Source organism: Vulpes lagopus, chromosome 2 (assembly GCF_018345385.1).
Source record: "Vulpes lagopus strain Blue_001 chromosome 2, ASM1834538v1, whole genome shotgun sequence".
NCBI lineage: Eukaryota > Metazoa > Chordata > Mammalia > Carnivora > Canidae > Vulpes > Vulpes lagopus.
Genome location: NC_054825.1, coordinates 48727402 through 48797875, shown reverse-complemented (window position 1 = coordinate 48797875; position 70474 = coordinate 48727402). Strand labels below are relative to the sequence as shown.

At 48.1% G+C, this 70474-nt stretch overlaps 1 protein-coding gene, 1 long non-coding RNA gene and 1 pseudogene across 4 annotated transcripts; 1 reads left to right on the top strand and 2 right to left on the bottom strand.

Annotated features, from left to right (window-relative positions):
- Positions 1 to 14809: 14809 nt before the first annotated feature.
- Positions 14810 to 14910, bottom strand: LOC121485931 (annotated as a pseudogene).
- Positions 14911 to 25635: 10725 nt separating this feature from the next.
- Positions 25636 to 27250, bottom strand: LOC121485097. Its single transcript, XR_005986197.1, has 3 exons — positions 27012 to 27250; positions 26417 to 26680; positions 25636 to 25752 (listed from the first exon to the last, which is right to left on the bottom strand). It is a non-coding gene; the product is annotated as an uncharacterized LOC121485097 (long non-coding RNA).
- Positions 26639 to 63217, top strand: NOX5 (NADPH oxidase 5). Of its 3 annotated transcripts, XM_041745126.1 has the most exons (17): positions 26639 to 26749; positions 29286 to 29409; positions 31655 to 31805; positions 34720 to 34930; positions 36501 to 36735; positions 38006 to 38159; positions 38399 to 38577; positions 39571 to 39753; positions 41468 to 41600; positions 44454 to 44596; positions 46562 to 46756; positions 48377 to 48421; positions 48763 to 48887; positions 49132 to 49216; positions 49879 to 49978; positions 57590 to 57756; positions 58742 to 63217. In XM_041745126.1, the coding sequence occupies exons 1-17, from the start codon at positions 26700 to 26702 to the stop codon at positions 58871 to 58873; spliced, it is 2412 nt and encodes an 803-aa protein (XP_041601060.1). In that variant the 5' UTR covers positions 26639 to 26699; the 3' UTR covers positions 58874 to 63217. The 3 variants fall into 3 exon arrangements, with proteins under 3 accessions (XP_041601060.1, XP_041601059.1, XP_041601061.1); XM_041745125.1 differs by having other exon boundaries at positions 57590 to 63217; XM_041745127.1 differs by lacking the exons at positions 49879 to 49978; positions 58742 to 63217 and having other exon boundaries at positions 57590 to 57740.
- Positions 63218 to 70474: the final 7257 nt, after the last annotated feature.

The window sequence follows — 70474 nt, the reverse complement described above, 5'->3', positions numbered from 1 at the left end:
GATGTTCTTGTTGATCTTCTGGGGGAGGGACCTGTTGCACTGATTCTCACACGTCTTTGCCTAGGTGAAATTGCACCACCCTCGCCAGGGGGCCAAGCTAAGTGCTCTGCTTTGGATTGCTCTAGGTGGCTTTTGTTCCCTGAAAGCTTTTCATGGTACCTTTAGAGTTTGAGAGTGAAAATGGTGGTTCCCCCATCTCTAGCCACCGAGCTGAAAGCCCAGGCCCCACTTCTCAGTGTACCCTCGGGCAAAAGCAGTCAATCACTCCTGTCTCCCTGGTCCTGGTCTGCACTCTGTGCTCACCCAGTCTGTGACTGAGCATTTCTGTTTCAGGCATGCTCGAGTCTCCAAGCCCTGCAGATTCATGTGGTGTGCACCTGCACCACTCCTGGAGGAGGAAAGAGGAGTCTCACTGCAGTTCAGCCACTTGCTGGGCCCCTGCTCAGACAGCGGTCACCCACCCTGCCGAGATTGGAGGTATATGGCAACCCCCCCCCCCCACTCCTGGGCTCACTCATTACAGTTGGCTTCCCCCCTCTGATGCCTGGGAGCTCTGCTGCACTCAGGCACCTACAGTCTTCCTGTGACTCCAAAGATCCTGAACCACACTCTCCCACCTGGGATTTCCCCCACACTTGGCCATCTGAGCACCTTTCAGGCAGAGACATCCCTCATTGGAGCAGACTTCTAAAAGCTCCTATTTTGCACTCCACTGCTATAACACTTTCTGGTAGTTGGCTGACAGAGGTTCCCTTCCCCTGTGGTTTATCTTCCCATAGAGTGCCTTGGATTCACTTCTCTGCACCTCCTAGCTTGCAGAAAGTGCTCACTTTTCTATTTGTAGAGTTGCAGCTGTTCTTTTCTTAGATCTCTGGTTGAGTTTGCAGGTGTTCAGAATGATTTGATAGCTATCTAGCTGAATTCCTGGGACCAGACTAAACTAAGATCTAATCCTCCACCATCTTGGATTCACCCCTCCCATTTTATATATATATATATATATATATATATATATATATAGTGAAAGTTTCACCATCTTCATGCTGATTTAAATTATTTAAATATATATATATATATATATATATATATATATATACCACTTCTTTATCCATTCATCAATAGATGGACATTTGGGCTGTTTCCATAGTTTGGCTATTATAGATAATGCTGCTATAAACATCGAGGTGCATGTATCCCTTTGAATTACTATTTTTGTATTCTTCGGGTAAATACCTAGTAGTGTGATTTCTGGATCAGAGGGTAGTTCTGTTTTTAACTTTTTGAGGAACCTGCATACTGTCTCTCACATTGGCTGCACCAGTTTGCATTCCCACCAACAGAATAAGAGGGTTCCCCTCTCTCCACATCCTTGCCAATACCTGTGTTGTTGATCTGACAGGTGTGATGTGATATTGTAATTTGATTTGCATTTCCCTGATGATAAGTGATTTTGAGCATCTTTTCATGTGTCTAATATATGTCTTCTTTGGGAAAACATCTATTCATGTCTTCTGCCCATGTTTTAATTGGATTATTCATTTGGGGGGGGTGTTATAAGTTCTTTATATATTTTGGATATGTCACTTCAAATATCTTCTCCCATTCCATAGGTTGCCTTTTAGTTCTGTTGATTGTTTCCTTTGGTTTACGGAAGCTTTTTGTTTTGAAGAAATCCAATAATTTATATTTGCCTTTGTTTCCCATGCCTCAGGAGACATATCAAAAAAAGTTGCTATGGCCAATGTCAGAGAAGTTACAAACTGTACTTTCTTCAAGGAGATTTCTGGTTTCAGGTCTCATATTTAGGTCCTTGATCCATTTTTTTAAAGATTTTATTTATTTATTCATGAGAGACACAGAGAGACAAGCAGAGACACAGGCAGAGGGAGAAGCAGGCTTCCTACAGAGAGCCCGATGTGGGACTCGATCCTGGAACTCTGGGATCATGTCCTGATGCTCAACTGCTGAGCCACCCAGGCATCCCCTTTAATCTGTTTTGAATTTATTTTTGTATATGGTATAAGAAGGGTGGCGCAGTGGTTTAGCGCCTGCCTTTGTCCCAGGGCGCGATCCTGGAGACCTGGGATCGAATCCCACGTCGGGCTCCCGGTGCATGGAGCCTGCTTCTCCCTCTGCCTGTGTCTCTGCCTCTCTCTCTCTCTCTCTCTCACTGTGTGCCTATCATAAATAAATAAAAATTTTAAAAAAAAAGGAAAGTGGTTCAGTTTCATTCTTTTGCATGTATTTTGAATGCATTCTTTTGCATTCTTCAGCATCATTTGTTGAAGAAACTGTCTTCATTGCATATTCTTTCCTGCTTTGTCAAAGATTAATTGACCATATAATTATGGGTTCGTTTCTGGGCTTTCTATTCTGTTCCAATGATCTATGTGTCTATTATTATGCCAATACCATACTGTCCTGATCACTACAGCCTTGAAATATAATTTGAAGTCTGGAATTGTGATGCCTCCAGCTTTACTTTTCTTTTTCTTTTTTTTTATGTATGATAGTCACAGAGAGAGAGAGAGAGAGGCAGAGACACAGGCAGAGGGAGAAGCAGGCTCCATGCACCGGGAGCCCAATGTAGGATTCGATCCCGGGTCTCCAGGATCGTGCCCTGGGCCAAAGGCAGGCGCCAAACCGCTGCGCCACCCAGGGATCCCTACTTTTCTTTTTCAAGATTGCTTCAGCTATTTGGGGTCTTTCAAGTTTCCATACAAATTTAGGATTATTTGTTCTAGTTTTGCAAAAAAAAAAAAAATGCTATTGGTATTTTGATAGAATTTGCTTTAAATCTGTAGATTGCTTTGGGTAGTATAGGTATTTTAACAATATTTTTCCTCCAATCCATGAGCATGGAATGTCTTTCCATTTCTTTGTGACCTCTTCCATTTCTTTCATCAGTGTTTTATAGTTTTCAGAGTATGGATTTTTTTACCTCTTTGGCTGAGGTTTATTCCTAGATACCTTATTATTTTTGTTGCAGTTGTGAATCGAATTGATTCCTTAATTTCTCTTTCTGCTGTTTCATCATTGGTGTGTAGAAATACAACAGATTTCTGTACATAGATTTTGTACCCTGCCACTTTACTGAATTCATGTATCAGTTCTAACAATTTTTTGCTGGAGTATTTGGGTTTTCTACATAGAGTATCATGTCATCTGCAAATAGTGAAAGTTTCATCATCTTCATTTAATTGATTTTAAATTATTTAAATGCCTTTTGTTTCTTTTTGCTGTCTGATTGCTGAGGCTAGGACTTCCAGTACCATGTTAAATAACAATGGTGAGAGTGGAGATCCTCGTCTTATTCCTTAGCTCTTAGTTTTTCCCCAATGAGGATGGTATTAGATGTAGATTTTTTGTATATGGGCTTTATTATGTTGAGGTATGGTCTCTCTACTCCTACTTTGCTGAAGGCTTTTTATCATGAGTGGGTGTTGTGCTTTGGCAAATGCTTTTTCTGCATCTACTGAAAGCAATATATGGTTCTTATCCTTCCTTTTATTAATGTAGTGTATCAAATTGCTTGATTTGTGAATATTGAAACCAGGAATAAATCCCAGTTGATTAGGAGGAATGACTTTTTTAAATGTGTTGTTGGATTTGGTTTGCTAGTATTTTGTTTAGGATTTCTGCATCAATGTTCATCAGCGATATATTGGCCTGTAGTTCTCTTTGTGTGTGTCTGGTGGTATCTGTCTGCTTTTGGTATCAGAGTATGGTGGCCTCATAGAATAAATTTGGAAGTTTCCTTCCTTTTCTATTTTTTGGAATAGTTTGAGGAAAATAGATATTGACTTTTATTTAAATATTTGGTAGGATTCCCCTGGGAAGACATGTGGACCTGGACTTTTGTTTGTTGGGAGATTTTTGATTACTCATTCAATTTCTTTGCTTGTTTTCAGTCTGTTCGAGTTTTCTATTTCTTCCTGTTTTTGTTTTGTTAGGTGATATGTTTCTGGAAATTTATCTATTTCTTGTAAGTTGTCCAATTTGTTAGCATATAATTTTTCATTATATACTCTTATTGTTTATATTTCTGTGATGTTGGCTGTTATTTCTTCTCTCTCGTTTGTGAATTTGTTTATTTGGGTTGTTTCTCTTTTCTTTTTGATAAGTCTGGCTAGCAGATTATCAATTTTATTAGTTTTTTCAAAGAACCAGTAGCTGGTTTCATTGATCTGTTCTATTGGGTTTTTTTAGTTTCTATATTATTTATTTCTGCTCTAATCTTCATTATTTCACTACTTCTGCTGGATTTAGGCTTAATTTGTTGTCCTTTTTCTAACTCCTTTAGATGTAAAATTAGGTTGTTTATTTGAGATTTTCTCTGTTTCTTGAGGAAGGCCTGAATGCTACATGCATGCCTCTTAGAACTGCTTTGGCTGCATTTCACTGGTTTGGGATCATTGTGTTTCCATTTTCATTTGTTACCAGGTACTTTTTAATTTCTTTGATTTCCTGGGTGACTGATTCATTGTTTAGTAACATGTTATCTAGCCTCTATGTACTTGTGGTCTTTCTGGATTTTTTTCTTGGTTAATTTCTAGTTTCAGTGTTGTAGTCAGAAAAGGTACTTGGTATGATATCAGTCTTCTTGACTTTGTTGAAGCCTGTTTGTGGCCTAGTATGTGATCTATTCTGAAGAATGTTCCATGTGCACTTGAAAAGAATGTGTATTCTGCTATTTTAGGATAGAATGTTCTGAATATATCTGTGAAGTTCATCTGGTTCAGTGTCTCATTCAAAGAGCCTGTTTCCCCATAGACTTTCTCTCAGCTCCTTTTCAAATCATCTTCCCTGATGGCCCCCTGGGAGGAGCTCACCGAGCCTCAGTCTGGGAGGGGTGCCCTCCATGATGACACCCAGACTTTAGAAGTGGCACTGAGACAAATAACAGCTGGAAATTGTTTAAGGATACCATTGCTCAAATGTATTCCACAGAAGCAGATGCTGAGATGTGAATTTGTAAGCAAATCATGTATTAAGCTCCCAGGGAATGCTGGTAAGGTGATTGAGAAGCAGAACAGGGAAGGGGGGAAGCCAAGTCAGAGCAGCCTCAGACAAAAGACCTCACCTGTCTCCTGAGAGTGCCACCCAACCCCACAGGGGCAGTCCACAGTATAAGTGACACCACAGTATTAGTGACACCTGGGGCCAGGAAGCTGGGCTCTCATGATGCCCAGCCCATCGATCTCTGGGAGAGTAGAAGGATGTTGGCTCCCAAGCAAGCCCAGCATTCTTGGCTTTAGCAGTTTTCCCAAAAGAGGTGAGTGTTCCACCTGTGGAATGTGGACAGGGGTAGAGAAATGATGAGAAGCAGTCTGCAGGGAGCACCAATGCTATCCACTATAAGCCAGTATCTCCTCAAATCCTAGGAAGCCCAGGGCTTGGTCGATAGAGACAGTGGAAAGGCAGCCTCATTTGGAGGCAAGTTGGGGCTTGGGGCCCAAATATTCTGTCCTCATTATTCCATGAGTCTCTCTCTTGGCTGTATACTTCCAGTCCACAGAGCAAAGCAGGGCCCCCCCTCACGTATCTGACAAATTCTTTTGCTCTTCATATAGAGACTTTCAGAAAAGTTGTTTTTCAAGAAGTGCAACATCTTCCATTTTAACTTGGCTAGTGATTTCATCACACTACAACTATATTCTACTGGAAAGTAGGGTGTATCAGCCTAAGGGGCCTGCAGGTTGTGGGGGGAGTCTGCACGGAGATCGGCACTAAGGAGGAGAGGCAGCTACTGGCTCCACAGACAGGAGCCTGCACTGCCCAAACAGAACTGAATGTGGCGACTGGAAGCATGTGGGATGTGTGGCTGCTGGAGATTATTCAGTCCGTGGCCTTATTTTAGAGATGAGGAAACTGAGGCCCAGAAAGGCAAGACCCCTGGCTTCTTCTGCTTACATTTTCTGAGCACATCTCTCTGCCAGGACTTGAACTAGAGATGGGAATAGAGCACAAGGGTGCAGGAAACTCCAACCTTGTCATGATCACTTTTTTCCTTGAAATAATTCTAGATTCCCAGGAAGTCGCCAAAGGTCCCGTGTATCCTTCACCCAGTTGCCCTCAATAGTAACATCATAAGTAAAGCCACAGTGTAACATTAGAACCAAGAAGTTGATATTGGTACAACCCCACAGACCTTGTTCAGATATCACCAGTATTGACATGGACTATTCGTGTGTGTGTGTGTGTGTGTGTGTGTGTGTGTGTGTGTGTGTTTCTGTGTACCAACATCACATGTATAGTTTGCCTGCCACCATAATCGAGGTGCAGAGCTGTTCCATCACTACGTAGGAGCTCCCTGGATGTTCCCCTTCATGTTGTATCCTGTCTTTTGTTCCTCACCCTTGGCCACTACTAAATTGCTTTCCCTTTCAAACCTTGCCTTTGAGGGGTGGTGGGAGGCTCAGCCCAGGACGGGGCAGTGGGGGGAGATATGGATTACAAATCTTGGTGATAATATTATGTATAAATATATGTAAATATAATTGCCTGTATAAATACAGAAATGAAACTATACCATGACACTTGGGATGCAGTCAATGTAACACTCCTGAGGGTGTCTAAATCAAAGAAAATCCATTGAACCGGGACTGGCAATGGGATGCTTTCAGCCATTCAAAGGAATGAGGTGGTGCATGCAGGCAACTCTGTGATCATGGGTAAGTATAAGTACACATGTGGTGTCTAAGTATACAAACAAAACACCACAAATGCTCTTACCCCTGGAAAGTGAGACTAGGGGCTGAGGAAGGAGGGGGACTCCTTTTTCCCCTGTCTACTCCCTTGCACTGTTCCATTTTCACTATGGGCATGCCTTGCTTTTATTAAAAGGAACTAAATCCTGTTTGAATGCTCCTCAAGCAGTGTGGAACAGAAAATCTGTATCATCCTAGCCTTGCTTTCTTCTCTCCCCTGGGTTTGCAAAAAGTCCCCTCGGGATGTAACAGGCTGAAAAGGGTGTCTGCAGCCTCCAGTTGTCATGGCAGCCACTGCTCCTGGTGATACAGGAGACAGGCCTGGCTTTCTCAGCCCTGTGTGCAAGGGGCTTGAACACCCCCATCCCCACCGGAACAGCAACATCCTCACACCAGTCTGGATCCCAAGTATTTAAAAGGCGCCTCTAGTAGCACTATTGTGTGAGCGAGTCAGCAGTGTTCTTTCAGGAGGACAATGTTCCATGCTCTGTGCTGCCCCATGTACATTCTCTAAAGATCGAATGTTCGCCACCTAAAAACACCTTTAGCTCCTGCCTTCGAGCACCAAGTCCCCCTCCTTCTCCACTGGGATAATCTGGTTTGCCAGCCTCCACTGCTTTCCAAACACCAAGTCTTATTCAGAGGCTGTCTTTGGGCAGCCCATTCCTACTCCAGGGCCCATCACCCACTCAACTTCCTCGCTCACACCCAGAAACAGGAAGGATAGTTTATGGCTTCTGAGGAGAACCCTTACTGATTCCGGGAAGAAAATCAGACTACCCTCCAAGAGAAGGGCTCCAGATGGCTTGCGTTCTTTTCCAGTGAAGTCAATAAAAACAGCAAATGACATAAATAAATTTCTCAAGGAATTATTATGATACACTACATTCTCAACAAATACTTCTACTTTAATTCAGGTATGTCGTGATAGAGTGAAAATGCAGAGGGAACTAGAGAGAGCTAAATCAGCTTTCTTGGGGAGCAGCGGGCTGGGGAGGAGGACATTTGCAGTGGCCTTCAAAGGCTGAATAGGAGTTTACCAGGTAAAGAAATGAGGAAAGCTATTATATATTTGGAACTTAAACCAAGGACCTGACTCTGTCTAGAGATTTCCCAAACTATCATGTTCTAATCCTTCTGCATCTCCAGGATTTAAGGAGCAGGTTCAGGGGGACTCAGAGTCTGGAAACAGGCAATGGCTCCTTGCCAGGGGCTAGGACAAGTCTGGTCAGCATGGGGCCTGTAAAATGCCAATATATGCTGAATCCCAGATGCTCCATTGCTTCTGTAAAGGAACCAGTGTTCTGGACACTGTTCCCAGCCTAGGGTAAGGTTTTGCCATTCGTGCTGTGGTTCCTATGGATACAAATGAAAGGGTTAAAGGAACACAAGGGAAGGGACAAAAAGGACAAGGCAAGGTACAGAAAGCAGGAGAAGTCAAGCAAGCCTGCTTTGGGGAAGATCTTAGGCCAAGACTCACGGTAGGAACCAGGGACAGACATTCTCCAGGCGAACATTTGAGCTCACACCCCTTCCTCTGGGATTCCCAAAGCCCCATGGCTCTTAACAAAACCTCTTCAACAACAAAAGGCAAGAATAATATTTTTATTTCTTCCAATTAAAACATCTGAGTTAAAAAAAAAAATCTGAGTTTACAGCTCCTAGCCTTATTCCAAGAACCAATTCTTAGGAAACTAGATTAAGATATAAACATGCAGAGTTCCTGGATCAGCCCAAAATTCTTCTTGCACATAAGTAAGCTGCAAGGACTCCACCCTCCTTGCCTCCTTCCTCCTCCCATCTCATGCCAAGCAGGGCCTCACTTTGGCAGGCACCTCCTCAGTGTGGAGGCTACTGGAAAGAATGCTGTGTTAGGGAACCAGGGCTCTAGTCCCAGCCCCCGCAACTCTCAAGCTACCTCTGGGAAGCCACATGCACCCTGAGGCCCTAGACTCAACTTCCTCATCTGGAGAAGAAAGGTTGTACTAGATCTTTCATAGAAAAAAAATTTGTATACATATTTTTAGTGAAGTCAGTTAAAATATTACCCAAGGAACTAAAAGTTAATCTTAAGCATTTGGAAGCCACTAAAATAAATAATCTCCAAAGCTCTATGCAGACATAATTTCTGCAAGTCTCCACCCTGCTCCAAGCTCAAAAGTGGAGGGAGAGCAAGGAGGACAGAGGTGGACTTCCTTTCTGCAGTCGGGTCCCCACAACAACCCTTCCCTCCCATCGCCTGCTTTTAGCTAAGGGAGTCACACTTGTCAACTGTCTCCTGAGCTGAATGGTGGTGGCAGCGGCAGCCAGCACCTGCTGTGTGTGTTTTCAAAGGCTGCAGCAGTAAGTGTATCCTGTGCTAAGGATACAGAGGCCCTTGCCCTGCTTTGGAACCCTGCCCTGATCTCTCTGGAGAAAAAATCCCTCCAGGAGGAGAAGTGAAGGGGGGACAGGAGCCAGCATGCATCCAGTGCAACCTGCCTGGAGGTGGACTGGTGGTGTCTTCAAGAAGCCCAACAAGCTCATGGCAGGGGAGGTCTGAGCAGCCCCTGTTTACAGGTGAAGAAAACAAGGAACAGGGAAAGGGAGCATGTTGGCCTGAGGCATCAAGAGGTGGATGCAAAGTGTCCATTTTGTGGGTGGTGGGGTGAGATGGAGCATCAGGACTGTGACCCCTGGCCTGGCAATCAAAGTCACGCTCACTCAGCTCATTCTACTTCAAGAAGGCTAACCAGGGTTCCTTTTTAGGAACTTGGTTGAGAATAACCAAAATGACCTCCTGAATGAGTGAAAATGAACTGAGTGTCTGTTCTGGGCCAGGTATTTCATCTAATCCTCCCAAGCACATGGAATGATGAACAGAGCAGACCAAGCCCCACAACTGAGAGCACAGGCTTAGAGGCCTCTCTCTTTCCACCTACGTGATCCTGTGCTCCAGAACTGCTCCCACTGCTAGGGGAGCAGGGAATCATACTTCAGTGGGATCGTAGGAGAAGAGCACTGCGCTAGGAGCTCAGTATGGGAGTGACCACGACCCTCTGTGTGCCTCGGTTTCCCCCACCTGTGCCACAAAGTGTTCCCTTGGTGAGTCTTAAGGCCTCTCCTCAGCGCCTAAGGGCTTTCAACTTCTATGGGTGGGCTCCCAAAGTATCCCAAAAGCAGCACCCAGAAGGAATTCCTTCCTAGGGTTGTCACCTAGAAGCTGCCCACACTCTGTGGTCCTTTCTGCTTTTCTACTTAAAAACAGTCCTTACATGGCTTTGACCATATCAAAGGGACACGCACTGCTAAACTCGCTGGCCAGAGGCTATCACCATGAACTCTTGCCTGCTGTTTATAGGTGGACCATACTGGCTTCCGTGAGGATATAAAGAATAAATAAGAATAAAGAATAAATAAAAGCTCTGTGAGGGTAGGAACCATGTCTCCCTCGATCACCGATTTATCTCTTGGAGGAATGCATGAAATAAAGAAAGTGTGGAAATAGTTTCTGCCTATTTAGAGCTGATGGGCTAGTTGGTGAGAGAAGAGGTACACGTGTAAAAGTTAAATAATGACCCAAGGACTGAGTTACCATGCAAAGCAAGGATATGAGATATTGCAAGACAGCACATGTTTGTCTGTGGTGCAGCCAGTAAGGGCTGCGGAACACAGTGTAGCTCCGACCTAGGGACAGCAGGCTGGGACTTGAGGGTCAAGCCGGGTTTGCAGTTGGTGGGGCGGAGAGCTCCCAGAGACTTGTCCCGCAGAAGTGAGGCAGTTCCCGCAGGGGCTCTGAGTTGCAAGGGAGCAAGGCACACTCAGGGTCTCCAGCAGAGGATGCATCTCTGCCACAGAGGGAAGGAAGCCTGCGCAGGGGTGGTGGGGCTCAGAGCATTCTGGTCCAGCCTCTGCCCCCTCAGAATGTCGACTGCCCTTGGGGGTCTTACTGGAATTTCCTGGGATATGTTTGCACAAGCACTTTGCAGTCTGAGACCTGTTCTGCTGATGCTAATGCTCCCTGTGATTCTAGGGCTCCCTGCAAAAGCTGCCCTCTAGGCAGGAACAGCATTGGCTCTCCTCACATTTTCTGTAAGCCGGGGGACAGCGAGTCAAGGCCCAGCAGATGACAGACCAAATGAGTAACCACTGGGGAAGCAGCTGCAGAGGATGAAGGGGAGGAAGACATGTCTCAACCTTGCAGGGTTTAAACAGGCAATAAGAAAAGCTGGCGAAAATGTAATATCCTCTGAAATTTTATACATCAATCAAAGTGATAACAATTTGCTGAAATTATGTTAGGTGACCTTAACTGCCCTGTTTCCCATGGATAGTTCATTTCAACTTTAGAGGGGTGGAGTTGGGCAGGATATACCATATTTCATGTTGTGATAGGATGAGCTCTGCTTGCATAACAGGACATGAGCCTCTGTGTATTTTTTTGATCCCAGGGGTGCCCAACTGAGGAACAGCCCACCAGGAGGAGAATTAGCCTTAGCAAGTGGCCTGTAAACAACCCCTTATTATCCTTCCTGCCAGATGTTTGTTGCATAACATGAATGAGGTCAATTTTTTTTCTTGTTCTACTCTTACACAATCTCCATAGGCAGGGGGTAAAAATCTTCCATGGAGCAGATGAGAGACTGAGTCCTGGAGAGGTGACTTTTCCAAGCCGTGCGATGAGTTAGCAGGCTGGGTAGGAGAGCCACTTCTTCTGATTGATGCCTGGAGCTGGCTGGCCTTCAGATCCTGCTGACCCTCCTTAGAACCAGAGCGGGGCACTGTGAACGGTTGGCTGGAGTGGGGGAGATTGCTCTATGGGATGCTCATCTAGCCAGCCTGATTTAGTCATTCATTAAATATTGACCAAGTGACGATCACAGCCCAGGTACTGTTTGAGTTTTGAGACTCATGTGTAAATAAAACATAAGTCCTCACCCTCCTGGAGCTTATATTCTAGTCGGGGGGAGGTAGACAAAAAAAAAATCATAAAGAAGCTCATTATATAGTGTATCAGAAGATGATACATGCTGTGGAAAGAAGAGAATAGAGCAGGGTAACGGGAATTAGTAGTTGGGGTAAGGTGAGATCTAATTTTAAAACAGGGTGCTCTGGGTACACTTCCACTGAGAAGGGGTGAGGATGTGAAGCAGTTAGCCAGGTAGTTGTCTGGGAGAAGAGTATTCCAGAGGGAATAGTCAGTGCAAATGCCCTGAGGCAGAAGTGTGCCTGGCATGATCAAGAAATACTGAGGAGGCCAGTGTAGCTGGGGCTGAGTGAGTGAGGAGGAGAGCCCGAGGTGAGGGCAGCCAGGTCATGGGGCCATGTCATGGAGGCGCTATGAGGGCCATGTCCCTGGTGGTTATTCTAAGGATGAGAAACCATCCTGAGATGGCTTTAAGCAAAAGAGTGACTCCATCTCACTTACATTTGGACAGAATCACCAGGGCAGCTGAGCAGAAAACAGACTATAAGGGGGTGAGAATAGGACAGGGAGCTGAGTTGGGCTGTCAGAGTTGTCCAGGTGAGTGGTTATGTTGGCTCTGGCTGCAGAGAGGGAATCAGATTCTGGATCTATTTCCAGTGCAGAAGCAATAGGGTTGTGGGTTGGAGGTCAGGTGTGCAGGATAGAAAGGAATAGATAACTACCTCATGGTTTATTGTCTGGAAAGCTCGGTAAATGGAGAAGGGATCAATTCACTGAGGCAGGAACACCGGATGGCTCAGACTTAAGGATACCACTAGTCCAACTTGGGACACGTTGAGTTTGAGATGCAGACTGACATCCAAGCAGAGTCGTGAAGTAGGCAGTTGGATCTACGAGCCCACAGTCCCATGTGCATGTCTTGCACTTGCCAATGCACTTGAGAACCATGGAGCTCGATGAACTTAACCAGAAGTTAATCTGTAGAGAAAAGAAAAGAGATCTGAGGACTGAGCCTAACTTTCAAAAGTCAGATGAAAGACCAGCATGGATGCTGAGAAGGAGACAGTGAGTTAGAAAGGACACCTGGACAGGACAAGATCCTAGAAGTCAAATGAAGACAGAGTTCAAAAGGGAGGAGGACCCTCTGCTGAATGCTGCTGAGGGCTGAGAATGACCCCTCCACTCAGCCATGAGCCAGTTATTGGTAATCTCATTAAGAAAAGCTTCTTTGGGGCCTAGAAGTCTGATTCAAGTGGGATCCACCCTCCCCCCACCTCCCACAAAAGAGGGAACGAGGAAGTAGACACTGAGTATAGGGAACTCGTTCAGGAAGTTTTGCTATTGAGGAGAAATTGAGAAATAGCCAGAGGCCTCAAGTGGGTAAGGGGGGTAGGGCTCCAGGGCACAGGTGGCGGGCTGGCTGCCCAGAGGAGCGCAGGTGGCTGACTCGGTCTTCCATGGGGTTTGTCCACATCTCACCTGCCTTCCCTGACTTTTCCTGGCAGAGGAAAGCGGCCATAGCGCAGTCTCCATCCTCCAGCAAGCAGGGGAAAGCCACAGGCTATAGACTCAGGACTTAGAATCACACCCCAGAAGCAACAAACAATCTGCCATAGTGATAGAGTGAAAATATGTCATGCCTTTGATTTTTAAAAATGTGGAAAAAGAGCACTCTATTCCAAAAACCACCAGTTGGGAGCATGACTTTAGAAAAGAAGCTCAGTGTCCCCCGCCCAGAGGAAAACATGCCCCAATTCATCTGAGAAGTGAGGAAAAGAGGATTTCATGATTTTTCTTCCCATGGTGACATTTCACTTCACTAGTCTAACAAAGGTGAATAAGAACTGCAAAGTATCAGGTGCCTCAATGGTTGAGTGTCTGCCTATGGCTCAGGGCAGTGATCCTGGGGTCCTGAGATCGAGTCCAGCATCAGGTTCCCACATGGAGCCTGTTTCTCCCTCTGCCTGTGTCCCTGTCTCTATCTCTGTGTCCCTCATGAATAAATAAAATATTTTTTTTAAAAAAAGAACTGCAAAATATCTTTTTTTTTTTTTTTTTTTTTTTTTTGCCTGATGGACCAGTATTTTAAAGAATAACCTCTTCTATTCACAAGTGTTTGCTGAAAGAGGCATTCTCTGAAAACACGGATGGGAAAGAAAACTGGTTTGAGATTTGGGGGAAGCAATTTGGCTTTATCAAAAGGCTTCAGGAAGTGTAGAAGTTTTACCCAGTTCCTCTCTTGAGAATCCAATTGAGAGACACCATCTGGAAGTTCAGGCGAAGAATGAATCACAAGATTTTTCAGAAACTTGTTTACAATAATGGAATAAATATAGGAAAATCAAAAGTCCAGACATAAAGCACTAGTTTACAACATTCCTGACACATTTATGTTTATATTTAATTTTTATAAATTAATATTTATATTTAATAATATTATAAATGCTTAGAATATGTTGGTAAGTGGAAAAAAGCTATAGAATCATTTCAAGTGAGTGATTCCATGCTGTCTTAGAGAATGTGCATTCACTCTTCAACTCTTTCTAGTTTAAATTTTATCCTATTGATTGAATTATTTTAAAATTATAATAACCATATTATTCTCCATATTTCTAACTGGGTTTTCTTCACACCAGCTAAAACTGGTTTGCTTTCTGCACATTTTTATTTCTAAACGTCTTTTCTTTTTAATGGGTGGTTTTCTCGAACTAGGGGTGGTGGAAGGGGAGGAGGGCAGGGGTTGGGGGGGAATGGGTGACGGGCACTGAGGGGGACACTTGACGGGATGAGCACTGGGTGTTTTTTTGTATGTTGGCAAATTGAACACCAATAAAAATTAATTTATTTTAAAAAATGGGTGGTTTTCTTTCTTTTCTCTCTTTAAAGACTCTACATATGCTTAAAGAATGATTTCTCCCTATTATTGGTTTGAATGGCTGTCTTCTTAGCATTCGTTCTTTTTTTTTTTTGCAGTTATAAAATGAAGTGTTTTTTTAATTGTATTTAAATTCAGTTTTCCAACATAAAGTATAACACCCAGTGCTCAACTCATCGTATGTCCTCCTTAATGCCCATCACCCAGTTATCCTATACCACCACCTACCTTCCCTTTTGCAACCCTTTGTTTGTTTCCCAGAGTTTGGAGTCTCTCATAGTTTGTCTTCCTCTCTAATTTTATTTTTTTCCTAATTTTAAAAATATGAAACACTTCATGAATTTGCGTGTGATCCTTGCTCGGGGGCCATCTTCTCTGTATCGTTCCAATTTTAGTATATGTGCTGCCCAAGCGAGCACTGAGCATTCACTCTTTTTGGGTCTTCTGGAATACCAGCTTCTTGGCTCACCTTGAATGGTGTGTGTGTGTGTGTGTGTGTGTGTGTGTGTGTGTGTGTGTGTGTTCATGCTTGATCTTTCTCTAAAAGTTTCATGGTTGCTCTTGCTTCCATCTAGCTTTCTGAGCTCCCCTAATTTAATACTGGTCTTGGTGGCCTAGGGAGGACATTGTGAGTGCAGTCACCAAACAGCTGTTGGCCTGGTCCAGGTCTGGGCAAGGAGGCTATGTCAACTCCTCTTTTTCTCCTAAATACAAAATATTAGTCAGTTCTAGGCAATGGTCAGTCACAGCTTTTTTCAGCCCTGTCCCATAATCAGGACTCCCTCAGCTGGAGGCTCACATCCTTTCCCAGGAGCCGAGTTCTTAGAAGACTCTGCACCCAGAACTGAGCAGGACTGGGGCTTCCACTTTACAGCCCTTGTGTATTTCCGTTTCATCTATGGTCAACAGAGATGTTTATCTTGTTTTTGATAGCAGCTGGTCTTTTAAATTTTTACCTTTATGTATTTTTTTCAAATTTTTATTTAAGTTAGTCAACATACAGTACAATATTGGTTTCAGTAGAATTCGGTGGTCCATCACTTACATGTTAACACCCACCACTCTCATAACAAATGCTCTCCTTGATACCCATCACTTGGGGCACCTGGGTGGCTTAGTGGTTGAGTCTCTGCTTTTGGCTCAGGATGTGATGCTGGGGTCCTGGGATTGAGTCCTACATCAGGATCCTCACAGGGAGCCTGCTTCTCCCTCTGCCTATGTCTCTGCCTCTCTCTGTGTCTCTCATGCATAAATAAATAAAATCTTAAAAAAATACCCATCACTCTTCTATCCCATACCCCTCACCCACCTTCCTCTATCAGTCTTCAGTTTGTTCTCTATTATTAAGAGTCTCTTATGCTTTGTTTCCTTCTCTCTCTCTCTCTTCCCCCCGCCACCGCCATATGTTTATGTTTGTTTCTTAAATTCCACATATGAGTGAAATCATATGGTATTTTTAAAAATTTTTTTATTGGAGTTCAATTTGCCAACATATAGCATAACACCCAGTGCTCATCCCGTCAAGTGCCCCCCTCATTGCCCATCACCCAGTCACCCCAACTCCCCGCCCACTTTCCCTTCCACTACCCCTTGAGTTAGGTGTCTCTCATGTTTTGTCACCCTCACTGATATTTTCACTCATTTTCTCTCCTTTCCCTTTATTCCCTTTCACTAATTTTTATATTCCCCAAATGAATGAGACCATATAATGTTTGGAGGGTATTAGGCTGAGTGAAATGTCAATCGGAAAATCATATGGTATTTGTCTTTCTCTGTCTGACTTATTTCTCTTAGCATGATATACTCTAGCTCCAACCACATCATTGCAACTGGCAAAATTTCATTCTTTTTAATGGCTGAGTAATGTGTGTGTGTATATATATATATATATATGTATATATATACACATATATATATATACATATTGATATAATATATATACATACCACTTCTTCTTTATCCATTCATCAGTCAATGGACATTTGGGCTCTTTCCATAGTTTGGCTATTGTAGATAATGCTGCTATAACATGAGGTATTTTTTTGTATCCTTTGGGTAAATACAGAGTAGTGCAGTTGCTGGATTGTAGGAGTAGCTCTATTTCTAACTTTCTGAAGAACCTCCATACTGTTTTCCAGAGTGGTTGCACCAGTTTGCATACAACATTGCATGAGGATTCTCCTTTCTCTGCATCCTCACCAATACCTGTTGTTCCCTGTGTTGTTAATTTTAGCCATTCTGAAGGTGTGCGGTGGTATCTTTTTTTTTTTTTTTTTTTTTTGTGCGGTGGTATCTGATCGTGGTTTTGATTTGTATTTTCCTGATGATGAATGATGTTGAACTCCTTTTCATCTGTGTTAGCCATCTGGATGTCTTCTTTGGAAAAATGTCTGCCCATGTCTTCTGCTCATTTCTTAACTGGATTACTTGTTTTTTGGGGTATTGAGTTGGATGAGTTCTTTATCAATTTTAGATAATAACCCTTTATCAGATATGTCATTTGCAATTATCTTCTCCCATTCCATAGGCCACCTATTAGTTTTGATGTTTCCTTCACTTTGCAGAAGCTTTTTATCTTGATGAAGTCCCAGTTCTAGTTCTTTTGTTTCCCCTGCCTCTGGTGACATGTCTAGTAAGAAGTTGCTATGGCCAATATCAAAGATGCTGCACCTGTGTTTTACTCTAGGATCTTGATGGTTTCCTATCTCACATTTAGGGCTTTTATCCATTTTGAATTTATTTTTTGTGTATGGTGTAAGAAAGTGGTCTAGTTTCATTCTTCTGCCTATGGATGTCCAGTTTCCCAACACCATTTGTTGAAGAAACTGTCTTTTTACCCCTGGATATTCTTTTCTGCTTTGTTGAAGGTTGGTAGACCATACAGTTGTGGGTCCATTTCTGGGCTCTCTATTTTGTTCCATTGATCTGTGTGCCTCTTTTTGTGCCAGTACCATACTGCCTTGATCACTATAGCCTTGTAATGTAACTTGAAGTCCAGAATTGTGATGCTTCCAGCTTCACTTCTCTTTTCCAAGATTGCTTTGGCTATTTGGAGTCTTTTGTGGTTCCATACAAATTTTAGGATTATTTGTTCTAGCTCTATGAAAAATGTTGTTGGTATTTTGATAGAGATTGCTTTAAATCTGTAGATTGCTTTAGTAATACAGACATTTTAACAATATTTGTTCTTTCAATCCATGAGCATGGAACATCTTTCCATTTCTTTGTGACCTCTTCAGTTTCTTCCATCAGTGTTTTATAGTTTTTGGAGTACAGATCTTTTATCTCTTTGGTTAGTTTTATTCCTAGGTATCATATGAATTTTGGTGTAATTGTAAATGGGATCAATTCCTTGATTTCTCTTTCTGCTGCTTCATTATTGGTATATAGAAATGCAACAGCTTTCTGTACATTGATTTTATATCCTGAGACTTTGCTAAATTCATGTATCAGCCCTAAAAATTTTTTTGGTGGAGGCCTTTGGGTTTTCTACATAGAGTATCATGTCATCTGTAAATAGTGAAAGTTTGACTTCTTCCTTTCCGACTTGGATGCCTTTTATTTTTCTGTTATCTGATTGCTGAGGCTAAGACTTCCAGTACTATATTAAATAGTAATGGTGAGAGTGGACATCCCTGTCTTATTCTTGTCCATAGAGGAAAAGCTCTCAGGGTGATATTAACTGTGGGTCTTTTGTATCTGGCCTTTATGATGTTGATGTATATTCCATCTATACCTATTTTGTTGAGGGTTTTTGTCAAGAATGGATGCTGTATTTTATCCAATGCTTTCTTTTAAGATTTTTATTTATTTATTCATGAGAGACACACAGAGAAAGAGAGGCAGAGACACAGGCAGAGGGAGAAGCAGGCTCCATGCAGAGAGCCCGATGTGGGACTCGATCCCAGGTCTCCAGGATCAGACCCTGGGCTGAAGGCAGTGCTAAACCACTGAGCCACTCAGGCTGCCCTCCAATGCTTTTTCTGCATCTATTGAGAATATACGGTTCTTATTCTTTCTTTTATTAATGTCGTGTATCATGTTGTGTTGATTAATTTACAAATATTGAACCACCCTTGCAGCCCAAGAATAAATCCCACTTGATCATGGTGAGTAAGACTTTAGGGATTCTATTTGTCAGTATCTGGTTGAGAATTTTTACATCCATGCTCATCAGGGATATTGGCCTATAATTCTCCTTTTTAGTGGGGTCTTTGGTTTTGGAATCAAGGTAATGCTGGCCTTGAAGAAGCAGTTTGGGAGCTTTCTTTCCATTTCTATTTTTTTGAATAATTTGAGAAGACTAGGTATTACCTCTTATTTAAGTGTAGAATTTCCCTGAGAAGACATCTGGACCCAGACTTTGTGTGTTGGGAGGTTTTTGATTACTGGTTCAATTTCTTTCCTTGTTATGGGTCTATTTAAATTTTCTATTTCTTCCTGTTTCAGTCTTGGTAGTTTGTATATTTCTAGGAATTTGTCCATTTCTTCTAGATTGCCCAATTTGTTAGCATATAATTTTTCATAATAGTCTCTTAAATTGTTTGTATTTCTGTGGTATTTGTTGCAATATCTCCTCTTTCATTTGTGATTTTATTTATTTGGGTCATTTCTCTTTTCTTTTTGATAAGTCTAGCTAGGGGAACTTTTTAATCAATTTTATTAATTATTTCAAAGAACCAGCTCTTAGGTCCAGTGATCTGTTCTACTATTTTGTTTGTTTGTTTCTATATCATTTATTTCTGCTCTACTCTGTATTATTTCCCTTCTTCTGCTGGCTTTAGACTTCATTCACTGTTCCTTTTCTAGCTCCCTTAGGAGTAAGGTTAGTTTGTGTATTTGAGATTTTTCTTGCTTCTTGGAGTAGGCCTGAATTGCTATATATTTTCCTCTCAGGACTGTCTTTGCTGCAACCCAAAGGTTTTGAACCATCTTGTTTTCATATTCACTTGCTTCCATGTACTATTTTATTTTTTCTTTAATTTCTTGGTTAATCCACTCATTCTTTAGTAGGATGTTCTTTAACTTCCATGGATTTTCAGTACTTCCAAATTTTTTCTTGTGGTTGATTTCAAGTTTCATAGTATTTTGGCTGAAAAATATGCATGGTATTATCTCAGTGTTTTTGTACTTGTTGAGGGCTGATTTGTGACCCTATGTGATCTATTTCTATGTGATCTATTCTGGAGAATGTTCCATGTACACTCAAAAAGAATGTGTATTCTGCTGCTTTAGGATGAGATGTTCTGAACAGATCTGTGAAGTCCATCTGGTTCAGTGTATCATTTATTTTTTTTAATTTTTTTTAAATTTTTATTTATTTATGATAGTCACAGAGAGATAGAGAGAGAGGCAGAGACACAGGCAGAGGGAGAAGCAGGCTCCATGCACCGGGAGCCCAACGTGGGATTCGATCCCGGGTCTTCAGGATCGCGCCCTGGGCCAAAGGCAGGCGCCAAACCACTGCGCCACCCAGGGATCCCTCAGTGTATCATTTAAAGCCAAGTTTCCTTGCTCATTTTCTGCTTAGATGATCTATCCATTGCAATAAGTCCCCTACTATTATTGTATTATTATCAATAAGTATCTGTATATTTGTTATTAATTGATTCATATATTTCAGTGCTCCCAAGTTGTGGACATAAATATTTACAAGTGTTAGATTTTCTTGATGGATAGATCCCTTAATTATGATACAGTGTCCTTCTTCATCTCTTGTTATAGTCTTTGGTTTAAAATCTACTTTGTCTGATATAAGTATGGCTACTCTGGCTGTTTTTAAATAGCCATTAGCATGACAGAGGAGGCTCTGTCCCCTCACTTTCAATCTGCAGTTTTCTAAAATGAGTCCCCTGTAAGTAGCATATAGATGAGTCTTGTTTTTTTTTAATCCATTTTTATATCCTATGTCTTTTGATTGAAGCACTTAGTCCATTTATACTCAGAGTGATTATTGAGAGATATGAATTTAGTGCCGTTGTGTTATCTGTAGAGTTGGTGTTTCTGGTGGCGTTCTCTGTTCCTTTCTAGTCTTTGTTGCTTTTGGTCTTTTTTCCCCATTCAGAGTCCCCTTTAATATTTCCTGCCGGGCTGGTTTACTGGTCATGAACTCCTTTAATTTTTCTTTGTCTGGGAAACTCTTTATGTCTCCTACTATTCTAAATAACAGCCTTGCTGAAAAAAAGTATTCTTGGCTGTATATTTTCCCCATTCAGCATGGTGAATATACCATGCCACTCTCTTCCTGCTTGCTAAGTTTCTGTGGACAGATCTGCTGTGGACCTGATCTGTCTTCCCTTATAGGTTAAGGACTTTTTCTCCCTTGTTGCTTTCAGTATTCTTTCCTCATCTATGTATTTTGTGAATTTGACTATATGTCTTGGTGATGGCTGGCTTTTGATTAACTTAATGGGAGTTCTCAGGATGCCTGGGTGGCTCAGCAGGTTGAGCGTATGTGTTTGGCTCAGGGCGTGATCCCAGGGTCCCAGGATCAAATCCTGCATCAGGTTCCCTTGCATGGAGCCTGCTTCTACCTCTGCCTGTGTCTCTACCTCTCTCTGTGTGTCCCTCATGAATAAATACATACAATCTTTAAAAAAAAATAATGGGCGTTCTCTGTGCTTCTTGGATTTTGATGCCTGATTTTCTTCTCCAGATTAGGGAAGTTTTCAGCTATAATTTGCTCAAATAAATTTTCTGCCCCTTTTCTCTTTCTTCGTCTTCTGGGACTCCTGAAGACTTCTGAGATGATATGAACGTTAATATGTTTTAAGTAGTTGCTGAGTTCCCTAAGTCAACATTTATGATCCAATACTTTTCTTTCCCTCTTCTTCTCAGCTTCATTATTTTCCATAATTTTATCTTCTATATCACTAATGTGTTCCTTTGTTTCATCCATCTTCATTGTCATGGCATCCATTTGGATTTGCATCTTGGTTATAGCATTTTAAATTTTGCCTTGACTAGATTGGATTCTCTAGTGTCTTCTATGTTTTTTTTTTTTTCAAGCCCAGCTAGTATCCTTATAATTGCTGTTTTAAATTCTAGTTGAAACATTTTACTTACATCTGCACTGATTAAATCCTTACCTATTACTTCTTCCTGTTCTTTCTTTTGGGGTAAATTCCTCTGTCTTGTCATTTTGTCCAGGAGGAGAAAGAAAGATAGAAAGAAAGAAAAGAAAGAGAGAAAGAAAGAAAGAAGAAAGAAAGAAAGAAAGAAAGAAAGAAAGAAAGAAAGAAAGAAAGGAGAAAGAAGAAAAAAGAAAGAAAGAAAGATGGATCCTAGGTGGTGTTTTAGTCTGCTTGTTAAGTAAGCGAGGTCTAAAAATATGAAAAATAATACAAATAATACAAAAACAAATAAAAGATAAATTAAATTTAAAGTAATAATAATAATAAAAATAAAAAGGAAGCCAGATCCTATTTCCTCTAGAGCTGAAGCTTTGAGGCACTCTGTGATCAGTAGACTTGGTGTGAGCAAGGCGTTGTGCTGGTCTTCTGGGGAAGGAGTCTGTTGCACTGATTCTCTGGTGGACTTGCACTAGTGGAGATGTGCCTGCAGGATGCAAGAGGGTGGGGCTCAGTGTAAGTGGCTCTGGCCTCCACTGGCTGCTGCTGTGTTGCTCACTGAAGTCCATTGGTGCTGATGAGTAGGATAAATAAGGTGGTGCCCAGCCCTCTTCTCCCAAAGTGAGGAGTCCACACCTGCCACCCTTCAGGAAGCCCTCATAAAAGAGCACACAATCACCTCTTCTGTGTTCCCAGCCTCCATGAGATCCCTGCCTTCACCCTGCCTGTGTCTGAGCTGTCTGCCTGCCAGGTGGCAGGGCACTCTTGTGTTTTAGCTCAGGCTCAGCTGGGTTCCAAAACTCCAAATTTGAGCGATCCATGCCAGCACCAATCCCTTGGGGAAAGGTCTTGCTACCCACCGGTTTGTCCCAGAAATTGGCTGAGAGATGTTGCTGCAGCTTGAAGTTTATGGCAAAGTGCAGTAGAAAGCCATTACCAAGGCTCACTGCCCTCAGCCAGTGCCCTCATTCCTATGCTAGTAAATGGGGCAGCTCAGTGGCACCTGCCAGGTCTATCACCCCTGGAAGTCATGCCCACCCCTCCCAAATGCACTCCAATAAGGGGAACTGCCTCTCCTCATGAAGCCCAGAGGACCCTCAGACCAGGCTATCTACTCCCAGGTCTCCACCTTCCCTCCCCACCAGAGCATTGCCTTAAAATTCTTAAAATTTTAAGACAGAGTCCTTAGAATATTTGTGGTTTGGCCCGGTTCAGAAGTTCTTGGTCCTACCTGGCAAGATGTGCATGAGGCCTCCTTCCTGGCAGCCCCACTCCATTTTAAAACCACTTGACATAAGTGAAACCATTGCATTTCACCTTTCTTTTTTTCTTTATGTGTGAGAGAGAGAGAGCACGAGCAGGGTGAGGGGCAGAGGAGAAGCAGGCTTCCCACTGAGCAGGGAGTCCAATGTGGGGCTCAATCCCAGGACCCCGGGATCATGACCCAAGTCGAAGGTAGACACTTAGCCAATTTAGCCACCCTTCAAAAGGCAAACCAGCTCATGCAAACAGGTTCATCAGAAACTACTCCGCTCTGAATCCCATGCTGGGCCACATTTTCCATGTGACTAGAAAGGAACACTTAATTGTAGCAGAGATTTTATCTAGATGGGTGGATTACAGCAATCTTTAAAATCTTTTTTTGTGGTTTTATATATTTTCCCATGATTAATGTATATAAGCTTTGTAATCATCCAAAAATGTAATTGGCAGAAAACGTCTATCCTTCCCAAATGTTAGTTAGAAGAAAGGCATGTTGGGCAGCCCAGGCGGCTCAACGGTTTAGCGCTGCCTTCGGCCCAGGGCATGATCCTCGACACCTGGGATGGAGTCCCACATTGGGCCCCCTGCATGCAGCCTGCTTCTCCCTGTTCTTGTGTCTCTGCCTCTGTGTGTGTGTGTGTGTGTGTCTCATGAATAAATAAATGAAATCTTCGAAAACAAAAAAAGAAAAGCTTTCTCTTCTTTAAAAAAGAAGAAGAAGAAGAAGAAGAAGAAGAAGAAGAAGAAGAAGAAGAAGAAGAAGAAAGGCATGTTCAAAAATGCATTTTCACAGTGTTTATCATCCTCCTCTTAAATATTTGTATCTGGGATCCCTGGTGGCTCAGCAGCTTGGCGCCTGCCTTCCGCCCAGGGCTTGATCCTGGAGACCCGGATTGAGTCCCATGTCGGGCTCCCTGCATGGAGCCTGCTTCTCCCTCTGCTCATGTCTCTGCCCCTCTCTCTGTGTGTCTGTCATGAATAAATAAATAGAATCTTTTTTTAAAAAATTAAATAAATAAATAAATAAATATTTGCCTCTTCTCCAGATATTAGGAGACAAATGGACTTTCATCTGTCAGAACTTTGGCAAGGACGTGATCATGTTGCTCCATTGCTTTACATGTTTTACTGGCTCCCCAGCAACCAGGGCAGGGGCCTAGATCTTTAGCTCACCTTGTATCAGACCCCTCATAGTCTGACTCCTGCTCCTGGCTCCAGTTCTGCTTTCTAGCTTGTCCTTCCCTATATCATTGTTTAGTCACACTGAACTGCTTATAGCTTCTTGAACACGGAATGCATTCCCATCTTTATGCCTTTCTGTTTGGTCTTCCAGTTGCTCTGAGTGTCCTTTTAGCTTTCTACCTGGCAAACTCCTATCCACCCTCTAAAACCCATCTCAGATCCATCACTTCCACTGGGAAGTCCTCCTGTGGTTCTCTTCTTGTCAATCCTGGATCTGCTTTGATCATGCTGGATTATTTTACTCAGCTCTGCATACCCAGACGGTATATGTACATGGTATTTCCTAAATACTTGTCAAACTGAGGCAGTTTACTCATGCCACAAATATGCGTGGGGCGCCTACCACGTGCTGAGCATCATGTTAGTTTCCTGGGATTCAAAATTAATGAGCTAGAGTCCTTACCTTTTGGAGCTCACAGTCCAGTGGGGTAGACAGTGAATCATGCACAGATCATCCAAATGATAGTAGGACTCGGAAGCTTTGCCTCACCTCTACTCATTCTGCATTCCCTTCTTTAACTGGTCACAACTTGAAAGCATAAATCATACTTACTGCTTTGCTTATTTCTTCAAAAGAACTTTCCTTTTACTACATGTAGTTTCTGAAGTCACTTAATGGAAGTCACTTCACTCCACTATGAGGAACACAATCTGAATAGTCAAAGTCGCCCCCAAATTGGTGCTTCCCAAGCAAGGGGGCACCCCATGACTGGAGGTGTGCAAGTCAGCGCTGCTGACCACCAGGTCTGGTTGCAGCAGGGTAGAAGAGGGATTTAAGCTAAAAAAAAAAAAAAATGTTGGTTGAGCTCTGTGACTTGAAAATCTTTCTAATCCTGATTCTTTTTTTTTTTTTTTTTAAGATTTTATTTGTTTATTCATGAGAGACCCAGAGAGAGAGAGGCAGAGACACGGGCAGAAGGAGAAGCAGGCTCCACACAGGGAGCCCGACGTGGGACTCAATCCCGGGACCCCAGGATCATGCCCTGAGCCGGAGGCAGATGCTCAACCCCTGAGCCACCCAGGCGTCCCTCTAATCCTGATTCTAAGGAAAACATGTCAAACCTAAGCCAAGATCATGGGACTGAAGTTGTCAAATGCTATCATTATAGCACAAACTCTGGGATAGCACCCTTGAAAGAGAACCAGATGTTCTTCATTGTCTCTGACACTGTCTTAAATCATTGGTACCCAGTGAAATATGCCAAGTTGGAATAGGAGATTTTTCAGAGATCACCAGAAGGGATCACCAGTTTTGCAGATCTTACACTGCCTTGGGACTAGCCCAGTGAGAACTGGCTGAGCCTATGGGCAGAGGAGTATGTGGATGACCGCAAAAGGGCTTCAGGTGAGCCCCTAATGACTCTGGAGTCCAGGTGGGACTACGATCCAAGGAGCCCTTTAAAGTATCCCATCAAGGGCCACATATTGGAAGAAATTTCTTTTTTTTATAATTTTATTTTTTTAAGATTTATTTATTTATTTATGAGAAGCACAGAGAGAGAGAAAGAGAGAGGGGAGAGAGAGGGGAGAGAGAGAGAGGCAGAGGGAGAAGCCAGTTCCATACAGGGAGCCTGATGTGGGACTCGATCCCGGGTCTCCGGGATCACGCCTTGGGCCGAAGGCAGGCGCTAAACCGCTGAGCCACCCGGGCTGCCCTGGAAGAAATTTCTTCTACCAACCTGCCTGCTTTAAGACAAAACAAAGCAATTATTATTTCCTTCATTTTGGAAATTAGTGAGAGACATCTAAAATCACCCTTTGGGGGTCTGAATCTGCAACAGATGTCCAGGGTTATCAGCTTCGGCTGATGTCTTGCCAGGCAGGATGAAAAGCAAAAAGCACTTCAAATTTTAGTTGCAGTCTGGCCTGATCTAAGCCTTTGTATAATTTCTCATAGATTTTTGGCCAATAGGGCTCACTTTCTTCCCTCCCTCCTGGGTCCCTTGAACTGGGAATCTCTTCATAGGACAAGTCCAATACATTTTACTGGATTAATTGGGACTGAGTTTTGCTCCCCATGTAGTTAAATGCACAGTCTCCAGAGTCAGCCCAACATGGCTGTCCAGCCATCTGGACAAGTCACTCACCTTTCAGAGTTCCACTTTCCCCTTTGGTGCAGTGATGATAATAATGCCCACCAAACAGGGCTGTGTTACATAATTAATTGAACACTATGGGTAAAGTCCTTAGCAGAGTGCACACGGCTCAAAGTGAGTGCTTCAACATTTCTATTGGCAATCAATATTAGTAGGATTAATGAAGTCTCCCTTGGCTCATTAAGGGCTGAGCAGAGCCTGGTCCCAATTGTTGGTGATTTTTTTTTTCCACAGTGCGTTTTTGGATTTCCTACCTGCTGGTGTCCCTGAAGAAGAGGAAATGGAAGACATGCAGTCAGATGGAAGCCGGCCAACATCGTTCCAGTGAAATCCTTGCCCCATCCTTGTACCTTCAGATTTCTCTGGACCAAGTCAGCCACTAGCCAGCATATGGATGATTAAGGGGTTGTGGGTGTGAACTCAGGAAAGTCAGGAAGAGGAGGAGCTGGGGAGAGGTGAACTGTGGGCTTCACAACGCAGGCTGCTGTTCAGACCACAACCTCTCTGGGACCTGCGGTCTAGAAGACAGGAAAAAGGATGAGCATGCTGGAAGACCCAGCCCAGCCAGACCTTGAAAGCTGCAGAGGGTGAGTGGCCCATTCCTCTAGCTTTCAATGCCAGTGAGAAGAGAAAGGCAAGGGTTCTCTGCCTTTGGAGGGGAAGCTATGAAGGATGACTCTGCCTGGGACAGAAGTCAGGAGACGTGGGCTCTGCTCTTGCCTGGTTGCTAGAAAGCTGTGCAACCTTGGGCAAGTCACCAGACCTCTCTGGGCCTGTTTTCACATCTGGAAAATCAGGAATTGGCCTAGTCAGAGTAATGACAATATCTAGCATTTGTACAGTACTTACCAGTTGCGCTTCCCAAATAGCATCTCATTTGATCCTCATAGCAGCCCTTGTTGGAAGGATGCCTGTCACATGTTGCAGATGAGCAAACTATAGCACAGTCAGGCCAGTGATTCAGTTAGGGCAAAGCAAGCCTGGACGTAAACTCCTGGTCCCTGAGGATAATTCTGGCCTCCGGGGAGCACGTTGCTCCCCTAGACCTCTGCAATCTGAAGATTCCTGGCTTCCTTGCAAGGACTTCCGTCTCCTTTTCTCCCCCATGCCCTCCCTCCCTCCTTCCAGCCAGCTGTTCCAGCCTCTTCTCCACCAGCTTCCGAGAATTTCTTCTCCTTCTGCAGCCCCAAAACACTAACATTTCTGAGAAGGGGGAGGTGAACACCAGATACCCTGTCCCCACCCTCCCTAGGTTAGTGTTTACACACAGTCTCATTTTCCAGAGTTCTCTCTGCATTGTGGAATGCCTTCCTGTGGGTCCCAAGTGGTGAAGTAAGTGGGGCTGTTTAACCTTCAAGGGTGAGCCTGGACCAGGGGTTGCAAACATCCAGGGTGCTGGTTAAATGCTCAGATTCCTGGGTCCCATTGCAAAGTTGGTGAGTCAGAGTGGGCATTTTAGCAAGCTCTCCTTGTTTCTGATAGGCACATATCACAGCTTGGGAGCTGCTACTCTTCTGGATACTGCACCGCTGGGACAGCAGAGGATGGTTGACAGATTTCTTGATAGTGAACTATCCTTGTATATGTGGAAAAAGTCCTTCCTGATAAAGGTGGATTACTATTTTTTAAAGTAAATTCCAGGATTTAATTGGTTATATTTTAGTTTGAGTGTTGGATCTCTATAAGTTACACTTGTCTAGAATTTTCCTTTTTTGTACACTATCTTCATTGGGATTGAGTAATGCTAGCTTTGTAAAATAAATTGGGAGTCTTACCATTATTTTTTTTTTAGACAGCATGGGAAATGCAGTCAATGATAGTGTAACGATGTTGCCTGGTAAGAGGTGGCTACACTTGTGGTGAGCACAGCATAAATAGAGTTACATCTGAAACTAATGCAACATTGTGTGTCAACCATAGCCCCTCCCAAAAAAATGTTTTAAGAATGAAAAAAAATAAGTAAATAAGGAGCAAAAGTCACCAATAAAAAGCCCCAAAATACAAAATTTGCAGCACTCAGTAGATCACGGAAAGGACGCTTGTTTATAGTATGAGAGCTGAAACAGGAAGGCAGAGGGTCACTTTGTTTGACCTCAGCTGCGAACGTGTATGTACATCAGGCAGCTCAAATTTACCACTGCTTTGTTCATGTCCACAATGTCTGGGAAAATGCTGCAAGTGTGGGGGTTACTAATAAGTTTTAACAAATAAGTGAATTCATGAATATGAGATCAACAAACAATGAGCAATGAGGATCGACTGCAGTTAAGTCATTTAAGGTTACATTGAACTCATGGGATACAAAGCCACTCTCTCAGAGGGACGTTTATAGCACAGGATGCTATAAATCCTCACTCACAGCTTCAAGTTTGGTCTGTTGGGTTCTGATGCCACAGAGAGTGGTATCCTCATTTATCACTATCACCTCTGTTCAGGTCATTGCATAGTTAAGCTTGTTTGTGAGGGTGCTAGTTAGCTGATACCCTGGGGACATCAAAGAATATGCCCTGGACTCAGGGAGTCAAGACTCGAGGTCTGAGTCCTGGTGTGGCTTGTACTAGAAGTGTTGAAGCAGAGGGTGGAGTCTCTGGGACACGGTGGAGAACATGCAGGCCTCGGATTTGAATTCTCTCTCTCCCTTTCTCACTGGCTGAATAAAGTTCGCTAAAATACTCAGCTGCTCTGAATCTATTTCCTCCCTATAAAACATCATGACTCACCAGGCTATGACAGAGACCAAATGAAGTAGGGGGTGGGAAGTATTTGGAAAACAGTAAAGAGCTGTTGGAATGCGAAGTGGGGAAGTACTGTCATCATGTTACTTGCATTCCCAGAGTGTGCCACTCTCTGATCTTATGCCCACAGTCTGGGCTCCATCTCATGGGACCCTATGATTCCAGAACCTAAAGACACACGAGGCCAGGCTAGCTGATGCCAGATGGAAGAAAGAGACAGGGACTTAGGGACTTAAAGAAGCAATCTTGCAGAGGCTTGTATCCCACAGGCGAAGCTGATCCAACCCATGGAAGGCCCGAGGCCGTAGTGAGAAGAAGGCACAGGTCCTGGAACCACCAGGAGCCCTTGACCACCCCAAACCCATAAACCTGTCTCCTTTTCTCCCAGCACCATGAGTACCGAGGAAGATGCCAAGTGGCTTCAGTGGGTGACACACCAGTTTGAGACCATTGCGGGAAAAGACAGGGAGATCAACCTGCAACAATTCAAAACAGCCCTGAATGTGAAAGAGGCAAGTGTCCACTCTGGAAGTGGGGCCCTGCATTCATAAAGGAAGGGCAATCTGGCTCTCAGGGACACAGCACCTCACAAGGAGGGAAAGATGGCTCCCTGGGCGTCCTCAGGGCTTATGGCCCCACCCTGATCAGGATCAGAGAATGTTTCTGTGTCTGCTACTCATGCTCTTCCATCCCTCTGGTGGCCATGCCTCCTGGGGTCTTCAACACAACATGTGAAATTGGGTATCAGTAGCTCACCAGATTTTTTTTTTAGATTTTATTTATTTACTCATGAGACACACAGAGAGGCAGAGACACAGGCAGAGGGAGAAGCAGGCTCCATGCAGGGAGCCTGATGCGGGACTCAATCCCAGGACCCCAGGATCATGACCCAGTCCAAAGGCAGTTGCTCAACCACTGAGCCTCCCAGGTGCCCCTTGCCAGATCTTAAGAAATATATTTGGCCTCATATTTTCCACCAGCCTCATGGGCAGAGTGGATGCTGTGATGTCCATAAGCCTCCTTCCAAGAAATAAGTTTCTTGATGATTTGTATACATGAAACTCCCATACTATTCCCAGCCCATTCCCATTTTATAGGTTCTCTGCCCGTTCCTGTAGCAGCCTGCATGGCCAGCAAACAGGGGAGACATCCACAGAGAGATTGGGGGAGTGAGCCTGCAAATGTCAATTTCTCCCCACACATTTTAGGGCTGGTATCTGGTGGTGACCTGTGTCCCTGATAAGGGTGAGCCAATGAGCATTCATTCGCATGTCCCCTATTTGGATCAGAGCGCCCCTCGCTTGCTGGAGGCAGGGATACTGCTAAGAACTCTAAATGTCAGGCCTCCTTCCATAGTAAACATGGGGAAGGACCAAAAGCCTTTCTGCCTAACAATACATCACACTCTTAACAGGATGCTGTAAAATACCTTAAGATAAAGATGACTCAGGACAATAGAGAGTGATAAAGGGATTAGCCAGGGATCCAGGGAAGAAAGAGGAGAGCCAAGGCAGGGGTGATGGCCTGTAGCAGACTTCAGCCCCCACTTCCTGCTCATGAACTCCTCATGGTTTCTTTAGGTCAGACATGAAGCCCTGCAGGCCCCTCTCCCTGCCTCAAGGGGAGCATCCAGGGCACGGCATATGTGGCCCCATCTCCTTTAATTTCTGTGTTGGGTACCTAACACCAGGCCTGGCAAGTGGGGGCTGTGCTGGACATGATTGCTGAATGAATGAATGAGTGAATGAATGAATGTGTGAATAGAATGAGTGAATGGGAGCTTTAAGAACAAGCTTTAAGGGGTGGCCTGGGTGGTTCAGCTCAGTTAAGCATCTGCCTTAGGCTCAGGTCATGATCACAGGGTCCTGGGATCGAGCCCCACACTGGGGCTCCCTGCTCAGTGGGGTGTCTGCTTCTCCCTCTCCCTCTGCCCCTCCTCCTGCTTGTGCTCTCTTGCTGTCAAATAAATAAATAAAATCTTTTTATTTTTTTTTAGATATTTTATTTATTTATTCATGAGAGACACAGAGAGAGAGAGGTAAAGACACAGGCAGAGGGAGAAGCAGGCTCTATGCAGGGAGCCCAATGTAGGACTCCATCCCAGGATCCCAGGATCACACCCTGGGCTGAAGGCGGCGCTAAACTGCTGAGCCACCCAGGCTGCCCAATAAAATCTTTTTAAAAAGAGAGAGAGAGGGAAAGAGAGAGAGAAAGAAAAAGAAAGAGCAAGCCTTAAGTGTAGGCCACAGGCAGCCTAAACAATGAGTACAGGGATGATCCCAGTGTTCAAGTACCATCTGCCCTCTAAGAGCTACCTTCCTGATTTCCTTGGCCCTGTGGTCATCCCAAGGGGATAAGACAGGACCCAGGAGGAGCCTGCAGGCTCTGACCCTTTTCACATGCTGAGGGGTCTGGACTGCGTGGCTGATGGGGGTGACAGCGTGCAGGGGACACAGAGCCTGTATAAATGACCAAGTTGAGAGCTAGTGGGGGGCCAGAGGCCCAGACACAAGCCCATCCTTCTGCTGGGATCTGAATAGTTCTTCCACGGGAGTCCAAACTTGCTCTGGGCAAGCAGGATGGGCTGTGGACACCACCTCCTGGTGTGGCCAAGTGGTAAATCACACTGTGTGTGCAAACCCCAGGGTCCTGCCTCGAGCCCACCACCCCAGGGTGCATGCGCACACCCCCTGCATGACCTCTAATCCAGGCCCCACAGCCAGCTGGTGCCTGTCTCCTGTCTTCTCCCCGCCACAGTCCTTCTTTGCAGAGAGATTCTTCACCCTGTTTGACACTGATGGAAGTGGCACCATCACCCTCCAGGAGCTGCTGGAGGCGCTGACCCTGCTCATCCACGGCAACCCCATGGACAAACTCAAATTCCTCTTCCAGGTGTATGATGTTGATGGTAAGGACTCTGGAGGTGTCCTGTTTTTAATCTTTCCAGGAATGCCTTACTCTTCATAGAGGTTGCACTGTTTTACCTTCCCACCAGCCATGCACAAGGTTCCAATTTCTCCACATCCTAGCCACACTTGCTATTTCTGTTTTTTGTTTGTTTGTTTGTTTGTTTGTTTGTTTGTTTTTTAACAGTAGCCACCCTAGTGGGTATGAAGTGGTAACTCAAGTGTATTTAGAGCATCACTTTCTGTGGCTGTGTCCTATTCCACAATATCGACATATGCGACCCTCTGTCCCGTGTCCCACGCAGCACAGCCTCGGACTTAAGATCTCTGACTCGGAGGTCAGGCTGCCAAAGTTCAGATCTCAGCTCCACCACTTTTTAATAATCATGGAGCCTCTGGCAAGTCACTTAACTCCTTTGTGCCTCAGTTTCTTTACCTATTACATGCGAATAATGGTTATAAAAGTGTACACTCATGAGGCTGATAGGATTAAGTTAACTTATGTAGATTCAGAACAGTGCTCAGCACACCTTTATAGGTGTCACCTGTTATTTAGTACTATTTATTCAAGCAAACTGGAGAATTTCATTGTCTCCCTTTCCCAGCACTCACTTTCTTTTTCTTTCTTTCTTTCTTTCTTTCTTTCTTTCTTTCTTTCTTTCTTTCTTTCTTCTTTCTTTCTTTCTTTCTTTCTTTCTTTCTTTCTTTCTTTCTTTCTTTCTCTTTCTTTCTTCTTTCTTTCTTTCTTTCTTTCTTTCTTTTTTCTTTCTTTCTTCTTTCTTTCTTTCTTTCCATTATAAATGACACTGCTATGAATGTCCTGCTTTCAAATCTTTGGCTGCTCTATGGCATCAGGCATCTCTGAGGGCCTGGAATCATCAGAAGAAGAGGTATTTCAGTGAGAAAGAGGCACCCAGTGAGACTGGACAGGTCTCCAAGGTTTGGAGTCTCAGCCTCAGCCACAGGGAGCCACTGAAGAGTGTTGAGCAGAGAAGTCACTGGACTGGATTTGCATCCTGAAAAGCTCTACCTAGCTGCAGGCCTGCTCCCAGCGAAGGGCCCTCTGGCTTATGGGGTTTCTTTACCTCCCGGTCCTACCTGATTCAATCTAGCCAGACCTCATTCCTGGAACCCACTCCTCAAATTGACCTCCTTCCCCTGGTACATGGGCAGTTGGCCATACCTGCTACCTAAACATCTTCCTCCCAGTCTCCATGGGACAGTCCTCACTGACTGCCTTTTGACCACCAAGCTTTGGTCACTCCCGAGAGGTTGGTTTGTGACAGGAGAAGCAGCACACTCACCTTCTCCTTGCAGACAGTGGTGGGGAGGAAGGCAGGGAAGAGCAGGAGACATATAACTAGAGGGCATTCCCTTCCAGTGGCTTCTGTTTTCTTTGAGAACCAGGCAGTGATTGGATGCGCATGGAGGTGAGAAGTGGTCTTTGCAGACAATACATTCCTAGTGATCTCACTAGGAAAACAGGAGAAGGTTGGTAGGCAAGTTGAAGGCCTTGCTGTGGCTGGGGATCAAAGCTTCCTGCTCTCTTGGGTGCTTTTCTGCAAAAATGTTCTATTAGCTGCCCTGGTGCAGGAAGGGAGATAACAGGTGGCTAGATTCACTCAGGGATGGGATATGTTTAGGTTGCTGGAATAGGATAGCGGGACAAGGGAGAGGAATGTGTGTATGAGAATAATAGTGAAGAGGAATCCTGGATTTGAAATTAGCCAATGAGTGAATAAAGCTGGACCACTGAGAGGATATGAAGGGAGCTGGGGAGGAACTAGAGCTCTGGCTGCAGTTAGAAACCTGTTGCATGCTGGCTCTTGACCAGGCGAGCTGAAGGACAGGACATGTGATGGGAGAGTGGTACGTTCTCCACTCTCTTGAGTCACTCAAGGAAGTGGTATGTTCTCCACTCTCTTGAGTCACTCAAGGAAGAGTGACTCTTCCCTGTCATGTGATTACAGACTTTGGCTTGGGCCTTCATGGTGATCATGGTACCAATATGACTTTCCATGTATATGCAACTACCTTTTTCCAGATACTGCAATAAGTGCTTTATACTTATCAATTGTCCTTGAGCCAGTTCTTTTTTTTTTCTTGAGCCAGTTCTGAAAGGGACGAATTATTATCTCCATTTTATAGATGAGCAAAGTAAGGTTCACTTCCATAGGACTTACAGCCCACCATCAGTTAGTAAAGGGCAGAAACAGGAAGCTACCTCAAGTGTGTCCGCACCAAATCACGCCAAGAACTCATTAATCACAGGCTCTGCTTATGAAGAATGGAAATATATACAAAGAAAAAAAAAACCCGCCCCCAATCTCATCTCAGTGGGTAGATTTGGCTTCCTTTTCCCATCACACCTTTGGTCCCTCATGTGCATGGAAGGTCACATGGCCAGACGTGGGTACCCAGCTCTGACCTCTCAGGACAACATGGAAGAGCAAGTTCTGCTACAAGCTGGAGAACAAAAGGGAACTTCCTTCACCACCAACCCATGTACAATTTGCCTCTGGATAATTGAGGCTCTGGGCACCTAGCTCCTTACAGATTAATCAAGCAAATGTTCTCTTCTGTGCAGATGGTCTTGGAAGCTCAGTACTTAGAAGGAGGCTGCAGATTCTGGAGAAAGGCATGCACTAAGATTCTCCATGTTTGGGCAGGAGTTTATCTCCGCTGAGCAGGACAGTAGGGAGCCACGGAAAGTTTCTGAGCCAAGGATGACATTGTGTACTTTGACTGCCTGGTCTATACCCCAAAAGGGACTTGGTTGGCAGAAAACCGGAGGTGGGCGAATAGGGAAGGTTCACCACCCCACGCAAAGGCTGGGCACGGCAGGGGGGGTGGTCTGCAGGTACAGAGTGGGGCCCAGCACAAGTCCCCACTCGGCTGCATCCCCACTTGGGACAGGCAGCGGCTCCATCGACGCGGACGAGCTGCGCACCGTGCTGCGGTCGTGCATGCGCGAGAGCGCCATCTCGCTGCCCGACGAGAAGCTGGACCAGCTGACGCTGGCGCTCTTCGAGTCGGCCGACAAGGACTGCAACGGCGCCATCACCTTCGACGAGCTGCGCGACGAGCTGCAGCGCTTCCCCGGGGTCATGGAGAACCTGACCATCAGGTGCGGCTCTGCGTCCCGCGTGGGTACCGCCCGCGCACAGGTGCCGCTCCAGCTGCGCAGGCTGGTCTGAACGCTCCGGGGATCCCTCAGCCCCGCCCACCAGCCCCGCCCCTCGGCTGCCCCTGGCCCCGCCCACCAGCCCCGCCCATCCCGCTTGGCCCCGCCCAGCCCAGCCCCGCAGCAGCCTGCCTGGACCCGCCCGCCAACCCCGCCCCTCTGCATCCTGCCTAGCTCTTCCCACCAGCCCCGCCCCTCTGCATCCTGCCTGGCCCCGCCCACCCAGCCGCTCCGCGTTGCTCAGCCCCGCCAAACCCCCTGCCTCGCCCTCCCCTCCCAGCCCCGCCCCTCTTCATCCTGCCTGGCTCCGCCCACCAGCCCCGCCTATCCTGATTGGCCCCGCCCAGTCCCGCCCCTCCGCAGCCAACCTGGCCCCGCCCACCAGCCCCGCCTATCCTGATTGGCCCCGCCCAGTCCCGCCCCTCCGCAGCCAACCTGGCCCCGCCCACCAGCCCCGCCTATCCTGATTGGCCCCGCCCGGCCCCGCCCCGCTGTAGCCTGCCTGGCCCCGCCCGTCCAGCTCAGCCCCGCCCAGCCCCGCCCCGCAGCAGCCTGCCCTGCCCGGCAGCATCCTGCCCGCCCCGGTCCAGCCTGACCCGCTTTCTCAGAGGGGACAAAGGTCTGTAGTGCGGGGCAACTGTTGTCAAGCCTCCGTTTTCAGTGTCTTTTCAGAATCAACTTCACAGTGTTAAGCACCCACTATTGGCCGGGCATTTTTACGAATAGACCCGTGCATTTTATAGCAACGCCCTAAAGGAAATTAGTCACGTCACCTGAAGGAGTCTATCTAGGATCACACAATAATTAGCAAAGGCACACACTTATTCAACGTGGTCGGGCAGGCACGGCTGATTTATAGGTAATGTCTATAATGCCAATAAGCGGACGCATAACCTAGAGGGGCACTAAACAGGTAAGGGCTGCGGAGAAAATAAAAGAGAGGGAAACAACACACCTAAGTTTGACTCCAAGCTCTCGCGGTTGATTCTTTTGGTGTGTTAGCTCACTTGTGGGTTATCCACCACAACATATCTCAGATTCTTCCATTCTTCCCTTTTTTTTTTTTTAAGGTTTTATTTATTTATTCAAGACAGACACAGAGAGAGAGAGAGGCAGAGACACAGGCAGAGGGAGAAGCAGGCTCCATGCAGGGAGCCTGATGGGGGACTCGATCCCGGGTCTCCGGGGTCACGCCCTGGGTCGAAGGCGGCGCTAAACCGCTGGGCCTTGGGGGCTGCCCTCTTCCATCCTTTCGGATCTCTCCCCCCCTCCCCCCCAGTTGGCAAGTAAAGGAGGTAATAAGAACGGCGGCGGATGCAGCGTCAGGCAGGTGGGAGTTCCATCCTGGCCTTGCCGAGCTGTGTGACCCTGGGCCAGTGGCTTGGCCTCTCTGTTCCCGGCTTGCCACGAGGCCCCGGACAGGGGGTGGAAGGCAGCGGGCGTGGGGTGCCTCGGTGCCCCCCGGGGCCCGTTCCCCTCCGCAGCTGCCCTGAGCACAGCCCGTCCCTTGCAGCGCTGCCCACTGGCTGACGCCCCCCGCCGCCCCTCGCCGCCCGCGCCGCCCGCGCGCTCTGACCTGGGCCTACTGGCACAACCACCGCAGCCACCTGCTCTGCCTGGCGGCCTTCGCGGGCCTCCACCTGCTGCTCTTCGCGCTGGCGGCCAGCGAGCACCGGGCCCGGGGCGCCAGCGTCATGGTGGCCAAGGGCTGCGGCCAGTGCCTCAACCTCGACGGTAGCTTCATCGCGGTAGGACTCCGCGGGCAGGATGCCCAGAGGTGGCCGGGGTGGGGTGGGGAGAGTGGGGATGCTGATGTAGGTTCCCCAGGGCCGCAGGGACCCACACGTGGACTCCTGGAGCACCAGGGCGGGAGGGCGCCTCGGAAGGTCAACACTGGGTGGACACTGAGGCCCAGAGAGGGGCAGTGACTTGTCCGTGGTCACACAGCCTGTAAAATACAGCAGGCATTTTTGTGCAATTACTATGGACATTCAGGGGGTGCTAAGCACTTCCCATCTGATGTTCACAACATCCTGCCGTGACCGCAGGGGGAGATGGGCAGCTTCTGTGCACGGCGCCCAGCAGATGGAGTCCAGGATAAGAGCCCTTGAGTGCCAGGCTAATGCGTCTGAATATGATGCTCTGGGCCAGGGAGCGAGGTCTCCAAGCATGTTTTGATTGTGTGCTCCTACAATTAAAACAGCAAAAAACCCTTCCAATGACACAACATATTTCCTTCGGATGATGTGCATGCCCTATTATCAGTAGCCGTCAGACGCGGGGCACGCGGTAACTATCAGGCAAGAATCATCCTTAATGATCAGGGATGTACATCTCTAGTCCAGATACTCTTGATAATGTCAGCCTCTTGTGTGGGTTTTATTTTTATCCTCAGACCTGGCTACATACCAAAGGTTAGAGACCCATGACTCATTTGCTTGGTCACTTGAGTTATTAACACTGCTTTCAATCAGCTCTTTCTCTGCAGGGAAACTCTTTGAGCTACTTGTCCTTTCTGCAAGAGGCAGTTTAGCTTGGCTAAAATCAGACAACGAAAAAAAATTTAAAAAAAAATAAAATCAGACAACGTCATCGCCAAGTCCACATATCTGGGCTCACATATGTTAAAGCAAATGAGCAAGGAGGGCCTTGGAAAAACCCGGTGTTCCTCCAGGACACCGAGAACTAGACATAACAGGTGCTGGGCTGACGTACAGATATATGAGGGTCCACCCTGTGGACACAATGTGCTTCTCGTGGGTTTAGGTACAAGTAACACCCACAGTCATCCTGTAACCTGTTCTCATCCTGCCACAGTTCCCGGAGACTTGCTTTGGACACCCTCAGCTCTGGACTTAGGGGAGCAGGGAAGGCTTGGGGGGGCAGGGGAGATGGTGAAGGGACCGGTTCAGGAAGCACAGCCAGCTCAGAGGGAGGCAGGGAGACAGCTGCTGGGGAAGGGGGAGTGGGGGGGTTGGGAGAGAGCCAGGGGGGCTCTCTGCTGCTGTGTCCGGCCAGGTGCTGATGCTCAGGCGCTGCCTGACGTGGCTGCGGGCCACATGGCTGGCTCAGGTCCTGCCGCTGGACCAGAACATCCAGTTCCACCAGTTCGTGGGCTATGTGGTGATTGTGCTCTCCCTCGTACACACCGTGGCCCACATCGTGAACTTCGGTGAGTGGCCTGGGGCTGCGGGAGGGGCCCTGGATGAGCCTTTCACAAACCCCCAGCCCTGGACACGGGGCACAGGGCCTGTGCGTCCTGCAGACCCGGTTGGGGCTGGGGGGAGCAGTATCCCGCCTAAGCCGGTGGTCTGGAGGGAAGTCCCTACCTGTGGGGGGATCTGGTGGGGAGCCACGGGGCCCTCAGAGGAAAGGTGGACAGGGAAGAGCTTGTCTTGCATTTGTCTCCAGCGCTCCAGGCTCAGGCTGAGGCCAGCCCCTTCCAGTTTTGGGAACTGCTGCTCACGACGAGGCCTGGCATTGGCTGGATCCACGGCTTGGCCTCCCCGACCGGTGTGGCACTACTGCTGCTACTGCTTCTCATGTTTGCCTGCTCCAGCTCCTGCATCCGAAGGAGCGGCCACTTTGAGGTGTCCATCCTTGCCCTTTGCTATCCCAGGCTGGGCTCCCATGATTTCATGCTGCATCCCCTCTCATTTACTGCAGAGCCCAGGAAGTGCCCGGGCTAGTCTGCACATCACATGCCTGTGACTTGGGTTCTGCCCTTGGGTTGTAGTGTATGTCTGCCGAGTGGAAGCTGTGTTGTTCTGGAAGACTCTGCCTTTTTGCTGGCATGCCCACCCCCACCCCCTCCCTGCCCCAGTTGGATTAAAGTAGGTTTAAACTGGCCCACTCAGCTTCCTCATCTATCAAGTGAACCTATAATTCTCTACCTATGAAGTTATTTTAGGCAGTAAATGAGATAACATATGCAAAGCCACTGACTATTCCCCTGGCATGCAGATGCTCCAGACGCTTCCCCGTGTGTAGTGTCCTCAAGATGCAGGAGGTCACAGATTTGGTTTGGAGCCCCCTGGACTGATCTGGTCACATCAGATAGTCGTTTACAGAGCCCCAGCAGCAGTGCTTTGAGAGGGGAACCCGCATCCTTATTTGACCAACGAGAAGTCTGATGCTCAGACCAGTGGTTGCCCGGCCCACGCTCCTCCCACTTGCTCAGACAGTCAGACTCCGGCTCTGCCCTTTCTTCTCCATGCCCAGGAAATTACCGTCTTTCTTTTCTTGCCCCCCCACCCACCCACCCAAAAGGGTCAGTGTGATGGGGACATTGATGCTCTTGAGCCCTTCAGCCAGGATATCCCTAGGCAGATGTTTCAGATGTTTGGTGCAAGCACCAGGAACCCTTCTATTATCCTGGGGCCAAGCCCCCAGAATAAAGAAGCACCAGAACTTCCCATCCCCAGCCTCCTACCCAGCCCTGTCCCCAGGAGAGGGTGTTTGACCAAGGCTCTGTCTGGGTGCCGCCCTGGCTTTGAGGATGGCCCTGAGCCCTGGCCCTGTTCCATGCTCCCCCGTCTTGAGCTCTGCAAGCTTACTACTACCACTCCCCCCACCCCCCACAGGTGTTCTACTGGACCCATCTGTCCTACCTTCCCATGTGGATTCTGCTCATTCTGCATGGGCCCAACTTCTGGAAGTGGCTGCTGGTCCCTGGCACCCTGTTCTTCCTAGAGAAGATCATCGGGCTAGCGGTGTCCCGCATGGCAGCCCTGTGCATCGTGGAAGTCAATCTGCTTCCCTCCAAGGTGCAAAGGGGAGCTGCAGGTGGTGGGGCGCAGCAGCTGGGTGTCCTGTTAGACCCCCAAGGAAGTAGGGACTAGCGTAGCTAAGCCCCTGCACAGTGGAGGAGACAAGCAAAGTCCAGGATCTGGTCTAGCCTTCAGGGGTGATGTTTCAGGCAGAGGAATGACAGGTAGGCAGGATCCTGCTGCTCACGAAGCATATATGAAGAGCCTGTAAGTTGCCAGCCCTGTGCTAGGTGACGGAAACACAAAGACAGCTCAGGCACTGTCCTGCTTGGCCCTGGCATTATAGGGCAGGGCTGTGTTGTTGAGAGTAGAGCATCAGGAGGTACAAAACTATCCTTGGGAGGGCAGAGAAGGCTCCAGAAGGAGGAAGGAGATGCCCCATCAGGGTTCTGAGAGACGAGCAGGGGTTCCTTGGCTAGACAAGACAAGGAAGGGTGCTGCTGGGAGAAGGAACAGCACCAGCAAAGGCACCGAGTTGTGGGAGGGTATACCGCATTTGGGGTCTGTGGGTAATTTGGCATAGCTGGAGCCAAGGTGCCAGGGAGAAGGTGTGGGTGGGGCCTGGGGGACCGGAGGCTCCTTGCCCTACAGGCAACGGGGAGCCCCTGAGCAGGCTGGGGGAGGGTGCTATTAAGTGGGTTTGTGTTCCAGCTAGATTTCTGCAGTCACTATTTGGGAGGCTGCTGCACATGTGCAAATGAGAGCTCGTGAGGGCCTTGACCTTGAATGGGGCTGTGGAGTGGGGGTGGGGGCATATCACAGAAGGACTCAAGAGGTAACTGGCTACACGTGGGGGTGGGAGGTGTCTGAGTGACTGGGCCTTTTATGGAAAAAGGAAAGGCACTGCCAGGTGGGCTCACCTCTGGGCAGCTGAGCATGAGGACACGGATAGTGAGGTGCTTTATATCGAGCTCTGGCCTCAGCTAGCCGTGATTAGATTCACATCCCATGGTTTCCTAGCTGGCAGCCTTGAGCTAGCTCCTTAGCCATTCTGAGCCTTAGCTTCTCATCTGTAACGTGGAGAGAGAATGGCATCCGTCTCAGAGAATGGCTGTGAGGACCAGAGATCACACTTCCTTTTTTTTTTTTTTTTAAGATTTTATTTATTAGACAGAGAGCGAGAGAACACAAGAGGGAGAGTGGGAGAGGGGACAGCAGGCTCCCCGTTGAGCAGGGAACCAATGTGAGATTCCATCCCAGGACCCTGGGATCATGACCTAAGCTGAAGGCAGATGCTTAACCCACAGAGCCACCCGGGTGCCCGAGATCACACTTTCTGTGCTTCACACAGCTCTGCCAACAGTGAGTGCTCAGATACTGAAGCTGTTCTCCCAGGGGAGGTGCCATTAGTGGTTGGAATACCATCCAAATACTACAGAAGTTCCAAGCAAGGGGCCAGAGCAGTCAGGGGCTCTACAGCCACTTAGCCACTAACAGCGGTGTTCACACCATAAGAAGTGGGATCAAGCCACGAGCCTCACTTCAGACACATCTCAGCTCTCCCTTCCTCTGCTCATCGCCCACCCCCTGGCTGGCGGATGTGCTACAGGGGGAGCCCCACTCACAGGCAAGAAGGGTCTCACGTCCAACGCTGGCCTGCCTTGTGGTGGAGGAGGATGGCTCGGGCCTCTGCCCTCTTGCCCAGGAGGCCCCTGGCAGCTTTGGACCTGCAGAGATGACACGGATGACCCTGACCTTCTTCTCTCCCCAGGTCACCCATCTCCTCATCAAGAGGCCCCCTCTCTTCCACTACAGGCCGGGCGACTACTTGTACCTGAACATCCCCACCATCGCACGCTACGAGTGGCACCCCTTCACCATCAGCAGCGCTCCAGAGCAGAAAGGTATGCTCTCGCCCCAACTCGCTCAGCAGATGGTAATTTTCCGAGTTCTCCTGGGAGTCAAGCACAGGCTGGAGACCAGGAACACAGAAGCGAGTAAGACCAGAGACCCAAAGCCACCCTCCAAGAACTCCCTCCAAAACTGGGAAGCAGTTGCCCAAACTCTTACTGACTGGGGAGGTCAGGGCTGTCGTGAGGATCCCACGAAGGCCGGGCATGATTGGGTAGGTTACAAGGCTCCACAGACCTGGTGGCATAGCAGCCGAACTCTGAAGGGTTGGTTGGAGTTTACGAGATAGAGAAGGAGATGGGGGAGGAGAAAGAGCGAGAAGCATAAGCAGCAGCATGGAAACCTGGGAACCATTTCTCTCTGGCTCCCCAACACCCACAGAACTGCGGACCCCCCCTTCGCCCAGCAGACCTCTGGCCCCCCAGCCATGTGTGTGCCTTCCTTCTGGTCCTGGGCTGTTGGTGAGGCCAGCCCCTGGCCCTCTGCCCTCTTCCTAGGCCAGAGATTGGTCTTTCCACTTAGGTGGTCCTTCTGGCAGGGAATGCCCTATGTGGCCTTCGAGAGCAAGACCCTTGCTTGACTTCATGAGGGGGTAAAGGGTCCTGGTTGCCTGTTTTCTCTCACCCATCCTTATGAAAAGCTCTAATTCCACTCAGGATGCCTCCCAGCCCCAACGTGTCGAGACCCCTGGGCCAGCTCTCACATTTCAGGGTGAGACCCCAGGCAAGGGTTCCCCATGTGAGGCTGCACAACACCCGCCCTGGAGCCACCTGAGCGGTGGCTCGGATGTACAATGGGGCAAAGGTGGGAGTGGTGGCGGGAGAAGGAAGCTTATTTTATTCCTATCTTTCATTCCTGTTCTGTTTCTCAAGAAGATCTATGCTCGCAGAAAATTCAGATAGTATAGAAATATGTACAGAAGAAAATGAAAATCCCTCATAATAATTCCATCCAAAGAAAGCCGCTGTCCATCTTTTGGTGAACAGTCTTCTAGATCCGTATTTATATTTCTACGTGGCTCGTTGGCTTAGAGATAGTTTTGCATACATGGGGTCACACTGTTCACTCTGTTGTGCAGTCCACTTTTTCTCCATGAACGGTACGTCATGAAGGTCTTCGCAAGTCAGTTCTTTTTTTTAAAAAAAGAACTTTTCCTTATGTAGCTGCATAGTATTCCAGTGTATTGACACGAGTGTGATTACAATGACTGTGTGCACTCCGTGGAGGTGCCCTTGATTGGACCCGTTCTTCAGGGGGTTTCTTCAGGATCTCAGCTTGGAATCAGCCTGGCTCCCGGGCCCCAAGTCTTGTGCAGTGAACTGAGTGAGTCCCTATGAGGGCTGGTACATACCCCAACTCTGTTTACGGAGCTGGTTTCCAGAAACCAGGAGGGGACTCAGGTTGCCAGTGGTGGCTGATTGAATTCCACCAGCGTTTAGGGAGGCCTCCTACCTGGAGTTGCTGTGTGGGGCACTTCAGAGTGCATTTATGTAAACAAGGCACAGTCCCCCACCCCCCACCCCCCAGCCCCACATTGTCCCACCAAGTGGACGAGGCCTCAGAGAACCCACCGAAATTTAGCATCCTCTTCAACTGTGAATGCAGACAGGTTTCCAGTGGCCACGTAGTTCCGATGGATCTTGTCGTTCCGTGTGTTGATAGGCACATGTGTTCTCAGGTCATGTGTTTGGGTTTTTTTTTGTTGTTGTTGTTTTGTTTTGTTTTTGTTGTTGTTGTTTGTTGTTGTTTTGTTTTTGCAAACATGTGGTTTTGCGATTTCTCTGTATGTTACTTGGTGTATTTAAAAATCTTACTCTGGGAGCACCTGGGTGGCTCAGTGATTGAGCATCTGCCTTCAGCTCAGGGCGTGATCCCCGGGTCCTGGGATCAACTCCCTCATCGGGTTCCCCACAGGGAGGCTGCTTCTCCCTCTGCCTGTGTCTCTGCCATTCTCTCTCTGTCGCTCATAAATAAATAAAAATAAAATCTTTAAAATTAAAAAAAAAAAAACCTTACTCTGAGAAGGAATCTCTCTGTTGTAATCATGGGACAGCCAAAAGAGTCTATGGTTTAAAATTTTTTAAAAAGGGCAAGAATGGGCAGCCCCAGTGGCCCAGCGGTTTAGCACCACCTTCGGCCCAGGGCGTGATCCTGGAGACCCGGGATCGAGTCCCACACTGGGCTCTCTGCATGGATCCTGCTTCTCCCTCTGCCTCTCTCTCTCTCAATCTCTCTAATAAATAAATAAAATCTTTAAAAAAGAAAATAAAATAAAAAGGGCAAGAATGCCAAAGCAGAAGATCACCTTGGGGGGCCTCCTTGCTCTAATGCTGTGGCTTTTCTCCAGTGCCCTTCAGCAGAGGGGTAGCTACACCGCCTCTCTGCCCAGTTTTCCATTCAGCAGAGAACCTGAACAAGCACCTGTTTTGTCCCAGGCACTGGGCACAAGGAAAGCCATTGGTCCCACCCCAAACTGAGCACCTCCAGGGTGCAGAGCCATTGACAAGCATCTGGTTGAATGTGGGAGGGAGTGGTCTCTGCCTTGGGGAGACCCTGGCCCAGTGATGAAGGAGGCAGGGACACTCTGACCCCGTCTTAGCAGAGGAGACCGAACCCTTACTCTGTAGGTTTAAGTTGGCATCCTAGAGAAAGACTACAGTGTTTGCACTTGAGAGATGAGATTTCCAGCTCCTGTGGCTGTGACCCCTACTGTGGGCCTAAGCAAGGACATTCAGTCTGGGGCTTGAGCAGTTCATGCCCAGCTCCAACCCCTCAGGTGAGACAGGCTGGCTCCATGCTGGAGGCCAGCACCAAACCCCCAACCGCCTGCCCTGTCTCTTGCTCAGACACCATCTGGCTACACATCCGGTCTGAAGGTCAATGGACCAACAGGCTGTATGAGTCCTTCAAGACATCATGCCCCATGGACTGTGACCCCAAACCACTGTCAAGGAGTTTGAAGATGAGGAGGAGCCAGAGGAGGCCGGAGGTAGGTCGCTTTGGGGGAGGAAGGGTCCACCATGGAGAGAAACCCAACAGGGACTATGTTCCTGTCTTCTCAGCTGGTGAGCATCCATCATTGAGCAACTGCTGTATACACTGACTGGAAGGCTGCATGGGGGGTGAGGCGACTATGAACTAACTATGTGATCCAAGAGCCTAACCATCCCAGGTCCTCCCGAGTCCCATGTCTTCTATTAGAAGCCAGGGGGACGTTGAAAAGAGACCCGAAAAACCCACCTCCATGTCTTTGCTCCAGCACATTCTGACTGTTGGGCCTGGCACATCCTTTTGCCTCACCGAGCTTTAGCTTATTCATCAATGAACTGGAGGTGGTCCCCCTCCTTGGCCTCCATTTCTTACACGATTCTTTTAAGGATCGGTGATAGAATAATGCATGTAAAGTACTGAGCTGATCGGACAGCATGGTCCACGTGGACCCTCATCATCACTGTTAGCAGCATCGGCGGCGGCATCGTTATCTTTTGAACCCCAACGAAACCCACAAAGCTGCCAAGTTGTCAGTGTCCAAAATGGATACAGGCCCTGGGAGGTTTGGGAAGAATACAGCAAGGTCACAGTAAGGATAGACAGAGAAGGCTGACGGTACCTGGACACAGAGCTAGTAGACCGTACAGCTCCCCTGGGAGGCACGTTAATATGGGGAAGCTCTAGCCAAGGTCAAAGAGAAGATGCCCCAGGTCAAGCTCAGCCCTTGTGGAATTTAAAGTCCAGGGGAGACCAGAGACAGGCATCCATCTAGAAAGACGCCAAGAGCAAAGCTTTGGGAAAAATGAAAGGGTAGGTGGAAACAAGCAGGGTGTTCTCTGCTTTTAATCTGGGGAAGAAGGAAGCTGGCTTGACAAACCAGGAGAGGCCTACACCTGAATCAGCGGGTAGATATGTTAAAGGCTCTGTTTCTTTGGGACCTTAGGGACCACCACCAAAGAATAAGTTAGCACAGTCTTTCTGGCAGGCAGTCTGGCCACACGAGTCGGCATCTTAAATATGCCTACCCACTGGCCCAGCCATTCCATCCTTAGGGCTTTGTCCTGAAAAGCTAGTTGGACAGTTGCACAGGAAGTATGTTAATCACCTTGTTCATTCATTCATCTAACAAACATTTAGTGAGCGTGACACTTACTGTTTTCCAAGTACTAGTCTAGATGCCGGAGATACATCAGTAAGCAAAACAAACGCAGTCCCTGCCCTACGTTCTGGAGAGATAGACAATAAACAAACAATATACATACATAATGTGCCAAGTGATAATAAATGCTACGAAGCAAAATAAATCAGGGTAAAGGGATAGAGACAGGAGAGGTGCTATTTTATATATGCTGGTTGTTCACAGTAATGAAAAAGTGGGAATGATCAAAATGCCCAACCAACAGGGGTGTAGCTAAATAAATTACTGATCACCCTTATCATGGAATAGTAAGTCCCTAAAAAATATTATGTAAATGTATATACATTAGCATGGAAAGCTAGTCAAGATGTACTAAGTGGAAAAGACAGATTACAAAGAAATATATTTCATTTATGTAAATGTGTGTGTGTGTGTGTGTGTGTGTGTGTGTGTGTGTGTGTGTGTGTAAGTATGGAAGGACATAGAAACATGTTTAGAGAAGCTATTCTACTTTATTCAGGGTACTTTTTGCTTTATCCTTTCAAGTCCTGTAACATGTGAATCTTTAAAAACTTATGTGTACTGGGGCACCTGGATGGCTCAGTGGTTGAGCGTCTGCCTTTGGCTCAGGTCGTGATCCTGGGTCCTGGGATCGAGTCCCACATCGGGCTCCCTGCAGGGAGCCTGCTTCTTCCTCTGCCTGTGTCTCTGCCTCTCTCTGTGTCTCTAATGAATAAATAAATAAAATATTTAAAAATAAAAAAAGAACTAACATGTTCTAATTTCATTATTTAAGTAATAAAGCAACTTCCATTTTGAAACCAGAGTTTGGAGCACCAGCACATCCATTCAGGAACCTCGGTACAGGGAGCGGTGGCCTACAGCAAGGATGTCACTGTGGAACTGACATCCTACAGGCCCAAGGGAACCCCACAGCAGGGGGACCAAGGCCTAGTATCCACGGCGGTGACAAAGGAAGGGGCTCAGGCACAGTGGAGAGCCATAGCCGAGCCAGGCCAGGTAAGGCTGCGGAGGCGGGGGCTGGAGAGGGGGAGAGCCCATGTTTGTCTCCCCATGGGTGGCAAGTCCTTGGAACCCAGAGGAGAGGTCCTTATGGGCAGGCCACACCAGGAAGCACTGCACATTATTATGTGGTGCCCCTGCACCCGAGCCTGGGTGCGCCCCTTCCATAACTATTGCCATAGTCGCACCCTATTGAGACTATTGCCTGCCTACCTGGCCTCTCTCTTTCCTCCCCAGCATCACTTTAAACTGAATTGTACTAAAAGGATGCTTGAGCTTGCTGTCTTTAATGGGAAGTTAGCATGTGCTGTAATCAGAAGATAACTTGAAAAGTAAAATCAATAAAAACCAGTGTTACTAAATTCTTTCCAGATGTTTCTGCCTGCTAGTGTTCTGAGCCTGAAGCTGAACTCCACTGCTTCTCCCTTTTCTCTCTCTCAGAGGCTCGTGCTCTTTTCTCTCTCTCTCACTTTTGAAAAAGAAAAGGGAAAAAAAAGAGGTGGGACTGGTAAATGTTACGTGTTGAAGATGGCTAACCATGACGTGGGTTTTCCCCGTGCAATCAGAAGGCTTAAAGAGAACAGAAAGGAGAGTAGCCCTTGTCCGGTGTACCTCCTACACCGCTAGTTCAAGTCTGACACCTCCTCTGCAAGGACGCAGCATGCAGGGGCCCCCAAACAAAGAAGCAACGTGCTGTCATGCGATGAGCACTGGACGGTCAGCAAGAGACCCAGGCTCTACCCTGAGCATTTTGGGAACTTGGACAAGTCATTCTCAATACTGTCAAGCTGGGTTCCTCTTTGGCGAAGTGGGGGATTACTCTGGATGATTGTGAAGGTCACTCCTAACTCTGCCTCCCAGCACCAGACAGAGAGTTATCCCAGGCCCCTGCAGCCTGTTTGGGAGGGTCTGCTTCCTTCAACTTCTGGAAGGAAGTGCACTGACCTCTCAAATGCAGTCTGCCAAGTGCCCAGGCCCAGAAAGGAGGCCTGCTCCCTGCTCTCAGTGGCTCCCAGGAAGCCCAGAACAGAGTGCCAGGGGCAGGGTGAAGCTGTGAGCCAGGCCAGCCACTGGCTTTTCTGCCTGGTGCAGCTGGGCACCGCTATAAGGAGGAAAAGATGCTTCAGCTGAGCTGGGTTCTGAAGGATGCACAGGAATTTGTCAGCTGCGGAAGAGGAAAGGGTCTTTAAGCCAAGAGGGGGCGGGGAGAAAGTTATGGGAGTGGCTGGAGACTGGGGGGAGTGAGCGTTCTCCTGTCACCCCTTGAAGCTGACTTGCATTGGACCACAAGAGCCAATTGTTAGATTTTCAGGAGCCTTGAGAGCCAATTATTAGACACAGTCATTACGGTGGAAGCCACGATGGCAGTATTTACACCAGAAATCTCTGGACACTACCAGTCAGGATTTTGGTGTTGTCTTCTTTTTCTGAGGAGTCAGTTTGCCAGCACACCACTGATCTTCTCCCTCAAAAGGACTCCAAGCTCCCTGGAATGCTTGGGGCAAGAAAAGCAATTCCCTTTTTGTAGAGTTGCCCAGAGTGGCAAGGGCTGGATTGCCTCTGAGAATGACCTGATGTGCCCGTTCCCAGAGGCCCACGGCTCTCTGCTCCCCACAGGTCTCTGAGAAGTCCTCTGAGAACCACCTGTTTTGTAACATCAAGGTAAGAGGCTCCCATGCCTGAGCATGACCAAGGACCCTGCTTCAACCAGAGGAAGAGAAGCCTCTGCTTACAGAGGGCTTGCTGTGACCCCAGGGACCCCAGTCCCTCAAGTCCCCAGGTGTCTAGAGAAGGGGACCAAACCTGTCCCCTCGCAGGTGCTGGGTCCCACCCTCCCCAGTTCTGCCTTCTGACATTCCAGGGCTCTTCCAGACTTGAGCTCTGAACACTACAGTGGGAGCCACTTAGGCTTGGGCTGCAGCCCAGGAGGGCTGCTGAAGCCTTGGGGTCCGGCTCTCCCCAGGCACCCAGCCCTCTCTCCTCCAATGCTCTCCCGTCCACAGTGCTACATTGACGGCCCTTACGGAACCCCCACCCGCAGGATCTTTGCCTCTGAGCATGCAGTGCTCATCGGCGCGGGCATTGGCATCACCCCCTTTGCTTCCATCCTGCAGAGCATCATGTACAGGTGGGCGGACAGGCTGCCACGCCTGCCTGCATCCTAGGGAGCCCCCCTTCTCCCCTCACCCTTGTTCCCGTCTTCTCTCCTTTTACCCTTTCTTCTCTTTCTTGCTCTGGCCTTCCTCCCTCTCTCTTTTGGCTCTCAATCCTCCCCTTCCTCATAGGGTGGGCCCTGCTACCCTGCCCCTTCCCCCCATCCCCTGCATTGTTCTTTGGGGTCCTGAGAAGACTCACTCATCGCCTCCCCTCAGGCACCAGAAGAGGAAGAACATTTGCCCCAGCTGCCAGCACTCCTGGATGGATAGCGCCCAGGATGAGGACATGAAGCTCCACAAGGTGAGTGCCACCTCCTACAGGAAGGCCTCTGGACCCTCTTCCCTGGAAGAGTAGGCTCTCCTGTGCAGATGCAGGGGAGGGACGGATGGAACAACTGGTCCCTATGCTTCCCGTAACACCCCATGTTCTCCTCATGCCTCCCAAGTGTCCAGGCCTCCCCTTGCACCTCTGAGAGGCAGCCTGGGCCCTGAAAATGGAGTCCCAGTAAAGACCTTCAGAGCCTGCAAGTCAGGCAGCTGGGATCCGGTTATAGCCGTGATGTGTACTAGCCATCACCTGCTGGTAGTTTTAAAAATGAAAACGTTTGCCTTTTGAAAATTCATTATTTTGTATAGGCCACTTAAAAGAGCTTCTCAAAAAAAGAATTATTATTCTTCTGGCTTCTTCCTAAGCTTAATAGTTGAGAACACTGCTTACTATGAACGTTAGGTTATTGCAGAAAATCCTGACCTGACAGTCAGGAACCTGGGTCCTGATCCCATGCTGCTCTGTGACCTGGCCAAGGTTCCTACCTCTGCAAGTCTGTGTCACCATCTGTTAAATGGGGATGATAATGCGTGTCCTGCCAACACCAGGGCGTCATCCAGGTGCTGAGGATCACAGACGTGAGCATGCTATGAATGAGGCTGGCTCACTCTGAACAGAAGGGCCCCTCTCCCCAGGTGGACTTCATGTGGATCAACCGAGACCAGAGATCTTTCGAGTGGTTTGTGAGCCTGCTGACCAAACTGGAGATGGACCAGGCCGAGATATCACAAGAGGGTAGGAAAGGAGCCGGGCCTGAGGAAGATGGCAGCAGGGCGGGGCTCAGGGTCTTTGTAAGGGGGTGTTTAGATTATTCCATTTCTATCAAAAATGGGAGGGAGAGAGGAATGCTTTTTCTTTCCCCACTAAAATGTAAAATGTGTCAAACCAAAAAAAGAGGAGAAAAAGGTATTCATAATCTCATCCAGCTATCCAAAGCATTCCAGGTATTTTAAAGGATGTCCTGGTATTTTTTTCTTATTCACATTTTACAAAAACATAATTTTTTTTTATAATTTCCCTCTTTTGTGGCTTTTTTTTTTTAAGTCACGATGAATACCTGATGAAAGTTTAGATTCCCAGGCCTCATCCCAGACTTCCAAATCGGGGTCTCTGAGAGCAGGGCCCAAGAATGTGCTTTTGTTTTTTTTTTTTTTAGTTATTATTCATTTGAGAGAGAGTGAGAGCACGTGCGCATGAGCAGGGGTGAAGGCAGAGGGACAAGCAGACTCCCTGCTGAGGGGCGGGGGGCTCCATCCCAAGACGCTGAGATCATGACCCGAGCCAAAGGCAGAGGCTGAACCGACTGAGCCACCCAGCCATCCCTCCCCAGGAATGTACATTTTAACGTGCTTTCAAATGACTCCTATTCACACTTTTTTTTTTTTAGTTTTTTAAGGAATAATTTTTATACCATAACATTCGCCAATGCAAGTTTACATGAATACAATGACATTATGACAAATGTGTACAGCGGTGTAACCACCGCCACAGTAAAAATACAGAGCATTTCTATCATCTGCCAAGGTTTGCTCATCCTCCTTTGGCATCATCTCCTCCCCCCAATGTGCAGCTCCCGGCACCCCCGGATCTGCTTTCGATCACTACAGTTTTGCCCCTTCTAGACTCTCCTGTAAGTGGAATCATATAATATGCAATGTTTTCTAACTTCTTTCCCTTAACATAATACCTTTGAACTTCCGCATGTTGCTGCAGGTATTAGTAAGTGGTTCGTTCTTCTGCAGTGTTCTATTTTATAGATATACCAAAATCCCTTTTGCCACTCACTTGTGAGAGGTTGTTAGAGTTAGTCCCACTTTTTAGCCATTTGGAAGAAAGCTGCTCTATCTGCCTGTAAGTGTGGACATATTTGCCGGGTAGTATGGTCTGTGTTAAGTTTAACTTTCTAAGGAGCAGCCACACTGGTTTTCCAAAGTGGCTGTACCATTCTGTGTTTCCATCAGCAATGGACGAGGGTTCCAGTTGCTCTGCAACCTTGCCAACATTTGATATTGGCAGTCTCTTACGTTTCAGCCAATCTAGTGGGAAATAGCAGTATCTCAATGTGCTCTCACTCTCTCTCTTTTTTTTTTAAGAATAGTCTTTTCATTTTTTTAAAGATTTTATTTATTTATTCATGAGAGACACAGAGAGAGGCAGAGACACAGGCAGAGGGAGAAGCAGGCTCCATGCCGGGAGCCCGACGTGGTACTCGATCCCGGGACCCCAGGATCATGCCCCGAGCCAAAGGCAGACCCTCAACCTCTGAGCCAGCCAGGTGTCCCTCAATGTGCTCTTAATTTGCATTTCCCTAACAACTAATGATGCTGAACATGTTCTCGTGTTATTTGCGGTTTATGCATTTTTGAAGTGTCTGTTCAAATATTTTGCCCACTCCTTTGCCTTCTTTTTTATTAAGTGGTAAGAGTTCCTTACATATTCTGGAAGCAGGTTCCCTGTCAGGTGCACATTTGACATATACATTCTATAAGTCTGTGGTTTATCTTTTCATTTTCTTAAATTGCCTTTTGAAGGGCAACATTTTGAATTTCAGTGTTGTCCGGTTTATCAGATTTTTTTTTCTTTTATTCTTCATCCTTTTGTGTCCTAACATCTTTGCCTCACCCATGGCCATGAGTATTTTCTCTTATGTTTTTCTTCAAGAAGTCTTGTAGTTTTAGCTTTTCATTTCAATCAGTCTCATAGTGAACTCCACAAGGCATAGGATATTAGGTCACAAAATCAATTGTATTCCTGTTTACTAGCAACAGATAATTAGTAATGAAAAATTTTAAATAAAGAGTTTAAAAACATGAAATACTTAAAGATAAATTTAGCAAAATAAGAGCAAATGTATACACTGAAATCTTCAAAACAGTTCTGAGAAATGGTTTTCTCTATATGTTTCTTATATTGTAATTCATTGAATTTCTGGGATGGGTGGGCTTGTAATTTTCATCAAATTTGAGCAAATTTGGGTCTCTTCTATGTTTTCCATTTCTCTCTCCATTTTATCTGCTTTCTTTTATTTTTACATTCTCTCACTCACACTTTTAGTATCTCTTGTGATAGGTTTGTCTAAATCCATCATCTCTGTTGTTTCTTGGTCTGTTTCTAGCGACTAAATTTTCTTCGAGTTCTGGAACATATTCTCTACCTCTTTGCATGCCCAATAACTTTTTTTGGATGTCAGGCATTGCAAACTGCACGTTGTGTGTTCTGGATTTTGTGGTATTGCTTTACATAGCACTGTGCCTTGTTCTGGCACACATTTATATGACTTAGGAGAATTGGGATCCTTTCAAGACTTGCTTTTAACTTTTGTTAGGGTGCATGTGGAGCATGTGTCAGCATAGGGCGGCACCTCTGAGGGCTCTACCCACTCCCCTGAACATTACAAGCTGTCTCCACTCTTGCTGATGGAAACACAAATTAACCCCAGCTCTGTTTGAGCTCCTAGTACTGTTAAGCCTAGTGTTTTCTGGTAATTTTCTTTCGTATATGTATTGATTAACACTCAGCCAAAGACTTAGGGGAAATTTTATGTGGATTTTCAGAGCTAGGGAGCTCCTGCCTCCTTCCTTCTCTCCCTTCTTCCCTTCCTCTTTCTCTCCTGTTCCCCTTGCTCTTTTCTGTGCATTTTCCTTTTCTCAGTTTTATGACTGGCAAATCCCAGCTGCCTTGTGACTTCTCAATGCAGTGAGACCAGCACCAGGCAGTAAGCTGGGGTTCACTTCATCTGTTTCTCTCTCTCAACGACTACAGTTCTATGCTGCTTCATCACATGTGTCTGGAAAACATAGTTTCGTATACTTTGTCTATTTTTCTAGTTTTTTAAGGTGGGAAGGTAAATATGATTCTTTTTCCTCCAACATAGCTTTTTTAAAGATTGATGTGTTTGTTTTGAGAGAGAGCGAGCATGCAAGCAAGGGGAGGGACAGGGAGAGAATCTCTAGCAGATTCCCTGCTGAGCACAGAGCCTGATGTGGGGGCTCGATCTCATGGCCCAGAGATCATGACCTGAGCCGAAATTAAGTCGGATGCTCAACTGCCTGAGCCACTCAGAAACCCCTCCTACATAAATTTTTAATGTACATCGTCTGCTAGTATTGATGAACAGGTGAAGAAGCGTAGGTGTTGATTGGGAAGGACTGCTCAATATTTGTCCTGCTGAGGTGGCAGGGAAAAAAGTGTAGAGAATGCTTTAAGGTAAAGGTTAAACAACTTAACACGTACAAATTCTTTTCCCGTTTGGTCCCTTCTTTTACACTTTTATCAAAAATGAATGTTTGGGGGCACCCGGGTGGCTCAGTGGTTGAGCATCTGCCTTTGGCTCAGGGCATGTTCCAGGGGTCCAGGATAGGGTCCCGTATTGGGCTCCCTGCATGGAGCCTGCTTCTCCCTCTGCCTGTGTCTCTGCCTCTGTGTGTGTGTGTGTCTCTCATGAATAAATAAATGAAATATATTTTTTTAAAATGAACATTTTGGGCAGCCTGGGGTGGCTCAGCGGTTTAGCGCCTGCCTTCGGCTCAGGGCGTGATCCTGGAGACCCGGGATCGAGTCCCACGTCAGGCTCCCTGCATGGAGCCTGCTTCTCCCTCTGCCTGTGTTTCTGCCTCTCTCTTTCTCTGTGTCTCTCATGAATAAATAAATAAAATCTTTAAAAAATATTAAAAAATAAAATAATAAAATGATGTTTGAATGTCCTCCTCCAGCCCCACAGTCTCTCCCTCCCACTCCTAAGGGTTGCTGCTTACATCCTGTGCTAAGCCAAGGCTGAATCTGTATGATAGCATGGTTCTCTGGGTTCCATCTCAGTCTTCACAGGACATCTTTATGGAACACTGAGGTTTTATTTTATTTTATTTTATTTTATTTTATTTTATTTTATTTGAGATTTTATTTTATTTATTCATGAGAAACACAGAGAGGAGAGAGAGAGGCAGAGGGAGAAGCAGGTTCCACGCAGGGAGTCTGATGCAGGACTCGATCCTGGGTCTCCAGGATCATACCCTGGGCCGAAGGCAGGCCCTAAACCCCTGAGCCCCCCAGGCTGCCCATCAACACTGAGGTTTTATACTGTGTTTTAAAGTTAATCTGTTAGAATCATTGTTTTGTTTTACTTATGGAATAAGTAATATGAGGAGGAATATTTTTAGATATATTTCTAACTTTAGAGAATTGGTGGGTTTTTTTAAATACTTGTTGAGTTCAATGGAATCAGATCTTATTTGGCTGTTTAATTATCCTACGGCTGCCATGAGTGAGTTTAAATTCCTATGATAAATAGTTTCTAAGTTCAAGTAATCAAACACAGTTTTGTGTAAGAAACATTCAAACAGGCATAGTTTATTATAACAAACATTCAGAGCCCTAAAGCACGAGTCAATAGTATTTGACACAGAATTGGTAAACTTTAGAATGTTGCAATAAAGCTCCTTGCTCTTTCTTATAAATAACAATTATAGCAAATATTTATAGAACCTCCACTTTGTTCTAAATGCTTTTATGTATATTACTTCACTAGAAACTCAATTTTATGATGACAAGCTTGGGGGGGGAAGTTTAGATTTCATTTAAGTTTCCTGGTTACTGGTTTATAAATATTTGCAATTTGCTTCTTCCTAATCTGTATAAACAAAGGGTAACAGTGAACCCTGTGCTTTGCATTCTCAAAGCCACTTGAGTCAACAACTTTATTACCTCAAATTTCTTCCAAGGTTTTTCATTAACTGCAACAGAAGCTCATGACTTCTGATTTCAACTTTAATTATTTACCAAAGTTTGAGTTCAAGAATTCGTGGTTTATTGCTTTTAATTTCTACAGCTTAAGCTTCGAACATTCTGTTTGCGCTTGAATCTTTATTCCATCCCATAATAGCTATCGAAACTTGGGGACATTATCTAACTGCTTTGCTTCGATTTCCTCACGTGAAAAATATGTATGTAACTAGTACCCACCTCATAGGGTTGTCATGGGTATTCAATGAGATCATCTGTGCACACACAAAACGGTGGCTGGAGCTTAATAGCTGCTCAGTAAATTTAGCAGCATCAGTAGTAATAGTAATAGTAGCAGTAGTAGCAATAGTAGTAACAATGGTAGCAGTAGCAGTAGTGTCAACAGTAGCTATAGAAGCAATAGTAGCAGTGGCAGTAGTAGCAATAGTCATAATAGCAGTTGTAGCAATAGTAGCAGCAGTAGTGATAGTAGCACTAACAGTAATAGTAGCATTAACAGTAGGAACAGTAGTAACAGTAACAGTAATGCTAACAGTAGAAGTAGCAGTAGTAGCAATAGTAGTAGCAACAGCAATAGTAACAGTAGCAGTAGTAGCAATAGTAGTAATAGCAGTAGTAGCATCTGCCTTTGGCTCAGGGTTCATATTCCAGGGGTCCATGATTCCAGTAGTAGCAATAATAGTGGCAATAGTAGTAGCAGCAGCAGTTGCAGTAATTTTTTTCCTTTTTTAAAAGGTTTTATTTATTTATTTATTCACGAGAAACACAGAGAGGAAAGAGAAAGAGGCAGAGGGAGAAGCAGGCACCATGCAGGGAGCCCAACGTGGGACTCCATCCCAGGTCTCCAGGATCAGGCCCTGGGCTGAAGGTGGCGCTAAACCACTGAGCCACCCGGGCTGCCCAGCAGTCATAGTATTTAATGACTATATAATGAATGACACAGTTAGTGGCCTGCCGTGCTCCAACTACTGGACATTTTATTTGTTTCTGTTTCTCCACTCTCATATATAAAGCTGCAATTAATCTGTATGTGCACCTAGTTTATTTCCCTCCTTTGGATGATTTACTTCAGAGACTTTTCCAGAAATGGAATGAATGTCTCAAACGCTACAGATTTGGAGAGGGTGGAACCCAGCTCATTCTCCAGAGCTCCTCCTCTCCGCCCCACCATGGTGTCACTCTCCCCTCACCCCCTCTCTGGGGGTTGGGGACTCTGAGGAAGGCGAAAGAAGGGGGGGCCCTCTCAGGCAGGTGTCTCTATGGTACCTCTTGTTCCCTCCCAGCCACCCAGCCCTGCTCAAGTTAAGTGATATGTGAAATAAAAGGTGTTTTCTTCCTAGAGCCATTTGCATTTTAACAGTGACTGGGACCTTGAGCCACAGCAAAAGAGGGTTAATGGCAGCACAGGAGACAGTAGAGAGCCAGCTGGGATGGCCTGAACACTTTAGTCTTGGGAGAGGAGAAGGATGAAGCTTGTGGACCCCACGTCCCAGATCAGGCCCCATCATTTCCAGCTGGGATCAATGCGTAGGTGGAAGGTGGCACTTTGCCAGCCTTTTCCTGTCATGGCACAAGTGGAAAATGGTAACATTTGTATGCCATGTCAGGGAAAACGGGGGAAGCTGCTTGAGCACAGAGGTGCCCAGCAGGGAGCTCCAATCACCCCGAGAGCCAAAGGGACCAATGCCTCAGCAAACCAAACCGATCCCGTTGCAGACACTGGGCTGTGGACACTCACCAGTATCCAGGCCTGTGTCCAGGCAGATCCAGGCCAATCTCTGTCCTGTCCCTCCTGTCCTCTGGCTCCCCTTCTGGGATGCTGTTCTCATCCTGCCACACCCTGCTCCAGTCCCCACTACCTGCCACCACTTGCCAGCTGGGCAGTCAAGGCCTTTCACATCGGGCCTCAATGTGTGTCCGGTCCCATCTCCCATCTCCTGTTGCTCCTGTGCAAGGATCCTGTGTTCCAGGCAGGCAGTCCCATCACGCCCTACAAATACCACGTCGGTTCCAGCCTCTCCTCCTTGGCTCCTCTGCTCCCCCTTCTCGGCATGCCCTCCTTTCACACACCCCACTCCGGCTTTGAATCCTGCCCCTCTCCCAAGACCGACCCCTGTCCCCACCCTCCCAGGAAACAGGTCCGTCTGCTCCGGCCCTTCCCTGTAGATCAGTAGCATTGGCCATCTGACCCGCTCATTCAACCTTTGACCTTTTAGTCTCGGTCACCTTTTCAGGCACACATGGCCTGTGTGCCCAACCAGACTAAACAGACGCCATAAGATGTGAAAGGGTATGAGCTTCAGAGCCCAAAGACTGCTATGCTGCTAGAAGGGGATGCATTTCCCCCTCCTAGTCCTGAGGTGGTTTTGGGGTGCACGTCAGACAGAGGTCACACAGTCACTGCCTACGCCTTGCACAGAGTAGGCTCTGATCCAGCGGTGGGCCATCCTTCCTTTCTAAAGCATTGGTCACTTGGAGGTTGCAAAGAGCACAGTGGGCTCTGAGCACTCTTAGTCTCTCTCCAAGCTCTGGGGTAGGGGGCTGACATCCTGCCGTGTCCCCATTATAGGCGCAAACCCCTCAATGTCACCTTCTCCCACCACTCAGGCCCCTTCCTGGAGCTGCATATGTACATGACCTCTGCACTGGGCAAGAATGACATGAAGGCCATTGGCCTGCAGATGGCCCTCGACCTCCTGGCCAAGAAGGAGAAGAAGGACTCCATCACGGGCCTCCAGACACGCACCCAGCCTGGGCGGCCTGACTGGAACAAGGTAAAGGCCCGAGAAAGCCCCACGGCCTGGGGGACCAGCGGGGCTGAGAGCCTAAGGCAGTGGCTGGGGCAGTTAGGACCAAGCAGCTCAGGGCCAAGCATGAGACCAGCATCCCGGGTCCAGCTAGGATCACTGGCACCATCACTATCTCACCTTGTTCCATCATTGGGCTCAGTTTCCCTCTGTTCAGAGAGAAAGTTAGCCAGTTGGACCTCCTAGGCTTCCCCCCGCCCTGATTCCCTATGAACCAGGGTCAGAAGGCCTGAGTAGACGGGGTCTTGGGGAAAGCATCAAGTCTTATCCTTCCCGGTACAAATGGAAAGATTGAAGCCCAAGGCACAAAAGTTGGTGGTCTTTCTATTTGATTTCTCAGATTGGCTTTTAAATCATTTCTCCCCCTGAATACTTACCAGTCAGGGTGCAGTTTGCGTGAGGAGCCAGAGGGTACTGCTTTTCAATCTGCTGGCGATAATCATGCCCAGGTGGTGAGGGGACAGGACACCACTGATGCCTGGGCACCAAAGAGGGATTTTAGCAATGGCCTCCTTAAGCAGAATTTGGGGTGGAAATGGGTCTTCACTGGCAAAAAAGCTGGACTTTAGGAAAGAGGCATTTCAATGGAGGCAGGTGACCGGTGGACGACTAGCACGAGGTCTGGGCAGTTGTGGTTCAACGTGCCTACGGGGCCCTGTGGCTGCCCTCCAACACTCCCCGTAGACGTGCTCTAGGAGTGGAGGGCCTGGGTCTTTCTGGTCCAGCCCCTTCCCGGGGTCTGGGTCAGGTCAGGCGTTGAGCACATGGCTCCTTAACGGATGGCGACGTGTTGGACCCTCCGCTCTGAAGCCAAGCCTTGGAGCTCCTGGTGGGGACAGAGGGCCATCACTGCCACCCCTCACGTCGTCAGCTCCAGGTGGGTGTGTCCCCGAGCAGCTCCGCAGCCTCACTGGCCCCCCTCTGCTCTCTCCTGACCCTGTGTGAGCCCCAGGTGTTCCAGAAAGTGGCTGCTGAAAAGAAAGGCAAGGTGCAGGTCTTCTTCTGTGGCTCCCCAGCTCTGGCCAAGGTGCTCAAGGGCCACTGTGAGCAGTTCGGCTTCAAGTTCTTCCAAGAGAACTTCTAGCCTCATCTCTCCCAGTTCTCCCAAGCCCACGTTGCCGGCCAACTTGATCCCGTCGCCCCAGTGCCCCACAGAGGCCAGCCTCAGGAGCCACCTGGTCCTGCTCCACACACACAGCAGGAGCACCCAGGCCAGTGCACCTCCTTCAGGACCCTGGGGAAAGGCCGGTGGCCTGGGCCCTGTGCTGCTGTGCACTCTGGGGTTGCTGAGAAACTGAGTGGGGGGTGCTTCCCAGGCCACTGCTCCTCCGAAAAGTCCTCCGAGGGAGCCTTCCCCTACAACAGTGGTCCCCCACCTGCCAAATCATTCGGGATTTTTTATCCCAACATTTTATTTTATTTTTCCATGCATCCACGTATCTTGTCTTTCTGATGCATTTCCAAGCCCGCTTTGCCCGTCTGAGGAGCGTCCTTTACGTGCACACTCCTGGGTCCCGTTTGCAGCAATTCTGATTGTGAAGTTCTGGAGGTGAACCCCGGAAAATGTATTTTATTCAAAACCCATCCTCTTAAGAGGAGATGAGCAGTGTATTTCCCACCTCTCTCTCTGTCACCGTCTCCCTATCTGTGTCCCTTCCCACCCCGCATCGCTCCCCCTGTCTCTCTCTGCCTCTCCCCTGCCTGCGTGTGTCCCCTGGTGTCCCTTCCCGGCTCCACGTGTTGGTTTCTCCCTTGTCCCCATGCCCTGAGTCATCAGAGGAACAGGTAGGAGACAGTCTGTGGCTGCGTCCACCTGAGGGGGACACAGGAGAGCCGTGCGCCTGGAAACCTCATTGCTTGAAGCTCAGCTGAGCCACACGGCTGTGGTGCAGCCCTGGAAACCTCTCCGCAACTGACTCTTCATCTGAGAAATGGCACTGGTGACATCACCCGGTCACAGCTGTCATGAGAGCAAAATGGGACGTTGGTGCTCAGGACATACATCTTCCATCCCCGCATGGCTCTCTGTGTCTCTGCACCTCGTCCCTAGGCAGCCTTTGTCGCATCTGTCACTGTGTGCTGGAGTACCTGGCAGGGACAGCGAAAGCCCAAGTTCTCCTGTGAGACACTGTGTGGAGGGCAGGGGGTGCGGGGGCTGGCCTTGCCACTAGGATTTGAGCTGGGGGGTCCCGCCTGCCCCACACTGCGAGCCCCTGGGAACCCCCAAGGTCCTGGGCAGCCTCCACTCTGCAGCCTGTCTTGCTAGTTAGTTCTTTCTCTTGTGTGGGAGCCTAAACCACTCCACCCCAAACCCGCTTTGGGGAGGGGGAAGGGGGGCTTCGAATGCTGCACTTTCCCATAGAATCGCAGATTGTGCCTTTCTTTTGTGTGGATTGGAAGGCCCAGAAGGGGAACAGGTAAAGGAATTGGGTGAGGAGGACACCCCTTATAAAGATCTGGGCATCCAAAGGGGGAGCTGGGACCCAGATGAGGGGGTGGTGTGCAGAGGGTGAGCGGAGAGGGCAGAAGGAGGCATCCTGTGGGGAAAGTTGTCTTCACAGAGCAGCAGCGAGAGGAGGGGATGGTGGCAGAAGGAGTGGAAGGACACCCTGGGGGAGAGGGCACAGTGCTCCTTGAGGACAGAGGCAGTGGGAGAAAGGACATGGGGTGCAAGAAGCAGGAGGAGCAGGAGCACGAGTACGAGAGGAGGAGGGGCCCAGCTGGCAGCCCCACAGGGAAGCACTGGGTGCAGAGGGCGGGGAGGAGGAGACCCAGGCCCCCCTGAGTCCCTCCTTGCTGGGAGCCTGCACACCTGGGAGACCTGGTGCCGGGGGCCTTCCACCCGGACCAGGTGCAGTTTCCAGCAAGCCCGGGGTGGGCGCACAACTCACACGGAGGAGTCGGAGGAGTCGTGTTATCAGCCTGAGGTCACACGGTCTTGGAACTCATTGCCCTGCTGGGTTGGTTCTTCCCCCTTCATCAGACCTGCGAAGGCTTGGGGGCAAACTGTCACCACCTGTAGCGTAGAAGTCAACAGGGTGTCTTGACTCAGGGCTGGGCCATGTGCTGGGAATGTACCAAAGTCATTTGGAAAGTTGGCAGAGCAGAGTCTGTTTAGCATAGGACTTCCCTCTGTGTCTGTCTGTCTGTCTGTGTTCATCTGGAGTTTTATATCACACAGAGGGTGAGAGGAGGGGGAGGAACTGGGACATAGATCTAAAATCCACCCAGGGGCCACACATTGGACATCTGGCCACCCGAGTCCTGAGGCTTTCTCTCCAGACATACTGCAGGTACCCACTGGAGGGCGCTGCAGAATCAGAGATCTTGGAGGTTTTGTCTGCGGGGAAGGAGCCGGGTCCCTGAGTGGCAGTGAATCCAAGGCAGGCCCGAGGACACTGTGCCCCACCCCGAAGCTCCGGCTCCAGGAGCACCTCCACCCCAGACCTGGGCTGATGTGTGAAGTCAAGAGGATTCATGTTCCAGATCAGAGTTCCTGGAGCCGCCAGCCCCTAGCACCAGCACACAAATGCGCACACACACACATACCTCTCCCTCCCTGGGCTTCCCATTTTTCCATCTGTAAGTAAGGACAGGATAGGCCTGCTGGGGGAGAGTGTGCAGGTCCAGGCTCCGCCCTGGGGCTCGGCCACCTACCTCTCATCGTAGGTGGCAGGATCGAATATGTGGTCTGTCCATCTGGATGTTGCCTGGATGTGCAGATGGGGGCTGTCCTGCCATCAACCAGAAAGAAATGCATCCGAATGTCTGGCTGACCTTCCTCCGTAGACATATGGGCGTCTAAGAGGGTTCAGGCTATCACACACACACACAGGGAACAGAGGGAACACAAGCCAACTACAGGTAAGGGGTGGGTTATGTGGGCGTGAGCTCCCCACGGTCAGGCCTGCGGCCCCAGCATCTAGCACAGAGGGAGGGGCGCTAGGCCTACCCCACGTGGCATGGCGTGTGGGCTCCCACAAAGGGAGCAAAGGGCTTACTTAACTGGAATTATCCTTGGGAAGAAAGGGTCCTCTGCAGAGAACTGTCATTTGGAATCTGGGATGCCAAAGCGCAAACTCTGAGCCCACTGAACCAATGGCCTTGCCGGGCTCCACGAGGCTGCTGTGCCCTGTGGTCAGCTCCCACAGAGCCAGCAGGGGCTGGCGAAGCGATGAGACAGGCCCACCTGGATGAACCAGAGGCACAAGTGCAGTCTATTACACTGAGAGCCAACAGGCATGGACGGGAGGGGAGGGTGACACAGGTCATATTGACAAGTGTCAGCAGTCTTGCAGACAGAGTCAAGATGAGGGAGGGATCAGAGATACCAGCCAAGGGCAGCCCAGGTGGCTCAGCGGTTTGGTGCCGCCTTTGGCCCAGGACGTGATCCTGGAGACCCGGGATCGAGTCCCACGTCGGGCTCCCTGCATGGAGCCTGCTTCTCCCTCTGCCTGTGTCTCTGCCTCTCTCTCTCTCTCTCTCTCTCTCTCTCTGTCTCTATGAATAAATAAATAAAATCTTAAAAATTAAAAAAAAAAGAGAGAGATACCAGCCAAGACTGGCCCTGGGCAAACATCTTGGAGGTGAGTAGGGGGACTTTGCCCTCCGAAGACAGAGCACTGGGTCCCACATTTGCCTGTGTCCCAGTCAGCTGTGTGACCTTGGGTATGCCCCGTGACCTCTCTGAGCAGTTGCTTCCTCATTTATAAAATGAGCAGATTAAGGATGAGTATTTTAAAATGCTAGTATATGCATATTCCTTTCTTAAAAGATATGCAAAAAAATAGATGTTTTTCATCTGTTTGCTTTGGGAGTGGGAATGGAGGGACAAGAAGGAAAGGATTTTGTTTGGGGGTTGTTTTTATTTTATTTTTTTTTTTACGTTTTATCTTCTAATCCTCCATAAAGTCTGAAGTTTTTATGATAGCTGTAGGTTTTATAGTTTTGTTTTTTTTTAAAAAAAGGAATGCTGAGTAAAAGAAAAAAGAAACAACTTCATGTAACCCAAAAGAAACTGCTTATGTGTATGGAGCAGGGGATAAATCGGTAGAAATGCGTTGGAAGACAGGAGACACACCAAACATCCACAGTGGTCAATGGTGGAGGGGGTAGGAGGACCTTCATGCTTTCCTCTTTCCTATCTTACGTATTCACGTGTTATACACGTAACGTTTCACATTATGGTATAGAAATTTTACACCACGCTCCTCAGGAATTGCTTGTTTGCTTTTTAAACTATGCCCTTAGGTTCAGGCCTAATATCGTTTCTTTTTCAAGAATAAACAAAATGGAAAGGTTGTCTGAAGTGTCATTAAGATCCTGAATGGGGATCCCTGGGTGGCTCAGCAGTTTGGCACCTGCCTTCAGCCCAGGGCGTGCTCCTGGGGTCCTGGGATCGAGTCCCGCGTCGGGCTCCCTGCATGGAGCCTGCTTCTCCCTCTGCCTGTGTCTCTGCCTCTCTCTGTATGTGTCTCTCATGAATGCATAAATAAAATCTTAAAAAAAAAAAAAAGATCCTGAATAATGAGTGGCTCCCAGATGAAAGTGTGTGGGACAGGGCTGGGCAGTGGGATCGGCCCCTCCAGCTGGGGGCGCTCTGGGACCTGTTCTGCAAAGGGATGTTGGGACAAGCCAGGATTCAGTGTGCCAACCTGTGGGCCCCAGGGGGCTACGGAGTAAAACACAGGGCCCCTTCCAGGCCTGAGGCTGGTCCGCAAAGGAGACTGCAGAGGCCTTGGGCACTCGGGAGAAGCTGCCTGCTGGGGAGGGGGGGGTCCAGGGACAGCACAGCCACTGGGGGCGTGGGTGGGGGACACTGTTCCTGCTAAACAAGCACTCATAGTAACCAGCCTTCCCGACAGATTGATGCATCTTTTTATGATCTGTCTTTACAATATGATGACTCTCTCCTTTTAAAAATAAGATTCATTCAGACAAGACATTTATTTTATGGGGAAAGCCATCCCAGTGGGGAAAAAAATCCTCAAGCTGAATGGCAGAGATGGCTGGAAGGAGACTTCACTCTCCAGGCAGCTTCCAGCCTCCCAACCTTGGCCACGTGGCAGTGGCCCCAAAAGGGCTCCCCTATCCTGCCCACGGACCATCTTGGGCAATGGGGCCACCTTGAATCATCTCCACCGTGTGGAGTGTAGCCTGGTGGAGAAAGCAAAATAAAGAAAAATAGGTAGTGAGTTTCTGTGTGGCAGGGGAGAAAAGGGCACATTTTTTGTAAAAAAAAAAAAAAAAAAAAAAAGTTCGAGATGTGGTAGGATAGTTTACATATATAGATTAAGCTTGCCTTTAAATGTTTAAATGCCCCTGAGAGCCGTCGAGAAAAATGGATTATTTGTCTCTGTGTCTCTGTGTCTCTGTGATTGGAATAGTGCTACCACCTAGCAGGCGCTCGGCTATGTGTCATCAATGTTTCTCTCACCACGGTCCCTGTTTCAGCTGGTGGCACCAGGAGGTAGTATCGACTCTTCTGTCTCCCCCACTTTCGGGCCCCAGCAGGTCACCAGGCCCCGTCACATGACATTCCCCGTGTTTCTCACATCCATTCCCTCTCCCCTTGGCCCTGCCCAGGTTCAGTCTTTCAATCGCCTTTTGCCTGGACCCTGGCAGCAGCCTCCTGGCTGGTCTCCCTGCGTCCAGCCTCTCCCAGCCATCCCCCCACACACACTGTTGTGGATCTAATCACACAACTTCCTGTTGTGTAACTGTCCCTTTGCAGTCATCCGGGCCCTGAGACTGGCACACGGGCCTCCCCGATAAGCTAAGGACTCAGTTAAGATCTGCAACCACCACGTTATTACCGGCCCTTCCTGATCTCTTGTGTCTTGCCCATGCCCATCTCCCTCTCCAGGTAACAGAGCTCCCCCCAGAGCACCTTCAAAGCCTTGGCCTCTGCAGCGCCTGACGGATGGAGCACCCTTTCCCATCTTCAGATCGAGGTTTCAGAACATTTCATCACCTTGATGAAATCCTTGATGACCAACTTGTCACAGAATAAACAGCCTCCTTCGTATGATGGCACAGGACCTGCCTCCACTAGGGATCTTCCGCAGGTACTTACCTACTAGCCTGGGAGTCCCTTGAGGATAGGAACAGAGTCTGTCTGTCTGTCTGTCTGTCTTTCTGGCCCCTGGCATGTAACAGGCAGTCAGTGAAGTCGTTGGTAAGCTAACGGGACCCCCTTGAACCCCCATCTCTCCTTCCTTTCCTTATCCTCTTTGCTGCTCCCCCTCGAGGGTGGGAAAACCCTAACATCCCTGCAGGCAGACAGGACCTTTCAGGTGAGTTAAGCAGGCAGCTGCCTTCAAGGCGGGACTTTAGGGCTCCTGGAAAGGCTCCTGCCTCCCTCACCTCCCCTGCCTCCCACACTGGCTTCTCTCCCATGAGTGCAGGTCAGGTGTAATAGAGACATCCCAGTGACAGGGGTGCTTATGGACTCCAGCCCTCTCTGTGAGATGTGGAGGTGGGGCTTGTGGTCCCTTGCACCTGAGACACTTCCTCCTCCTCTTCCCTTCTTCCTGTAACTCAAAAGAGATGAATGACTTAGAAAGAGCAAATGAATCAGAAATAGGGAGAGAGAAAAAAGAGTAATTTTGCCAAGTTATTATTCAAAGGAGCTCTCCGGGACTCAGAGCGAGAGCAGCCCCATCCATCACTCCGCAGAGCTGCGCGGCCGGTGGGGGAAGTGGCCGGGCTGTCCGTAGATGGCTCTGCGTGAGGGAGCAGGTGCATGAGTGGGCAGCCAGGCCGGGAGCCCGTGGCCCTTTGCCAGCCATCGCAGGGGGAGGGAAGCCAGAGGGACACCGAATGGGGTCAGCCAGCCCGAAGGCCCGGGACAAAGTCCATTGACCTGCTTTTTCTCGGCAGGCCAGAGCCCCGCAGGCTATGCTCTGGGCCAGGGCCAACTGGGGGGCGGGGAGCACCCCTCAGGCCGGAGAGGAGAGAGAGGTGGTGGGGCAAGCCTCTGGCCTGGAGCCTGCTCCCCTCAGCTGCTCCCTCTAGGCCTTTGCTACCCTGGGGGGTGCCAGGGAGTGGAGGGGCAGCCCCTACCTCCTCCCACCAGAAGGAGAGCCTAAGCCACCCTCATCCCTGCACCCCAAGGCTGAGCCTAGTGAACGCCCCTTGAGCGGGCGAATGAATGAATGAATGAATGAGAAAATTATGACAGCACATTGCTTCCTTCTCTTTGTGATTCTTATTACTTTGCCATAATCTTTACACAAAAGTTATCCCTTGGGATCCCTGGGTGGCGCAGCGGTTTGGCGCCTGCCTTTGGCCCAGGGCGCGATCCTGGAGATCCGGGATTGAATCCCACGTCAGGCTCCTGGTGCGTGGAGCCTGCTTCTCCCTCTGCCTGTGTCTCTGCCTCTCTCTCTCTGTGTGTGTGACTGTCATAAATAAATAAAAAAATTTTTTTAAAAATTAAAAAAAAACAAAAAACAAAAGTTATCCCTTGCTTATTAAATTATAATTATAATCTTGACTTGGGGGCAAAACCTAAATCAGATTTCGCTTTATGTGAAAGCGCTGCACCAGGGGACCTTGAGCGATCCGCAGGGATGAGCAGAGGGCAGGAGGGAGGCGCAGAGCTTCTTGAAGGGCAGGAGGGCCTCGGTCCATTTCCCGGTCCCACCATGCCATCACCTGGGAGGCTGTGGACCCCCGGGGTTCCACATTAGGGCGCATTTCCGTGCCCTGAAGGAGACAAGTCTGTGGAATCCCTACCATTCTGGGCACTGGAGTTCTACAGTGGACAGGAGGGTCGAGGTGTCTGCCTTCAGTTCCCTCATCTGTGAAATGGGGACGAAATCATCCCGGTGCCTATTAGATAGGACCACGGTTAGGATTAAATGAGTTAATGTGTGGGAGGTGCTTAAAACAGTGCTGGGCATGTAGTACATTCCAATAAATGGTTATTTCTGTCCTCGTCGGTTTGGACTGCTGAAACAAAATAGCACAGACTGGGTGGCTTATACACAACACAATTTATTTCTCGCGCTTCTGGAGGCTGGGGGTTCAGGAACGATCAGGGTGCCGGAGTGGTGGGGTTCTGGTGAGGACCCTCCCAGTTGCCCCACTGCCATCAGGAGACACCTGTTGTCCCTTGTCTTTAGATCCTTGATGACCAACCAGATTTGGAAGCCTAAGAAACCCCCTCCCATCCCAGGGAGGACCACCTGGCTCCCCGAGGTCAGCAAACACCACCACGCCACCCCACCTGCGGGCCCTCACACCCTGGCAAGCCCTGGCCAGGCCGCTGGATCCTGCGGCAGCAGACGGCGCCCCTCCCTGTGTCCTGTCCCCAACCCACCAAGCCTGGGCTGCAGGAGGCAGAAGGAGATCAAATCATAGCTCCTCCAGCTCATTAGTGCTGCCTTGTGAATTCCGGGAATAATGTATGTTCTTTCCTCCCCTGATTGCTTCTGAAATCTCCTGCCTGTTTATCAAATCTGAGCCTCTTCCAAGCCTCTGCTCTTGGGCTCTGCACTCCCCTTCTCCAAAGGGGAAAACAGCAAAATTTTCCTGGGGGTTTCGATTCAAGGTTGAGGATAGGAAGGCCAGTTTCAAATAACCTGGCCCCATGGCCCCAGAGGGTGCAGGGAGATGGGGTGGGGCTTTCGGGGGTCGGAGAGTCTCAAAAAGAACCTGGTCCCCCAGGGATGCTGGGTGACTCAGTGGTTGAGCGTCTGCCTTTGGCTCAGAGCTTGAGCCCAGGGTCCTGGGATCGAGTCCCACATCGGGCTACCTGCATGGAGCCTGCTTCTCCCTCTGCCTGTGTCTCTGCCTCTCTTTCCATGTCTCTCATGAATAAATAAAATCTAAAAAAAATTAAAAAGAACCTGGTCCCTCACTCAGGCTGGACGGAGGCTAATCTCCCAGGGAGTGGAGCTGCTGCTCGTGCCCTACTTCCCCAATAAAACCCTATGGAATCAGCTGAGGCTTACTAGTCCGGTTTTTCAAAATCACTCATTCACTCATTCATTCACTTCACATGCATTTGCTGGAGGCCTGCCTTGTGCCAGGAATAGTGCCAGGCGATAAGAACAGGGAGCGTGGTGCATACAAGGAAGCAGATGTCCCAGAGAGCCTCATAAGGTGCTGTGATGGCCGAAGGAGGAAGGAACCAAGGTCAGGGTAGCGTGAGATGCCCCCTGGTCTTGGTCTTGAACATGGAGTAGGAAACAGGGGCGGACATTCGTGGGTACAAGTTGGAACATGTGTGTGGGCTCAGCGCTATGACTGGCTCTGGGGTGGGTGGGGGGAGATAGAAGGGTCAAGGTGGGGCAAGCCTGGGGGCGGGTAGCAGGGGAGGAGTGCAGGGTGGAGCTGAGCCCTGAGAAGCCACTCCAAGATTTAAAGAAAGGGCATGCATGACAGGGTCATGAAAGATCAGTGTCCACGTTTATAAATGAAATGGAGGCTGGAGAGCAAATGCAGGGAGACCCAAGGGGGAAAGAGGACCGGGACCCAGGGCAGAGGCGGGGGTTGGATTGGGGAGCAGTGAAGAGGCAATGAAGGGGTGAGGGGTGAGGGCAAAGCCTTCTCCACACCAATACCATCCAAGCCGAGACACACAACCCACTCAAACCAGCCCTAGTGAAAGGAAGGTTGGAGGTTAGGATGGAACCACCCCAGGAGAGGATGGACCCAAGTCAGGAGTGAGGATGCCCTTCCCTTCTCAAGGCCCTGAGGTGGCCTCAGGTCCCTCTGCTCCCTGCTGGCTTCCTCTACTTGCAGGACCCAGCATCCAGCCCCAACTGGTATCAAGACCCCTTCGCAAAAAGCCTGGAGGGCTCAGGGATTGAGTCTGCCCTCGGGTCAGGGGGTGATCCGGGGATGGGATCCAGTCCCGTATGGGGCTCCCCGCAGGGACCCTGCTTCTCCCTCTGCCTGTGTCTCTGCCTCTTTCTCTGTCTCATGAATAAATAAATAAAATCCTAAAAAAAAAATGACCCCTCACTGAGGGGCCATAGTCTCTGTGTCCCTTACTTCAGATTCTCCAGAGACAGTATCTGAGTGCCTGGGCTCGCCTCGGTGCCCCCAGGTGGGGACTGGCTCCCTCGGGTGGGGGCCCTTGTCTGGCCATCAACAATGGTTGGGATGGGGAGGGGCCTGGACGTCCTAAGACTCCCCCTACAGCATCTGTGAGCAGGACGTGTTCTCCAGGAGAGGTGTGGACAGGAGGCGGTGAGGGTGCCTCGTGCAATGATCGCCTCTACTCGTACCTCGATGCCCTGTGCACTCAGATCCCACCAAAGCCTCTCATTCTCTCATGGCAGAGGCTAGTGAGTGTGTGTGTGTGTGTGTGTGTGTGTGTGTGTGTGCGCACATGTGTGATCTCCAGCTGGTCTCAACGTTCCCTGAGGCTCCTGGAACCTTTCATCCCTCTCATATGTCCCTATAGAGCACTTGGAAAAGAGCTTAGTAAACAGCAGCAAACAAAGAAAGCCTTTTTGCTTGATCTTGGGTTGTATCTAAGACCATTTTTAAACTGTTTCTCCCTACTTGAGATCCGCAATGGTACATTTGCCCATCGAGTGTTTCCCTGTGTGGCGTCCGCCAACCCCACCCATCAACAGTGAGGGCACAAGACAACCTGACCCCAACGTTCTTCCCCCTTTTCCTTTGCAAATAGAACCTGACTTTGTTCTGGACAACCCCAGGTGATAAATAATGACCAGACTAGCTAGTCATGCAAATTCTGAGGTAGGCACACACCGCCACCAGGTCCCCCCCACCCCCACCCCAGGTTGATGGTAAGCGAGAATCTGCTGGGGATTCCTCCGGGAAGGCTTTTGTTCTTTTGCCACCTCCGTGTCCTGCTTCCTGACTTGACTGAGTGGGATTCCTGGACACCCTGAGCCATTCGTTGACCATGAGACGGAAGCCAATCCATGGGGTGATGAGAAGAGAAAGGCCCGGCCCTCGCCTGTGCTGCTTCTTGCTCCAGGACAGGAAGTCCACGTGTCTTTGCTCTCACCCCGCAGCCCCTAGAACAGTGCCGGGGGGGGGGGGGGGGGCAGCTCTCGGTAGTTCTCTGTGGATCCAAGGAATGACTGTCTTGACCCCGTAGGCAACGTTCGTTGGGCAATGTGTTTCTTACAACTGAACAGATTCCTAACCGGTTCACACTCCATACCTATAGAAATCCATAATGGTCTAGGCTAAAATTATAAATGGAGTAAGGATGAGTGGACTCACCATTTCAGGTGCCTACCTAACATTTGAAAAGAGGGCAGCCTGGTGGCTCAGTGGTTTAGCACCGCCTTCGGCCCAGGGCATGATCCCCGTGTCCGGGGATCGAGTCCCACGTCGGGCTCCCTGCATGGAGCCTGCTTCTCCCTCTGCCTGTGTCTCTGCCTCTGTGTGTGTGTGTGTGTGTGTGTGTGTGTGTCTTTCATGAATAAATAAATAAAATCTTTTTTAAAATAAATAAATAAAATTTGAAAAGAGATGCTGCGAGAAGCCACTGGGTCCCCTGACCCTCTCAGCCTTTCGATGATTAGAACAGGGGCCACAGGCCCCTCACCCTACAACTTACACCTGCACCCCTCCTTGCTCCTCAAGGGAAGGGCAGGACCACTCATTGTCTTCTGAACTAATGATTTTGGGTGCTAGCCATCGCCTTCTGGCCCTGACTCCAGGAGCTGAGGGGGCACGTGTGACCCGA

Excerpts from the sequence above, each read along its gene's own strand:
- NOX5 (XM_041745125.1), top strand. The coding sequence starts at position 26,700 with ATGAGCATGCTGGAAGACCCAGCCCAGCCAGACCTTGAAAGCTGCAGA. Across the intron at positions 31,806-34,719 it reads CCAGGTGTATGATGTTGATG|GCAGCGGCTCCATCGACGCG; the intron begins GTAAGGACTCTG and ends CACTTGGGACAG. Across the intron at positions 49,979-57,589 it reads GGCCGAGATATCACAAGAGG|GCCCCTTCCTGGAGCTGCAT; the intron begins GTAGGAAAGGAG and ends CCCACCACTCAG.